Source organism: Tympanuchus pallidicinctus, unplaced genomic scaffold (assembly GCF_026119805.1).
Source record: "Tympanuchus pallidicinctus isolate F22 unplaced genomic scaffold, pur_lepc_1.0 scaffold5, whole genome shotgun sequence".
NCBI classification, from domain to species: domain Eukaryota; kingdom Metazoa; phylum Chordata; class Aves; order Galliformes; family Phasianidae; genus Tympanuchus; species Tympanuchus pallidicinctus.
The window spans coordinates 18,171,555-18,232,502 of NW_026294769.1; the positions used below are offsets into that span (position 1 = coordinate 18,171,555).

General features: G+C 38.5%; 2 long non-coding RNA genes across 3 annotated transcripts; one reads left to right on the plus strand and one right to left on the minus strand.

Moving 5' to 3' along the window:
- The first annotated feature begins 22,939 nt into the window (after window positions 1-22,939).
- On the plus strand, window positions 22,940-51,875 carry LOC128091173 (uncharacterized). Of its 2 annotated transcripts, XR_008211283.1 has the most exons (6): window positions 22,940-23,020; window positions 41,277-41,372; window positions 45,272-45,384; window positions 46,272-46,333; window positions 46,616-47,732; window positions 48,375-48,458. It is a non-coding gene; the product is annotated as an uncharacterized LOC128091173 (long non-coding RNA). The 2 variants fall into 2 exon arrangements; XR_008211282.1 differs by lacking the exons at window positions 45,272-45,384; window positions 46,272-46,333; window positions 46,616-47,732; window positions 48,375-48,458 and adding exons at window positions 50,325-50,412; window positions 51,755-51,875.
- Window positions 51,768-59,975, minus strand: LOC128091170 (uncharacterized). Its single transcript, XR_008211276.1, has 3 exons — window positions 59,819-59,975; window positions 52,969-53,126; window positions 51,768-52,814 (listed from the first exon to the last, which is right to left on the minus strand). It is a non-coding gene; the product is annotated as an uncharacterized LOC128091170 (long non-coding RNA).
- Window positions 59,976-60,948: the final 973 nt, after the last annotated feature.

A 60,948-nucleotide genomic window follows, 5' to 3' on the forward strand; every position in this document is an offset into this window, starting at 1 on the left:
CCCTGGAGGTGTTCAAGAACTGTGTGGTTGTGGCACTGAGGGAAATGGTTAGTGGGCATGGTGGTGGTGGGCTGACAGTTGGACAAGATAATTTTAGTGTCTTTTTCAGGCTTAATGATTCTGTGTTTCTATGATTCTATGATACTAAAACTAACGGCCTCAAACAGACATCTGTTTTCTAGAGCAGGAATTATGCTGGACCTGTAGGCCTTTATGACCCAACTTCTTTGGGATTATCTTCTTGAATGGGTTTTAAGAACGACATCAATAAAACTGGCTTTAAATTTCATAGGGTAACAGTTTTGCCAGACCTTGAGTAGCATATGTAGCCGCTAAACAATAGGGATACTTTATTTCCAATGAAGATAACGTAATGGAGAGTTTGTTGCTTCATTTCATACTTTCACCTACATGCTGGCTCTCAGTGTCAGCAATTTGACTAAGACTGAAGACCTTATTAGTGATACTAAACAGCATGAAATATCTTGAGTCTATAGAATAAAAGTGCTTATGAGGGAACATATAAAAGGGAAGAAGCAGAACGCTAGAGAAATATCTGCGTACAGTTGGAAAGATAAAAGAAGGACATCAAAGACTAGCAAAGAGTTCAGTACTAGTGAGATACAATTTGATGGCAATTTTTATTTACATGCCTGTGGGAAGATTCAGAGAGAGGAAAATAAGCAGAAAATGGAATTGTCTTTTTCTAGAGACCACCAAGCTAGATCAGAATAATAACATACCCTGGATCAACTCATCTGGTACTCAAATCCACATAGTTCTTTACCCATGAGGAAATTCTAACTATGCAGACATTTGCTGGGTAACAAACATTCAAACTCAGTTCATGAGAGTGCAGTTCTACTGTTGGAAGTGGTCATGTGAGAATGACATCTAGGACCTCCATGTTGTCTCTCAAAGTTCACTCTATCAGATTATTTCAGCTCACTAGCTAAAATATACTTCTTTAACATCAGCCCACATGCATAAACTTATTTCCTCAAGATAGCATGAGTTTTCTCCTTATCAAGCATCTCCATGGCACTCTTCTCCCCTCAATACCTTGGCAGCCTGAACTGTACACAATTCTATGTGATCACAAAGCAGAAAACATAATATGTGAAACACAGAAGCATGTTCTCACTCTAGGGTTCCTTTTTTTCTGTACTCCTAGCAATCCCTATGGAGGGGACTTAGCTGAAGTAAACCATTTGCCATCCAGCAGTCTGAATTGTCCTTGTGAGCTCTCAGGCTCTCAAATACAGACTGATTTTCTTTCTTCTGTCTCCTTCTAGAGCTCAGTCTAGCCTAATGGAAAGTGTGAAAAGTGATCATAAAAAAAGAATTTGTGGAGAGCAGTTATACAGTTTGAGGAAGGGAGAAGGTGGTAATGAAGAAATTGTGAACTACAGACCTCAAGTAGAACTTAAGTAGAAGGTGCTAGTAGAAGGTGAGTCAGAAAGTCTCAATGTTGACGTACAACAAGGGAAATAAAATCAAGGTGCTTACTCTTAAATTCTAGTCTGAACCTTGCTCTTTATGTTAATTAACTGATGGGACCTAGTAACAAATATATCCAGAAGGCTGAAAAGTGTAATTCAGAAAATTCCAAGAGGTGGTTTAGCAAAGAGAAGTTCACAACAAAATTGTCTGCTAAAATGGAGCAAATCTGGAGAGAAAATAAATCAACTCATAAAACAATATTCCTACTTCAGGGTAAAATAAGGCCACTTTCTAGAAGTACAGGTCACTCTGGTTAGCAGCTACTGCTAGCATATACAAAATTAACAGGCACGAAAGTGCTGGAATCTGTGCTTGGACCTGGATTTGAAGTAGTAGCTTTGGTATCCAAGTAAATAATTTCCCTTTCTACTTGTTAGATTCTGATCTGTTCAGTCCCAATGATGAACCTGTGTCAGACTTTTTACCCACTGTTACAGGGTGGTTTCTGTAGCTTTCTTCCCATGGAGAAATTCCAGCAGTGTTTTCTTCTGGATTTAGTGTTGCAGTCACAGAGAATGGCTCCAGGAAACATCTGGCCCCAGAGCCCTATTCCACAGCTACCATGGATGTGTAACTCACTATCTGTTATAAACACATACTCTTTATTTATAATCCTCAGAAGAATAGTCAACAAATCTAAATTAAAAAGCTTCTGTGTACTTCATGTACTTCTTTCCCCCAAGTTTGAATGTCCAGTTATTGCTTCTATTGGTCAAGATAGGTAAACAAGTCACATATTTTAAAAAAGGAGAAAAAAAATGATGTTTATGAAATCCTGGTCTAACATCCCAGCTTATATTTTTGATATACAAAGTGATATGATTTTTGTTCAGTCCAAGAGTGTCTCTTAAATATTTTAAAATATGGTAGGCTACATTGCAGTCTCAAAGAGAAACTTTTCTGATAGGATATATCAGAAAAATAAAGTATTTTCTCCCATGTAACTAGTGATAGGACTAGGGGGAATGGCCTCAAGTTGCTCTAGGGGAGATTCAGGATATTAGGAAAATCTTGGAAAGAGTGGTCAGGAGCTGGAATGAGCTGCCCATGAAGGTGGTTGAGTCATTGCCCATGGAGGTATTCAAGAAACATTTACATGTTGTACTAAGGAACACAGTTTAGTGCAGAAATATTGGTGGTAGATGTATGGTTGGAGCAGATGATTTTGGAGGTCTTTTTCAACCTTGATGATTCTAGATTCTATATTCCTATTCCAGCAGTCTCCTTTCTTCTAGAGGGCAGTAATATCTAATTTAACAACGTTCTAAAAAAGTAGTTAAAGTTATTGTATGGTTCCAATTCTCAAAACTCCACAACAGCAGAATTCTGAGCCCACCTACTCTAATAAATGTTAAAAAAAAAATGCTTTTTACCTTCCTTGTGAATTAAGAGTGTCTCTAATCATATTGTGTGCCTATTCTTTGGTGTATCCGTGTGCTTTTTACAATGATTGACTGTGCTTTTCCTAGTGGAGAAGGCTTGCACACCTAAGGAGCCTGCTCTTTGAGTGAGAAATGACAACTATGGAAAGCTGAGAAACAAAGGATCCTCTAAGAGAGTTGAATCTTGATCAGCAATTGAATTCTATTTTTCGTGAGCATGGAAGGATTCCAAATTGGGGATAATGTGAACTGGGCATAGTCAGCCCTGTCTCTTCAAGCGATGCTACAAAGATGAATTAGTTGACATTTGTAAAAATTCTTTAACTCAGAAGTTACAGTGGTAAGTACCATTAGTGAGAATCATGTAAGCATGAAATGGTTAGAGTAGGAAGGGACCTTAAAGATCGTCTAGATTCAATTCCTTTTTATGGACGGTGACGCCTTCCACTAGATCAGGAATGGGAAATTCAATCCTTAAGTACCTTAGAGTTCTTTGTTGGCTGACTTCTGAACTGAGGTAGAAATTGCCTAGAAAAAATAGTAAAAAATTAGTTAATTAGATATTCATTATAATTAGTGTTATTTAAAAGAATAATGGAACTTGCTTAAAGTTACCTAAAGAATTTACTTTCAACATTTCTTAACTTCTGAACATTATACTTTGCAAATTTATTACTATCGTAATGCAGATTTTTGTTGTTTTATTGCACCACACAGATACTTTGGTAAAGCTTAATGTGCAGGAATTTATACTGCATTATATGTGCTACCTAGTGCACATTATATGTGCACATTGTATGTGCTCTTTTTTCTTACTTCATTTGTACTTATTAACAGTGACAACTAATACTGACATTTTCTTTTAGTCTTATCATGAAATTCTTTGCAACCATTTTACTCCTATGTGTTCACTGTGCATCACCATCAATGTCTGCAGGGTAAATGTAAAATTCCACTAAGTTTTGCCAATATGCATGCAAAACATTTTTCCCATAAAGTTTGGTATGAATAGAAATTTGTAAGAAGTTTCCTTTTGTAAAAGAACATTGAACAATTTACAATTCAAAGATCTAATGTGTTAGAGCAAGCAAATAGAAGAGAGAGCTGAAATAATTTCATGAAAAAAGGTGTTTTTTTTTTAGTTTTAGTTTAGCTCAGTTTAGTTTTTTTTGTAGTTTTACTTTCAGCTTACTTTTGAACACCTGACATACACAGAGCATCTGGATTCTGCTTACTTCTTGTGCCACTCTAGTCCAGGGCAGGTACAGCCTTCTTTATAAATCCAGTTCAGCAGAGTATTCAGGACACATAACTTTTACTGAACAAGGACTCTAGCTGACTTTAATGGGGTCACTCGTGGATGAGTAAAACCAAGCGTGTGCCTAAACACTGTGCTCTGGCCCACTTAGTTAATGCGCATGGTGCTTCATTACTATACAGTGTTTCAGTTAAATGTAAACTGAATAGCCACTGCACAAGTACATTCTGATGAAAAGAGGGAAAATTGCTAGATCTCATAAATAAAATAGAGAATATAGGAAAAAAATCTAAATTAATAGTCTATTTGTCACAAATCCCACCCCTCAGGAAATCTTGGGCCCTTGCTTCTGAAAAGAAATTATATATTGAGCCAAAGCTGAATCTTCTTTTTCATAACAACGTTGATTGCACTCCTGACCATTCTCCAGAGCTTGATTTCAGTGTACAAAAATACACCACTATGCAAATCCAATATGGCAGTTTTTCTAGTGATGCATCATTACGTTATACACTGCAAAGGAAATGCAGAAGTTAAGAGAGCTTATTTTTCCTGAGTAGGTCTAGGACAACATAAAAATATCACAGTTTCCTTGGCACACCAGCTAATAGTCCCAGCCTATAGAAAAAGGACTTGAAATTGTCTGTGCTGCCTTTACATTACTGAAGCACAAAGATAGCCGTCTTACATCCCTGTCCTGTGTCACTTCTAGCTGTCCCAAACTGCAAAGCCCATAACTTCTCTAACAGTGCCATTTTATGGAGGTATGCTTTGGCTCAGGTCTGTTTTGTATTCCATCATCTGGCTCCCCTTTCAAAATTTTGTTCAAGACTCTGCTGAAGTATTTTTGTGGATAAGGTAAAAGGCGACAAGTAGTTAACTCTGGCAAATGTTAGCACTTATTAGAAATACAGCCCATTTAATATCAGAATTTCTGTAAGGCATTTTCTTTCAAGGAATGTGTACCCATGGGGGATTTTTGTGTTTTTTTTTTCAGTGTCCCAACACTGCATCTTCTTACATACCACCAGTGCCTCAATCCTATCAGAGCTTCCTTCAGCTGCATGGTTATTAGCTATAATCTCTTTTACTGACTCTTACACTACTTTGCAATATCATGTTTTACATACCTCTTGCTGAGAATATATACATATATTTTAATATGGATTTGTTTAGCAGTTCTTGAAAGTTTTCACCCATTGCTTTCTTTTTTTCTTTTCTATTTAAGAAATCTTTCCTTACTCATTCTAAACTTGTCTGCTGGCATCTTTTTCAATCACTTCTCATGCTCATTTTCACTGCCTGCTTACTTTTGTTATTCACCTCTCCTTGTCTTTCTGGATGTATTTTGGAAAAAGTGGCTTTTTCTTTTTTTCTTTTTTTTCTTCTTTATTTCCTCTTCAGTTCTGCTTTTCTTAATTCAGATTTCCAGGTGGATTGTGTTAAAAGCAGATACTGTTGTAACCAAGTTTGTGGTGTTATCCCACAAAAAAAAAAAACAACCCAACAGCGTTATGATATAGAAACAAAGTCTTGTGGAGAAACTAAATTTTAGCACCTAAATATCTTTCTTGAGGTTAGTTTGGATTTTCCATTGGTATGTCTTGTTTGTTACTCTTCCACTGGACTCTAAGGATTTTTTCTTATGTTTGGTGTTGGTTATTGTATCTGCAGGCCTGAGTAATGGGCAAGTGAAGGGGTGCGCAAGCAACCGTAAACTCAGCATCTGCAACATCATGTAAAACATCTGACTCAGTGTCCAAATTACAGGGGAAGCTGATCAGTCAGTAGCATAATTTTGGCACATTACTGTATTATTGCAGATACCATTTGGCAGCTGCCTCCAATTGTGTTTATGAAATATGTTTCCATTTTTGATGCTTTCTAGGGGCTCTGTTTTAAAGGACAGTGTTTAGAAGGGACTGTTTATTACTACACTTGCTGGGGTTTTGTAGCTTCCTGCTCTGCCCTTCTTTTGTGTAAGAAAAGGAACTGATTTCAACAATATCTAAGAAGGTAAAGGTACAATTTCACTTCCTGAAAGCCCCATAGCATATTAGTGCGTTTTAGCTCAACATGTGTTTTCTCAACTAAAGTGCTTTAAATTTACAAGGAGTAATTTTTTACTATTCTTTTTGGGTTTGAGAAGAGACTTGTCAGCATATAATTTTCCAAGCTTTTCATGTTCCACTTTTTCTCATTTTTTCACAAGCTTAAAAGCCCTGCTTTACTCTAGTGTTCCACTTTCTGCTACACTAGCTGTTTTAATGATATTGCTACTTAATTATTTAATCTTGTCAGTCTTTCATGAATCAGTAGTTTCTTGCCATGTATTAAATGCAGTATAACTCTTAAATTCTTTTCCTACCACTTCGTGGTGTTGTCCATAGCTTCCACAATAACTGTAGGGCCACAAGATCTTTTGTCTGTAGTCCCTAGCAATAGATGTGAAGTGTTAATGGTGCATCAAATTCTCATTGTGTGACCATAGAACTGCATCAGTGTCCCCTTTCTTTTGTCAGCTGCATTGTAATGAGTATACAGAAGAAAACTTAAATGTCATTTTGTAGCTGGGAAATATGCTTGACACATCTTGGCCCCACTTACGGCCGTTGGACTGTTGCCATTTACTTTGAGGATGGTGTAGACAGTGCCTTGGGGGTAATGTTCCTCTTTCATCATTGCAGCATGAGTTCACATCCTAGTCAAAATATTAATATCCGACACATGTGTTTCTTATGGTTTCAAATAGACATGAATAAGCAAGCTCTAAATGTACACATTTTACTATACTGCATGTCCTACAAACTGGTTGTTGTGAACTAGGGGTGAGTTTTTAGTGTTGTGACACTAAAAGACTAATTTAGAGTTATAAATAAAGATGATAAAAGAATATGGTTCTTCTTTTCAAAGTGCCAAGTGTCCTGTTTATTTTCAGCTGCAGGAAATTATCCTTTACAGATATCTCAGATTTGCTTTAAAGTTCATTTTATTGTCTGAAATTAAAGCAGCTCATTACAATAATAATGATTCTATGCATGTTGTGACTCAGAAAAAGTCTAGTTTATAAAATTTTTCATGAATTTTAGAAAGGATCTTCTGTGCCCTCTTTGGAGAAGCCAAATCTTTTGGCTAAAATTTAATTATTCAAACAAATAAACAAACAAAGAAAAAGCTTTATGTTGGAGGAATTAGCATGTTGCTCCATGATAGTCATAAAAACGTACTCTCACACATCCCTGCAGAAAAATACAATTATGCTCACAAACAGAGTCATTAGACGAATGAGCAACGAGTGGACAGAATGTGTTGCTTGATAAATATAGCTCTGCCTCTGTCTGCCACTTGTTTGTGAGCTGCTTTGGTCTCCCTTAAATCTATTTGTTACTCTAAATTAGTCTCCAGTCATGGTGGCAGCTCTTGCGTATTCCCATGGCACTGGGAGTTGTGCCAAATGTTCTGCTGCAAGCAGAACCTTCTGAAATGGTCAGGCTAGGGAGGATGTGCAGAGTCAGGATCTGGCCTAGTGAGTGGGCAAAGGCTGAATATTCTTCCCCTTTTGATAACAAGCCAAATAATTAACACAGACAAACAACAATACAGATACATTACTCAGGTGTGGAAAACAAACTTAGAACTGAGAACGTGGAATATCTGGATCTCATCAAAGGTCAAATCCTATCCAAATAGGGTGAAACAATTATTTCAGAAGAACATCCTGATCTCTGAAAAATGGATAAGAAATGGAACTTTTGGGAAAGAAAATGTAGTCACTGTTTTTGAAGCCAGTTGTAAGCAAATGTGGTATCAGTGTATGTGCTCTCACTGAAGCAACAGCAAATCAACTCTAGAAGAACTCAAGGAAGATGTAGCAGCCTCTGATGTTGACAATAAAATTATCTTGACACTGAAATAGTAAAGTAGGAAATGAGAAGGAACTGTATCTGTGACACAACATACAGTGGAACCACACTGATCAGTTTTGCAGATCTGAAGACTCTCTTTAGTTTGCACATTTGTGTTCATGCTACCATTCAGAGACGAAGCCCTTATCTACCAGACCAACCACAAATTTTCTTAAGACAGAAGACTTACATTCAGATTTAGGAAAGCTACTTGTGATACAGGATGATACTGCATTGATAGAAAACTGCAGATTTAAGGAAGTGAAAATAAGAAATAGACATGGCTAAAACAGACAATCCAAAAAACAGATAAGAATCATGTCATGATGTTAAATCAGCAGGAGCTGGCTTTAGAAGACCATTGATTGAGCATTGATACTGTAGCTCTGGTATAAGGCATGCAGTCATATATCAGTATCTCAGTGGTGAAGTGGATAAGGGCAGTGATTCTGAGCCATTTTCTCGCCTTCTAAACCACTTATGGAAGCATTGTTGTTTTTTTAAGAGTATAAGGAAGTGGTCAAAGCAAGAGGGAACAACAAAGTTTCTGATGAGATATTAAAGCGGAGGGACTTATAAGTTAAATCAAAGAGGTAAACATTTATGTATTTATTCATTGTGAGAAATTTTGAAAAAAAAATAAAAGTAAAGGGGAAATGGGAGTTGAATCCCTATTTATTAAGGTGAGAAAAGTAAAAGACTACTGCAAGAATTTCTTTTCTTATGTTTTATGTCATATTTCTAAATGTTAGACGCCATCTAACACTTTAGTTTTATATGCGCTTAATGGCTGCACATACATCTTGAATTAGTATGAGAATATGGAGGAATTACAGAAAAAAAATTGGTTTGTTGTGGCTCAGATATTTTCATCTTGCCAACAACTTGGGAAAAAGTGGGAATATAAGAAGAATGCATGATTTTAGGAGACTATAAGTGGTACTATGGCTCAAGGCAGGAATGTGGCCAAAGACAAAAAAAATTGGATTCTCAAGTAAAGTATTCAGTGTTGTTTTTGCATAGTATAACAAGTACATGAAATCTCTACCTAATTCAACTTGAAGTGATAGGTAGGAAGATTCTTGCTAATTTTTACAACAGCAATTGAAAAAGTGTCATGATAATTGCAAAATTCTTTCTATGTTGTAGATGGCCTTTACTGACATTTAGTTTGTGCTAGTATGTGCTGGTAGTCAATTTACCATGAAGTAGATGGAAAACATGATATAAACTATAGTTGACAACTGTCTTTGAAGTGGCGAGAAAAAACAAACACAGAAGAAGTTGCAATGTTGTATTGTCTGTAGCTTAGTCTAAGGCCTTTTTTTGTGTGTGGAGGTGTGATGAGCACAACCAGTAAGACTGAGGAATACCTGGTGTTAGGATCTAATGTTTTTGATGAGAAAGCTGATGTATACATGGACAACCGTGGTAAAGATTTCAGGGAAATCGGTGAAGATGAAGAAGTGTCAATGTAGTGATTCCTGAGCAGTTCAGTGGTGTTAGAACAAAGGCTAATAGAACATCTCTTGGTAGGCTCTGCATGGTCTTTAAATGTGTTCCTGACCACAGTAAAGAAACATGGCATAGAGAGAACTGAGCTTGAGAAGTTCTGGTGTAAAATACCAGCAATGGGAACAATACAACTGGATCTAGTGGGGCAAGTTGTTAGAGCAGTGGAAGTACCTTTACTTTTATAGTTCCAGCCCAGTTTATTATTCTTCATAGGTGCTTGATATGCACAATATAATGACTTTTTTTTTTTCTATATATAGGCTAAGATCAAATGTTAGTGAAAGAAAATGACGATGATTACATCCAGCTAAGGAAAAATCTGAGAGTTGTGCTTCTAGTTTGAATGTAAGTATGACAATTACCTGCAAACAAAATCTGCTCCTTGGATTTCACACTGAACTTACAATTTTGGAAAGCAATTCCTACAGCACACTGGTCATGAATAGATGTGAGAAACAGACTCAAAAAGATTGTACAATCTAAGTGAATGGAGTTTTCTGCCTTAAATATTTCCAGTATCCAAGTAACTCCAGTATTTCTGCAACTCTTATTTATTTATTATTTAATTTCCTCTTGATCTGTGCCATGAACTTCACTTACTCAGTATAGAGGTCAGAAGTTCTTAATAAATCAGATTATTTTGTGAATGGTTGGCATCTAGGGAACACACTGTATATTGAAAAATTGCCCAGCGTGTTCTCTGCAGACTAAGAGGACGTCTCTACCTGTTGAGGACAGTGAAATGTGGATCATTTCTACTTAGCATTGAACTACTGAAAGCAACAGAAGCCATCAAGTTTGTAAGTGACACAAAGGACCCAGTATGGTCCACGTAAAATGCTCTCTCTTTACACGCTATCTGCTTTAATGCAGTAATGAGCAATATAAGTGTCTATAAACTTTAACAGCTGTTTTTTAAAATAAGTATTTCTTGTTATGTTTTGATATTATATGACAAGAAATTAGCACTTGCAGGTATTTTTTTGTTGAGAAGAGATAAATTCTTAGAAATACATTGAACTCATTATGTATATACTGTTATATTTGCAGTATATATATTACTATATTTAAATATAATTTTTAATCTTTATTTTCCCTACTGGTATATTTTTATACACATAGCATTAGTACTTGTGGGGGCATTTTCCTACAGATTAACAGACATTTAATTGCCCATCAATTCTCATGGTTTGTGAAGTCCTATAAAATCACTCATTAGGTAAAAGGGAGAGGAGAATAAGAAAGCCATGTTTATAAATTCAGGGTTCAGAGTAGAACTGAAATCACTTTCTCACAGGCAAAAATGAGACCATACATTCAATCAGAGCAAGTAAGATCAGAAGATGACTGACTTCAGGACAAATCCTGTACACTCTGACTGTTTGTATATTTTTGCTCTGTAGCAAAAATGGGACAGGGAGCTGCTCCTAATAGCAGAGATTCTCACTGTACAAAGGCACTGTGGGTACTGTTAAACCAATATATCCTTTCAGTCTCTGTACCTCTGCTCAAAGCAGGTCTGAACTTAGCTGCAAGCAGTAGTAAGGGTTGGGTAGTGTGATATGAGATGACTTTAAGAAAAAGAACTAAAAAATAATAAATAAATTATGTGTATAATTTCTTCATGTTCCAGACACAAGTAGAACTCAGAGGTCTTTATAACCTACAGCCTCTGGCTGGGAACTGCACAGCTTTTTCCACAGGATGCAAAATGTGTTCCTTTCTGAAGTGTGAGATGAGCATTAACGTACAGATGTTCTGTTCTGATCTGTGGCACAATACTGCTTCTAGCGTTCACTATAATGTTCCAAGCACCTGTGCTCAGCCCTTCTGGTGATGCAGGGAAAAAACAAAAGGAAGAAAAAGAATCATAAAATTTCTCCAAAAGCCAAATTACGTGGTTGCTTCAAAAACTTCGGCTGACTTGGAAAAGTGAATTAATTCAGTTCTTTCTGACTACTTTTGGAAGAAGAACAGAAGTTAGAAGAGTGTTATGGGTGGCAAGTGGCATAGTTTCACAAATGCTCTGACTGCTGTGAAATAGTAATGGAGATTGATTGCCAACTTATAGGAACAGGGATTTGTTTTTTGAGTATATACATAGCAAAAAAAGCCAACTGCATTCCTATTCTTTTCAGAAAATATAGATATTTCTTTGACAAAACAGTAACTAAAAAGACCACAAAAGAGAAGAGTTGTAGAGAATATATTAATCCAATGGTTTCTCAACAATGAACATATTGGTGTCACTACTTGAAGAGAAGTTTTCAAACAACAAAGGATACATAAGAATTATTCACTGGTAAAAACAGATTATGTTTTGTATCCAATACAGTGGAACCAGCATAGCAAGCAATGTGAGCTGCTCAGTTAGTATTGTTTCTTGTTCCTAAGGAGACAACATATATGGGTAGACTGTGGGTTTTCAGTCCTCTCTAGTTGGTGGTGATTCATCTAGTTACGAGATGGTGGCCACAAGTGTAGTGAAAGACATGTTCCTACAGTGCACTGAAAGCATTGTTCCCAAACGCTTACCCAGCTTTGTGTTCGAATTTTGCAGCTATGCAAACTTTTGTAACTCACCATGTAGGTGAGTCTAGATTATTGTTAGCTCAGGTACATTCTGAAATTCAACAAGGCCTAGTTCCTTTGAAATGACACCATCAGCTTCAAGAGGAATACTGTTGGGCTTCCTTTGATTTCAGCAGCTATAATTTTCCCATAAATATTTTTCTTTGAAAGAGTGGTCAGGCACTGGAATGGGCTGCCCAGTGAGGTAGTTGAATCAACATCCCTGGAGGTGTTCAAGAAATGTGCAGTTGTTGTATTAAGGGATATGGTTTAGTGAGGTGCATGGTTAGACAAGATGATCTTGGAGGCCTTTTCCAACCTCGGTGATTCAATAATTATATAATTTATCTTCATGGTTAGACACAAATCTCATGAGCTTTCGGGGGCTGACAAATCTTTTCTATGCCCGTAAAATAAACCAACCAAAGCCAAGAAATGTCTAGTTCTGCCCAGTTGAATTGAATGAAACAATTTTTGTTGCTTTCTTTGTAAACAGTAAATAAAAATATTTTTGAACATAGGTTCTCTTCACTGAGAACGTGCCAAATTAATCTTGATTATTTCTAAATAAATAAATAAATAAGTAAATAAAATTAGAAAGCTTTATTTCAGAAGTTAGTTACATTTTATAGTTAAATAGGTGGAAACTGAACACTCCTTTTTGAGTAATTTCTGGAACTTCCAGTTGAGAACTGTGTCTTATTCCTGCAAATTCTAACCGTGCATAACCAAAGACAATCCTGTTTCCAATGACCTTCAAGGTTAATGAAATCAGACAAGAAAAAGAAGTGTCAGTGTTCTCTTTTTTTCCAGCTAGGTACTAAGGGACTGAGGGATTATGATACTTGCCTAGTGTCAGAGAAGTTTGCTACAGTAACAGTAACCAAATATATGTCTTTATTTTCCCAGGTTTCTGATTTAAATGAAGTCCTTCTTTCCTTCTGTGAAAATTTATTCTTTCTGAAATGCTGCCTTCAAGATTCAGAACAGTCAAACCTGAATATTTGAACATATATATTTCAAATTTGTTATATTTTGACAAGCCTAAAAAAAATTGCCTGCTAATGTTTTTTTTTTAAAGGCCATTAAATAGTCTGGTACTAGATGTTAGGCTTCACTTTCAAAAGTTCTTGCCAGTAAAAATATCTTCCTTATGCAAACAAATCAATATTTATGTGTTCTAGTTGGACATTTACATGAACAAATACAAATTTTGCCTGGGCAAACATTGATACATGAAGGCTCTGCTGGCATTTCTCAGGGTAGAGCCCCAACTAAACATGTTTTCAAGCAATAAGCAAACTATCCATTCTGACTGTGTAGTTTTCTATGACTTAAGAAGAATGATGTTTTTCATACTTGTAAAATCTGAAGGTATAATAAACTGATAAAACTGAGCAGAAACATTTCCTGTATTTTTTTCTAAATTTTCAAGTTTAATAAGATTTCCTCTTAGAAAGTTATTATTTGCTCTTTTTGCAGTATAGTCTGCATTCCTACCATAATTTCTAAACACAAGTTCTTCTCAAAAAGGAGGAACTCAGTAGCATGAATTCATGGCTTCTCAGTTTTGAATTACTTACTTTGATCAGAAATAAAAAAGAGCAATGAATCAATATCTTCAGAGGCAACAGAGTGAAAAATTCTGTGATTTTAATTTGGAATGGAAGAACTGTCTATGCCGTTTTGCTTAGGATTTGAATTGGGATAGACTTGTCTACTTTATCTGTCCATTTTTATTAAATGGAAAATCTTGACTTGAAAACTGTAGCCTCTCCAAAACATATGGATGTTAAATAAATAAATATAAATATCCTCTTACCTGCACTGTAATTCTTCTATTCAGACTGGGAGGTCTGGTAAGCAGTTCTCCTCTAATGAGTGAGTCTTCTCTCCTTGCTCTCTTTTAGTATTTTGATATTCAACCCAGAAAAAAGAAGTGCATGCCTAAATTTAAAACTGCAATCCAAAAACATCTGTTTTACTTGCTGCCAACTCATACAAGTTTCTAAACTCTACGTTATGTTTTATTTTTTTGCTCTTCAGACATTCTTTAGGCACTTAAAGCACGTGCCTTTCTGATCCCAACAGAACATCTTATGAAATCCCTTTTCAGCCACTTTCTTTGTGAGAAGACTATGAAAGACAGAGGACTGATCTAATCTACTAAATTGATTATTTGCATAAAAAATCAAGAATCTGGATTGGTTTCCTCCTCAGCCTTCACATATTCACAAACCAAAAATCTTTGCAAGCCAAAAAACCAATCTACCAATTAACAACAGACAAGAACCATATTTGTTATTTGCCTTTGCAGGCAGGACCAGACATTCTTTTATTATTTTCAGCCAACTGAAGAGGTGTGCAACCACATTCACTGAAAATTTATTTATACTGATACACCAAATTCAAAGCACAGGCGAAGTCATGCACTGTTCTTGCTTGTCCTATTTTCCTGTTGGTGCAAAGCCTGAATTTCCTTCAGCATTCTAGAGAATTTCTAGAAATCTACTGCTTAGCTTCAGCAGTTTTAATCAGGCATAAAACAAGGATATTCCTAAAGGCTTAATTTCATCTAGTGAAGACCTTTTTGAGCAACACATCTAGGCAGTGGAGAAAGACAGGAGCTAAGCTGGGCTGTAGTTTACACCTGCATTTGAGTAGTCTGTAAAGACAATAAGGTGAGAAATCCCTTTATAGAAGGTGTATCTCCCTGCACTGGATTGAGAGATTAGCCATTGTGAATATTTCTGCTATTTTAATAACAATTTATATGAAAAACTCTTTCTAAATAAATTTATTGTTAAAATATGAATACTAATAAATACATGCCTGCCTGAGTAATGTTTATTCTAAGAACTACTTAGAATTAACTGCAGTACATTAATAACCTCAAGAAATAGAAATGAAACTGTAGTACATAGATACCTCACCATTAACAGTTAGGGGACATCTGGTTACTTGTCATATCTGCTTTGTGATATTTATCCTCGGCCTTTCTAAAGAAGAAGCAGCTTTCTGAAAAAAACAAAGGGCTAGCACTGTCCAAACTGCCTAGGTATTTAGATATCTTCTGTTCAGATAAGAGGGATGTAGCTGTTTCACAAGCATTTACCTATCTCACCTTTAACTCTTACCTTTAAAGTCAGATTGTTTTTAAAAAATCTAGTTTTGATGTTTTTCACAGCAGGCTGAAGACAGTTGTGACTTAGAAGTTAAAACATAAAAGACCAACCTGTTTTCTTTGTAATTCTCTATGTGTTGAATTGCTTCAGTGAGTAAAACCTATCTAGAAAGTACGTGGAAAATAGTCTGAAAAGTCAGAAAGCAGAACAAACAGCAATTCATAATTTCTAATTCATTTACATTCAAACAGAAAGTCTTCAAGAAGTTTCATTTCAAGGAAGCCTATAAGCTACTGACTTAGGTAGAAAATATGTTATGGTATGGCTCATGTATACTTACCCATAATCAGTGCACAGGGAACGAGGAGATGCTATAAACCTGATAGCAATGACAACTTCTTTCGAACTTCTTTTTTAAAGTTATGTACAGAAAGGTAACACCAGCTTGTACTGTTTAAAGAAAATGTAATTCCAGGAACACTTTAAACCTTGTTTGCATTCCCATTCAGTCAGCCTTCACATTGGTAGGACAAGGGGGAATAGCTTTAAACTAAAAGAGGGAAAATTTAGGTTGAAAGTTAGGAGGAAATCATTTACTCAGCAGGCAGTGAGGCGCTGGCACAGGTGCCCAGAGAAGCTGTGGTGCCCCATCCATGGAGGCTCTCAAGGCCAGGTTGGATGGGGCAGCCCTGCCCACAGCACGGGGTTGGAGCTCAAAGATCTTTAAGGTTCTTTCCAACCTGAGCCATTCTTTGACTCTATAACTCTATTAAATCCTCATAGAACTCTTTGATCTTCCCTCAAACATTCTTCATACCACTGCTTGAGTGAACCTCCTCTGCTCTGTGCAATGCTAGGAAACTTCCGTGTGTTGGTGATATCCAGTGCACAGCTAGCAGATTGACAGTGTAAGCTCGTGGGAATTTACAGTGCATATGGAATTTATTTATCAAGAGTGTCATCTTTTTCCAAATTTGCAATCATTCTGCTGCGCATCAGAGGGACTTGTGGGAGAAGTGAGCCTTGAGGGAAAAATATGAGGTAGTCACCTACAGTCACATCTGTCATAATTCTGTATCGCATTAAATATGGTTTCTGAAGAGGAGAACCATTTAGAACTGGGTTTATGCTCATTTGAAGTTGATATTTCAAAAATGGAATACTTTTTCATACAAAAATTATTCTCAATTTCTCCTAGACTTGCCATTTATCATATTGACATTACGGTTTCTGTTCTCCATACACTGCTCTGTAAACATGAGCATTTCTTCCTATTTCTCTGCATCTGCCTATAGATATGGTTATAATCACTGAACCAAAAAAAAAAACAAAAAAAAACCCAACAACAACACCTGCACTGCAGGTGCAGTCACATGTTTGAGAAGGATGAGAAGTGCAGGGAAGGCTGTGCCTCTGTGATTGGATTTCCCCTCAGCCAAATAGGTCTACTGTAGTACAGCAGTTTGTCTCTCCATGTCCTGAGGCCCTGGCATTGCTCCACATGGAGTCTGGGGGCCTGTGCAGGTTTGCGAGATGTGAAATGTTTACCCGAGAAGTGGTTACTGGATATGGATTGTTCTTAGTGCCCAGGGAAGGGATCTGTTGCATTTGTTTGTGATTTATACTATTAGTTAGCACATTTGCAATTCTAGCGCTAATAATAAGATTTGGAAAACTAGATGGAACCACCCAATTAAATAAGATACATCACTGCTGATTTAAAATGTCAATATTTTGTCAATTAAAACTTGCACTAAATTCTTTTTCTTTATGAACCATTACCAAAACTGTCTGCTAGTGCATGGAGGAAATGGTTGATTTTTTAATACATATATGTATTTACAAATAAGTTCATATTGTTTGTATAGAAATTTGCTGACAGTTCCTGCTTAAAAACAAAATAAAACAAAGCACTTGAATTTTATGTGATTTCTCTTGAAAACTCTGAAGTTTTAGAAAGAAAATTCTCAAAGGGCAAGCAACAGAATTTCAGAAACCATCTCATTGCAATATTTTGCTTAGAGAGGGATAAAGCTTATGAATCCTTAATATCACAATGAAATGGAAATTTGTGTGCTACATGTTAATTAATAAATGCCATATTAGCTTTATTTCTGTACTTAATGGTTTTATTTCAGACATGTCATGAATTTTATGAATCAATTCTTCACATATTTTATAACTCCTTGCAATCCCTCTGATAGATTACAGTAAATAAAGGTCAAGCAAAATATATTGGCTCAGATCTTCTGAAAATTCTGTGTGTGTATCTCTGACCAAAACTAGTAAACTTCTGACACGCCATCTTCCCCCATCCCTTGTAAATGTATCTCTTTTTTTTTTGTTAATTTATCTTTTGGTATTGTGTTTTCATATTTATCTTTTGGTATTGTGTTTTCATATCTGACCACTGATAAACACTTTCTGCCTCATTCACACAAAGTGAAGCAGGATTTGTTTTGCTTATTAAAGAGTAAGTCTCTAGCTCAGTTATCGTGGTCAAGGGTGTGATAAAAGCACATGTATTGTCTATGGTTTTTATATTTTATTTTATTTTATTTTATTTTATTTTATTTTAATCTTTTAAAGGCAATGCAGTTTATATGCTTGCTAATGAGTAGATATACATAGTTGCAGTGTGAAGCACAAGAATCCAATTGTTGTTAGTAACTTTCATTATCTACAACAAAATCCATTTAATTTTTACAAGAATGCTATCTACAATCCAGTGGTGACTGTGTTGTCTCTGGTGGGCCAAAGTGCTCAGAAGGCTGCTCAGGGAACTCCTACACAGCAGAATGTTGATGTGGGAAAGGTGTAAAAAGCTTTTCCTGTTTCCACTCGTTCAAAGGAAAGGCCACTAATAAAAGAAAGCTTTGATGTTTTCATCTGAAATTCAGTTGGGTGTTAATAAACAGAATACTTTATTGTGCTTTGACAGACAGTTGGTCATGTGAAGATATTGGATGGGAGTGAGTAGGAAGCTGAGACTGGCAGGAGCATTTTTTGATAGAAATAATTTAAAGTCTCTATAACGAACCAACCAAACAAACAAAAAACCTAATCAAAATAAAAACTATCACTGTACCTTTCAGAGAAAGCTTGAATCAGAAGGATGAGCTACGCAAAGGGATACTCTGGACGGTCTCCAGGACAAACTCAATCAGTAGAATAGCTTTTGAAGCAACAGAATTTCGTACGTCTTCTGTTGTCTAATATGGCAAGTGATAATTTGAGAAATCCTTTGCAGAGTTTCTGTCATTTGTTTCAAGTTATGAAGTATTCCTGAAAATGCGCAGCCTTGGAAAAGATAATTTTTGGAAGTGATGTTGGAGGTTTTTAGACAGTAAAGGTTAAATTTCCTTAGGAGAAATGGTACTAAGGATCACATACATTGTGAATGACATTGTAGAAGAAAGGAGAAGAAAAATTAAGATAAAAAGGTGTTATTATGATCAGTACTGTGACAAAAAAGGTCAGGCTATGATCTGATCTCATTTCCTCACTAGTCTCTTGGGATGTTTAATAGATGTTTAATAATTTGCAGAAAAGAAAAGCTTATTGACTACCTTTGTTTGGTATTCTTGTTCATACTGCTAACATTTGTTAGACATTTTAAGAGTATCTACTTTTGATAATGAGAAAGGAGAATGGTGTGTGCAGGGCCATGCATGGATGGTAGGTAAGAGGGGTGAAGCCCTCCTATGAAAATAAGCTGAGAACTGGGGTTGTTCAGCCTGGAGAAGAGAATGCTCTGGGAAGACCTTATGGAGTACCTAAAGGGGTTCTACAGGAAAGCTGGGGAGGAATTCTTTATCAGGGAGTATAGTGATAGGACAAGGAGTAATGGCATTTAATTGAAAGAATGTATATTTGGACTAGATATTAGGAAGGAATTAGTTACTATGGGGTGGTGAGGCACTGGAACAGGTTGCCCAGAAAAGCTGTTGATGCCGCATTCCTGCAAATCTTTAGAAGCCAGGTTGAATGAGACTGGGCTATCTGATCTAGTGAGAGATGTCCCTGCACATGGCAGGGCATTGGAATTGGGTGGTCTTAAAGATCCCTTCCAAGCATTCTGTGATTCTATGACACTATGATAGGCATTTCTGTTTGAGACCTGGTGCAAACAGTATTCTGCCTACATCCTTGCTGATTTCACCTTCTCTGGCACTGAATTCCTACTTGTACATTCTGACGTGACTTTTAATTGTTTGCAATGGGATGATTTTTTCCAAAGTCTGTGTTTAGTCTACTCTAAATTTGATGTTTTCCTCCAGAACTAGTGCTAAGCCTAATTACTAAGTTCTATGTTCTATATTACTACAGGTAATGATTTCGATTAGGCATGCTTTATGACGTTCTGGCTAATTTTTGAGATCAATTCTCCACTATATTGACATCCAGCACACTTACTGGCCATCCTTCTTGTGTTCTGGACAAAGTGAAGAATGCTCTCTGTTTCTTCATGTCAGTTGTTAATGAAACTATGAAACAGTATTAGATCTAGAACAGCCTTTTTTGATCTGTATTCAATATTGTGAACGATTATAAAAAAAAATGAGTATAAACATTTTCAGCTACTTTTTTTATTGCTTACCTGAGGTAACTTAATCTAGCCTCTAAATTTGCCTGCCTTGATGGAGAAGTAGTTTATCTTTGGCTTGTTTATATGCAATGGTTTTGTTCATTTGACATTTTGGTGTCTGTGACTTGGATTCCTTTAAAACAACACTAAATCTGAGGTTCTCCTCCATGTATGTACTGAAATCTCTGCAGTCCTCACAGAGGCTGGTGGGGTCCAAACTAGTGGTTGGTTCTTTAGGTATCTTTGAACACATACTTCCTGTTGCGCCCGTTCAATCTGTGCTGAATTACTTGTTGTGCAAGCACATTTTCCAATCTTGTGAGACTATCATGTGAGACAACTTTGAGAGTCTTATATAAAAAAGTAAAAAATACTGGCTTGATTATGATTCCACAGCTGGGTTACAGTGGCTTAACTCCATTGCTTTTATGTTTTGTTTTAACATACAAATGTTCCTATGTGTTCTGTAACTGAAGGAATGTGTATCTACAAATGCTTAAATGGCCTCTCGATATGTTATGGGAATTACAAATTATCACATCAGTGAGAATTCTGAGAAGTAGGATTGTAGTCTTTCTGTCTGAAAACTGCCAATTTGAGCATAATACTTGACAAAACTAGTTTTTTTTTCTAGTTTTCTTTTCTTTGTCTGCTTTTCAATCAGGCAAAGAATGCGCCTAATAAGACAGATCTTCTATCTATATTGCTCTCTGAGAAATATTGTCACTGGTGGGATGTCTGTTGCCAGCTTGTAGGACATTATAAGAGCTGTTCATAGTTATTGCTAATAAAATGAATTCTATGATCTTGTAAGCAGCAGGAGTCTGTAAAATTTTTCATAGTATTTGTCGCTGTGGGGCAAAGAGCCAAAGTGCACAACTGAGGGAGACAAATGAAGGGAAAGGCAAATTAAATCTCCCTCCCCTCAATGAAAGCTTTATGCTGTTTTCAAAAAAAGTGACACTTTCGAACTAGCATAACTGGGATAGTGAAAATTTGTGAGAAGAAAATTTTGCTGAGCACTGTCCTAGATACAGAGCTTAGTGCTCTTCTAGCATAAATGGGTAGAGTTCCATTCCTGGAGACTCTGCTGATTTACACTAGTTATATTTTTCTTCATGGTGCTTCCAATTGTCCTTTCTGACTAAAAACTTTCGCTGTATTCTCTGGCTCTTTGACTTTCTGATAGATGCATATTTGCTTAGTAGTACTTTCTAAAAAATTGAGCATTTGAATTTTAAACACTTTTATCGTATTTTCTGATTTATTTATTTATTTTTTGTCTAATTCACCTTCTGTGCTCCTTGCTAAGCTGAAAGGATGCATTACAGTAATGGCAGAACCTCTAGTGAAAGCATCGGGCTCCGTATATATTTGTTATTGATATACCCAGAAGTTCCTGCTCTCAAAAGAGTGTTGGCACCTGTAGCTACAACAGCAACAAGACAGTGTTGCAGTGTTGCTTGAGGAAAATTATCATCCTGTGTCACCACTTGGATAAATGGTGAAGTCCTCCTCAAAGCTTCTATGTTTCTCATCAGTCACATGGCACACAGGCACATCAGCCTCACACTTGCCATAACTGGACTAAGGCAAGCAGAAATCTACCTAGGTGTTTGCACAGACAGTGCTGTGTGTGTAGGTCCAAACCAAACTGTAACTTTACACGATAGCCTCTGCAGTAAGGATGTGACTGAGTTATTTAGTAAGAACTGTGACCATCTGGGGAGCGATTGAGAGCCGGTGAGGCTGGAGATTTGTCTGGAATGACTGATGAGTTGTCTGCGGTGCCTTTCAGAAGAATAACTTTGATATAAGGAACAGCTTAGGCTGTTGAAACTGATCTTCCTAGATCTCTCCAAGGGGAAGTTACTGATTTAATCACTTGACTGGCTTGTGTCTGATCGCTGATTCATATGGTGAGGGCCTTAATCAAGACTAAGGCCTATCAATACATTCTGTATACATGCTGCAGTTGCTTTCTCTTTTGGGGGCATCTTTCAGCTTCAGGAAGTGAAGTGGCAAGCAATAAATGACTCTGTTTTGTACAATTTTTGATGAGTTGTGTGGGCCAGTCAAAAGGCAAGAAATACTTTTGAGAAGGCTTTGAATGAATACGAGTAGATCTCTGGTTATCATCTAATTGAGAAACAAGTCATCTCCTTTGTAACATTTTAATTTTTTCAGTTGCTCATTGTTGCTTGTGGTTCTGGTTCCCAGGAGTTGGTCCCATAAATCTCCATGTGAAAGTAATGACTTCTATTCTGATTTATGTAAGATGTGTTAAGATATGGAAAAAATAATAATAATAATAATAAAATTCCCAGAGTAGGCCGATTTGCAAAAGTCGTCTTAATACAGTCAGGACTAAATATTTGCAGGTCTAGCTACAGTCCAGATCCTTCTGGCTTGCATTTCTTTCCACATATTGGCCTAAAAGATTCTTTGTTGGTTTGTTCTGTGGGCAGCCTCAGGATTGTTAATTTCTTAATTTCTTAAAAGCAAATATTTTGATCAGTACATTGTATACCTCCAGAAATGTCTATTTGAAATTCAAGAGAATCCTCACGTGGAAGGTCTTGTCATTCTTGTATTTGTCTACAAATGTATGTGTTCATAGTAATGCAGCATGAAGTCATTTGTCCTGACTCCTTATTCAGCCTCCCACCATGAAACAGCTGGTTATGAAAGAATACAGAAAACCTGTCTATAGCAGATATCAAGCTACTGCTTTCATTTCACCAGTAAGGATTGTGCCACACCTTCATATATTTTAATGCCTGTTTAATAGAGTTGACTAGTGATCATAGGGTTCTTATGATTGTTAGAGTGTTTTAACTAAATAACTTCATTTTAACAAAGATCTTTGTACCCTTTTATGTACCAATTAAGTACACATAAGGACATCTGTAGGGAAACTACATGTTTCTGTGACATAACTACAGTTATGTCACAGCTTCAACTGGTGATTGAGTGCCTGATGAAGGGGTGTGATTGGCCCAGGGAACACAGACACATTGTTTGCACCTGTGCTCCCCACCTGACAAGGGGAGGACCCATGGTGGAGCCACCCTGGGCTCATATAAGGGCCAGCCACTGAAAAGAAATCTTCTTTTTGATCTACCCTGCTGTGTAGGAGTGCTGTGTAGTCACAGAGTACCTTCACCAGTTGGGTGAGTTCAACTCTTCTCTCTCTATGTGCTTATGAGCTTATCTGTGAATACTTAGCATGGTATTGCCAAGAACCTGTCAGAACCAATTTTTCCTTTTTTTTTTTTTTTTTTTTTGTGACCTGAACAATACCATATCAAGTAATCATGCCTTATCTGTGTTGTATAATGATAAAGGTAAGAAAGGTTGCTTTAACAGATTTAACAAGACTCAAGGTTAACTAATGAAGCTGGGAGTACTCTCCTCATATTATAGGTCACTGCTGGTTGAATCTGATTGGAACCCCAGTCTGATGTGTCTGAAACTTAAGCTATAGTACTGACCCGTGGTAGTCACGACAGACTAAAGAGTCTTGAAACAGCAGTTGGCACCAATATGATGACAAGGTCGATATGAAACTGAGTGTGATCTTTGGATGGCTGAGTCATACATGTGTGTATTTTCCAATCATTGCTGAAACAAAACTACCAGCACCATAACAAACTAATAACAACCAAAGCAAAACGGCTAAACCCTCGAAGACTAGTGCTGCACTCAGTGAGAGTGGTAGCACGTTGCCTGTGCTCCATCTCCACCTTCAATTCAAAATGGCCTCTCATGCAGCAGTATTTATGCCTTCTTAGATTTTGGCTCCTGGAGTAGTGTTTTGCAGTTTCTGGGAAGAACAGTGAGAAACGCTGCATTACTAACTATTGATTCAGCAAGGCCTAAATCTCCACAACTGTTCTCTGGACATTGCTTGTTTTAACTTGAACTCAGCCTCATCGTGTCAAGACACTGCTGCAGTCCTATTTGAGGCTGTCATTGGATATGCATGCACTATGCAATGAAGTGTTGGCGTCACTGCGTTCTACAACGTACTTCAAGACATATCAGCTTTGATGTTGTAGAAGTGAATCTATGGGGAAGCAGAATTCTTTTCAAGTAAATCATCTTTTTCAGTGTTTAAATCTTTATGATCTACAGCACTATATGTGTGTGTGTGTGTATATATGTATATAAAGAAGAATATAAAGTATATATATATATATATAGGCAGTCTACTTCTTTCTAAAGCAAACAGAAATGACTCTATTTCTTACTTTGGTGTAAAACAGCGTTGATCCCATTGGCATGATTGCAGTTACCTAAGGTTCTGGTTTTCAAGGTGAAGAAAAACACCTTCAATCTTCATTGCACTCAGATTCCTCTCAACTGTTAACTGCTAACTTTGTCACCAATGCTGTGTTTGTGGACAGTGGAAAGCAGTGTGCATCACTAGCATGGGACTCATTTCACTTATCTTAAAAATCTACTTAATTCAGGTTGTGGTTATTAGACTCACTAGACGTGCATCGACTCTAAGAAGAACTTAAAGTGATTAGTAAATGTCCACACTGCACCTTTCAGTCATCAGGTAAATGATATTTCCAGTAGGTGGGATAGCTGATTCCATGTTAAGTATGAAGATAACAAAGGAAGCTTAGGGAGCACATACACAAAGATATAAAGATAGGAACCTGATGAGTTTCAACAAGAGCAAGAGTAAAGTCTTTAACCTGGAGAAGAATAACTGCATGCATCAGTACAGGCTGGGGCATGATCTGCTGGAGACGAGCTCTGTAGTGAAGGACCTGGGTGTCTTGGCAGACAACATGTTGGCTGTAAGCCAGCAATGTTCCCCTGTGGTCAAGAAGGCCAGTGGTACCTTGGGGTGCATGAAAAAGAGCATTGCCAGCAACGGAGGGAGAGAGGGAGGTGATCCTCTATTCTGTCAAATTCAAAGTACTGTGTGCAGTTCTGGGTTCACCAGTTCAAGAAAAACAGGGAACTTCTAGAGAGTCCAGTGGAGGACTGCAGAGATGATTGAGGGCCCGGAGCATCTCTTATACAAGGAAAGGCTAAGAGAGCTGGGGCTGTTCAGCCTCAAGAAGAAAAGGCTGAGGGGGATCTCATTACTATTTATAAATATCTAAAGTGCAGGAGTCAAGTAGACGGGGACAATTCAGTGGGCTGCAGCAACAGAACGAAGGGCAGAAACTGGAACACAGGAAGTTCCAGCTAATGCATGGAAGAACTCCACTGCCAGAGGTGATGGAGACTGGAACAGAATACTCAGAGAGGTTGTGGAGTCTTCTTTTCTGGAGATACTCAAGGCCTGCCTGTGTGACCTATTGTAGGGAACCTGATTAAACAGAAGGTTGGACTCGATCTCTAGAGGTCCCTTCCAACTCCTACGGTTCTGTGATTCTGTGAATGTCTGTTAAATTTTTTTGCACTCCTATTTCTGACCTCATGTATTTTTCATAGTGCTGTCATTTTTACCTGTCCTCAAAGTAACAGGGGAGATGTGTTAAGATATCAGGGTATACAGAACAAAACACATCTCCCAGTAACAGATCTCAGTTCTGGTTGCCTCAGCCTGTGTTCTCCTTAGGCACTATCGTTTGCAGCAAGTGTTCATCATGCCTGAAAAGCAGACTGTTTCTGCTTGGTGTCCTCTGTGCATTTCAAATGCTCTTATCTCATGCTTATTATGGTACTAGGCTTTGTATTGGAACATGAAGTGAAGCAAACACTCCATTTTTACTAACCCAGAAAAAGGATTCTCTCCTTTCCCTCCTATCTGCAAATCAGTTTTTAGAAGAAAAGGCTAGCACATTTTTTTGGCATAGAAACGCTTCCAGATTGTGTCTTATTTCTTTGAACTAGGCAGGCTAAGATAATGATATAAGGATAATTATATTTTATGCTTCAAACTGAAGCTGATAGGGGAGAAATATCCTTCTGTGTGGAGCTTGTACATCATGTTTAAAACATCTGTTATTAGCTGAAGCCAGAAAGACCTATGCATGTATTTAAAGAATGGAGAATGAAACCTGCATTAAAGAAAAACAAAAAATCTCTTTCCTCCTTATATTAGCTAATCTGATATTTTAGTTGCATCAGCAGTGAAGATGCCTGTGACGTGTCCCGTGCTAATCTGTTTTATCAGTGTACCAGAAAGTTAATTCACCAGATGCTTCAAAACATGCTGTTTCCAGAAAAAGATAATAGCATAATTATCTTTTGTCCAAAAAAATCCATCAGTGGTCCCAAAAAATGTCTTCAAGAATATTTCCAAGAAAAACAGAAAGTTTCACTAGGAACAGCCTTCACCAAAAAGGAAAGGAAGTGCAATGCTTTAGACTGGTACTCCAATCATTCAGTTCTATGTGAGGGGGGAAAAAGATTAGGATTTGAAATCATAGAGTGGCCTGGGTTGAAAAGCACCACAATGATCATTGAGTTTCAACCCCTCTGCTATGTGCAGGGTCGCCAACCACCAGACCAGGCTGCCCAGAGCCACATCCAGACTGGCCTGGAATGCCTCCAGGGATGGGGCATCCACAACCTCCTTGGGCAACCCCTTGAGGTGCGTCACCACCCTCTGTGTGAAAAACTTCCTCTTAATATCTAACCTAAACCTCTCCTGTCTCACTTTAAAACCATTCCCCCTTGTCCTATCACTATCCACCCTTGTAAACAGACATTAGGAATTGAGAGACTGTTGGCTGATAAGATTCATAGAGGGAGACTGTGGTGGGACTATTTATACTGTGGCAACATCTTTCTCTGAATCCTGTCGCTGTTTCAGAAGCTGAGTAACGATATAGTGGAGGTTACTTCAAAATAAGTTATGAGACATATAGTTGCACAGATTGCCCACCTTTTAGGTTTTGCACAACGTAAAGACATACAAAGTAAACATGGAAAGTGTAGTGAAGGAACATGAATATGGAGACTGTTTGGAACTTTGGAAGAAGCCTTCCTCTGAATGCCTTTTCTTCTGGGAATGCAGCTGGAACCAGAGCATGCCATAGTAAGTGTAAAGACTTTGTTGGCTTCCAGCCTTCTCCTGGGACATGAAGCTGCAGAATTGCTGTGTGACGACTGGCAGGACAAGACTAGCACAATGCTAGTGGATTAAATGAAAGCCATCTTTTGGAAATGAAATGGTGGATGGTAATCTGTTGTGCTGCACCTGAAATATCTGAGACAAATCCTTTCATTTTTATCTTATTTCACTTAGAATACTCTTGGCACAGATCCTTTCATGAGTGGGAACTGAAGCAGCCTTAAAACTTTATGTTAGTAATGAATGAATTCCTCTGGAAGAAGGTGTTTCGTTCCTTTGTTCCTTTGTTCCTTCACCCTCCAGAATAGGTTCTGAAAAGCTCCAGAGATTTTGTTTTCTTTCTTGTCCAGTCCAACTAATAACCGTGCAGAGTTCTTGGATAATTTCTTATTCTTTCCCATTGCTGAACATTTTATTTTTTTATGCTTTATTTATGAATGTCAAGTTCCTAAAGGAAACTGTGCTAAGTAAATAGCTTGCAGGTTACTAACAGATTTTAGATTTGTAAGAAGAGATGGAATACAAAGATTACCAGATGCTGGTAAGAAAAAGTCTCTCACATTGTTAGGATAAGAAGGTGCTCCAGAACATAAAGCTGTGCCATGAGAAATGGAGCTGGGGTAGTGTCATATCAGATATTTGACAAAGCAATTTGCTGATATGTCTCTTGCTGTGCACAACACAAAACTGAGCATTGGCAGAAACTCTTTGATTTAAATGATGCTCTTAGGTCCTCCTTTCCTCTGTGACTGGCAGTGTGACAGCAGCTGACTGATTAGCTAACTTGCTGATAATCACTTTTAGTCTTGAAATTACAGGGCTGTGTTTCTGGTTTTATTTTCCTTTGTTGTTATAGAACAGGCTAATAAGCCATGGAGAAACCATATAGGCCCCCATGCCCCCTTCAAAAACAAAACAAACAAACAAAATCCTCCAACAGAAAAAAACAAACAACCTTTGCTGAGCACTTGACATTCAGTTCTCCAACAAGCAGAATTTAGAATAAAAGGTTACTAACATTTTGGCACTGTATTCCTCAGGCTTTCTCTTGTATTCCTGCCAAATATCTCACAAGGCTCAGATTTGATTAAAATGGCAATGCTCTCTGCTACTTGAATGTAATTAGAGCCATTCATTACAGCTTCAGTTGACAGTTTGGCAACCTGTACATTTTTCTGAATATGGACAGCATTCCATGGAAACAGTTCAATGGAAGTGTGCAGGAAGAGGGTCCTCTCTTGAACTACAGCAAGTGGATGGTTGCTTGGGTTTAGATAAGTTTACAGATTTCCCAACTGTCAGTTAAGTTGCAAAGTATAGCTCTTAATTAAATTGACATAGCAAGGTACTGCATTTTTGTCAGTCAACTCCTGAAAGTTTCTGTTATGTAGTTATGGTGTAGCTTACAGGACCATTAAGTATTTCTATGGCAAGTTGCTCTGTTTTGCTGTTATTAGTCCTGGTTTTAGAGCGCTGTTCAACGAAAATAAATCAAGAAGATGTGTTTGCCCATGTAAACCTTTTCTGCAGGCCATCTTTTTGCAGAATTTCAGAGCAGATTTTTAATCTGCTTGAATTTCCCAACCTTCCTGATCTGTCAAATAAGTACAGTTCAAACAAAATCAAAGCACATCTGGGCTTCTGTCAGTTTCCTAATGTATTGTATCTTTCAGTTTACAATATTGTTAACTATTGTTACTTTTCATTTTACATTTTTTAGTGCCGTGCCCAGGAACTACTGAAATAGTGCCAGAAATGCCATTTTAAGCATATTCTAAATCAAATAAAAAGTTAACTCTGTTTACTTTCAATCACTTGTTTTGTTACTAAAGTAAAAAAAGAGTCTAAAATCTGTTGAGAACGACTTTTTGTTTTCTCTGTGGCTCACCACTGTTAAAAGGGAAAAGAATGAGAGCAGATTAATGGATGGAGCAATCTGCAGTTCAGTGTTATGTTGCTTGTTGCTGGGCTACTTTAATATGCTAACCAGGGGATGATAGCCTCACTGCCCTTTTGGTTTCAAGGCAAATTGAATACTAAGGCTTTGCAGGAGTGTGGGTGCGTCTGAATGAAAAATGAGTTCAAAGTTGGGACAGTCTTGAGGTCATTTGTTTATTTACAGAATTTACAAAATCCAGTTCCACTCAACAGCAAGAGGAACACACAGACCACAAGCTTTTGCCAAAGTCTCCCACCAGTGAGTTTAGCCATGTGCCAGGGAAACATCTGTTTCTTTCTGCCTCAGCTCTTTTATTCTCTGACATTTATCTGATTTCTGAATTCCCATTCTTGTGATACATCCCAGCCCAAATCTTGAACCTCAGAAAACTTCATAACTCTACATAGAACCATGCCTTTGTGCTGACCTGTTAGAAATGCTTTTCTTCTGCTCTACATAAGAGTGGCAGAGCAATTGCAAATTAGGACGTGGAAGGTATCAGGAAGCTGTCATATGCCTACAAGACAGTCCCTTTCCTCCCAGCTCAACAGAACCTCCAAGAGAGAGCATGATGTCATAACTTTTACAATACCTGTGATGACCACTCAGGTAATTGCTTGCTATGTCTGTCCTATTTGTCTTCCTTTAAGCCCTGCACATTTTTATACTATGTGAGATTTGTTAGATAAAAAAGCAAGCTAAGTTAAATGACAACATTATTGTCAGTGGAGGAAATGTGAGAGGGTGTTCTGATATTGCTAATGCTACATAGAGCTGTTGTAGTCATGTGACTGATGTTGCTGGGATAGGTCGGATTTTACCAAAATACAGTAACATCAATATTAAGGTAAATCTGCTATGCTGGTGAAGGACTAGCAAACGTTTATTATCTCTAATGCTGTTCAGCAGACATACTTCTTGTACCAAATGACATGGGTTAGTGTGCATGGTGATGGGGGGCTGACAGTTGGACTGGGTCTTAGTTGTGTTTTCCAACCTTAATTCTGCTATGATATGTACATCCAAGCTACCACTGTGGAGTCTAAGGCCATGACATGATTGCCATGATAATCACTGTCAAACATACGTAAAGACAGAAGAACAAATTAGGAGTCATCACAAATGTTCATTTATGCAGTAATCTTTCTGTAAGAACAGTTTTCAGCTCATTGCTGCAAATCAATTTTCTTCTCTTTCCCATTCCTCTCAGAACCTACCTCTGTGGGATCATCTTTCTTCTCAGGACAGTGTGGAAAGAACTGCTTTCAAATGCTTTTGTTTGCATTGGCAGAAGGCCTCACATGCAATGTCCACTCAAGTAATTTGCACTCATAAATTGGGATTTTACTGACCTCCTAGCTTTGTTTGGTGACCACTTTTGTGCAAATGCATTCTCCCACGAGTCGGTGAGTTCTAAAGCTTCTCATGGGAGAACGGTACAGACACTGCAATTCAGAAGTTTCCCTGTGCCTCAGAAACGTTTTCATCCAACTCTGTTTCACGTTTTAGAGAAAACGCATATGTACTTAAAGCCATTCGAGTTGCCTTAAGGAGCCTCCTTAGTTCTGTGTGTTGTATGACCAAGCCAAAAACATTAATATTTGTGTTGAATGTGAAAGAGAATTTGAAACAGAGGTAGGCTAAGGTATCCAGCCTGACTCGGGGACTGGAAAATGTCTATCAAAGGGAAAGTAAAATATTTTGTGGGAGAGCTCTGTAGTTAAATTTGTTTCTAGCACTTTGCTAGTAATTCACTTGGCTTTCCACTCCTATACTACAGTCTATGCTGAACATATGACAGGCAGAAATGGTCACAAATGGCCTTCAAAGGAGCTTCTGACCTGCTTATGTTGCTCAACACCATTTTTTTTTTTCTTCTCATGCATGGGAATTTTTGTGACCAAAAGCAATCCACAAGATTCTAGGTTTCACGCTTCAAATTCTTTCTACATCTCTCTTCCTCAGAGTCTGTGAAGTGATATGATTGATATTACAGTTGTATCATCTCCAGCATTAGGATAGATAGTACACTAATTCTTCTACATTAGATACAAATTTCAGGAAGGTTTACATAGATTAGTAACATGAAATGTATTTCTTAGGATTTATATCATTTTAAGACTAAAGTGTCAATTGACATCTTGTGTGTAGAACCTTCCAGGTACTACTCATATTATAAGAGTTCAGATTTCAAAGTTTTTTATTTATATCTGGGAACATTTTGGTGCATTGTCTCCATTCAACACGGATTAGATGATGTAGCTGCAGATTTCCTTCATTTTAGTGTTTTAATTATGTCTACTTTAACAAACTGTTACCTATAAAGTCAGTGTTGTCATGTATTAAAAAATCCAATAATGAAATTATACTGATACAAAACTGAAATGACTGGCCACAGTGAAATACACCTGAATTTCAGTGGGCTGTACTTTATAGTTCTTATATCAGTTCTAAAACCTCAGACGGAATGAAAACAATTTTGTATTGACAGACAAATTAATAATATTCCTCTTGTCTCCTGTTTTTGCACATTACCACTACTTGATAGAACAGGTGCCCATCTTTATGATTTATTGTCAGTCCCTCCAATCCCATGAATCAATGCTAATATCATTTTGTGATGGGAGGCTGGATGCCCACCCAGCTGCTCGCTCTCTCCCTCCTCAAAAGGACAGGGGAAAAATTAAGATGAAATACCTCCTGGGATAAGACTGAGACAGGGAGACTGCTTACAATTTACCATCATAGCCAAAACAGATTCGACTTTGGGGAAACTGATTTAGTTTGGGTTGGATGGCGAGAAACAGACAAAAATTAAAACAACACCTTTACCAACATTTCCCCCTTTTCCCAGGCTCAACAACCATTTGCTCCTGACTTGCCTTCTCCCCAATCAAATACCTACCTGTGCGACCTAGTGTAGGGAACCTGCTTTGTCAGGGGGGTTGGACTCGATGATCTCTGGAGGTCCCTTCCAACCCCTACAATTCTGTGATTCTGTGAAAAGTTTTTTATGGTAAGGTTGCCTAGAGAGGTGGTGGATGCCTCATCCCTGAACGCATCCAAGGTGGATGGACCAAGGCTGGACCAGGCCCTGAGTGACCTGATGTAGCTGTAGGTGCCCATGCTCATTGCAGGCGAGTTTGGACTAAGTGACCATTAAAGGGCCCTTCCAACTCAGTTCTACGATTCTATGACCAGGGCTTTCTCCACAGGCTTCATGGTACTTCTGCTTGAGCACCTTCTTCTGCAGTGACCTTAGTCTTTACAGGGCTGTTCTTCACACTTTTTCCTCACTCCCTGTCTGTGTGGTGTTTTCTGCCCTTTTTGTTACAAATGCTTTCCCAGAAGTGCTGCCATCTTGGCAGTAGGGCCCTGCTATGCCTGTCCCTGGGGCCATTGTAATCAGCTGGTGCTGGCTGTGTCCAGCATGGGGCAGTCCCAGCCTCACCTTACATAGAAGCCCAGCAGCAACCCTTGTCATCACCTGAGCTCTTACACCCAGTACTCATTTCTATAACAAAAAGGGAGACAAACTAGAGTGGAATTACCTTTTCCATAACATCTATAAGGCAGATGTTAATGGCACTGCTTTCATGGTGACTGGTCTTTTTCTCCTCATTACTAGTTTCCAGCACTACTGCAATCAAATTCTGTCACAGAAGCTTTCTTCATTTTTGTGTATTTGATCACTTTTCACTGGTCATGATAAGTGTAATTGGAATTGAGATGCTGAGCATCTCAAGCTGGATTTAAATTTGTCCATAGCCTCAATAGGTATGAACTATGTCAAGTACAATTTCTTTCCAAGTTCAGCCTCCACTTTTGCCTTTGCACTTAAGCCCCGTGATCAGAATCACTGTTGGGTCCTGTTGTTTGTATGTCGAAATCCTTCACTAGGGACAATCCTTTATTTATTTTTTTTCCTGAACAAAGTTCAGCCCAGCACCAGCAGGGCCACTCAGAGCAGGGTGCCCAGGCCCATGGCCAGGTAGAGTCTGGAGGTCTCTGAGCAGCCTGTGCCAGTGCTCTTATCACCCACATAGTAACATGTTTCCGGGTGTTTAGATGAAATTCTTTACTTTCACACTGAAACCCATTTCAGAATTTGTCATGGCCATTCTGGGCTAAATTACATATTACTTCTCTCCCTCGAGACCCATTAATCACATTTTGTAAGCTAAGGATGATCTCCTGCACTGCTTAATGAAAGTGAAAAGTCACTTTGGTATTCTGACTTTGGTGATTCATAGGCATGTATTCACGTGAAGTGTTGCTATGTGGATTTCACATTCTAAGGCAATCTCTATGTTAACAGATACACTGGTTACAAGTGAATTAGGGAGTTAAGTGCAGGTTACATCACTGCTGACTCTTGGTTGAAACCAGACACAGTGGCACTTGTCTTCTGCAGCAGTTTGACCCTCTTTTAGTCTTTCTCACTTCATTTCCATGTGATACAACTGTCAGTCTCAGCTCTCCCTTTCCCCTCAGCACTGTGACTGAGGCTTTGCCTACACTCCTGTTGTCAGTGCCAGCTCCAGATCACTGCATGGTGTTTATGTGCTGATGGGTTCCCAGCAAGGCATTCGTCTCCTCATAAAGCAGACCACTGGAATTGCTCAGGTAGTCCTTGCCCTCAATGTCTCCTTTGAATTTGCAAGATGCCAACATGAGGGTTTTATGTGTGAGCATCGGCACTGCAGGCAGTGTTTCAGTGTTGTCTGTGCAAAATATAAAAATTGCAGTGATTTGCAGCCCAACAGGGATAATGTGAAGATAAATACCATGTTATCATAATTAGACTGTCAGCTAGATAGCACTTTTGAGCTTTATCAGCTTGATCCTCTCTTCTGTAATTTTTCTCTCCAGTTTGTGTTTGCTCAACTAATTTCAAGCTTTCTAGATCCTAATTCCTTGAGGACTTTCCCCCTTCAGGAAGATGACTGAGCAGAAAGGTACAAACAATTTTTTTGTACACGTTAATTTGTATGATAATGTAGATGCATTTGAAGCAAATTGAATTCATAAGTGAACCACCTTTAAAAAGAGTATGGCAGCTATAGCAGCAAAGCCACTGTTTGCACTGTATGTCAGCACAGCTAGATAGGTTTCCAACTGTGCCGAAGTTCCCAGCACTCAGCAGGATGCTTCTGTGAGTTCTAATATCTTTCGCTTGCAGTCCGGGCTGAACAGTGCCTTACTGAATGCTTCAGGATAAATTCTGGCACAGAAACAGAGATATAAAGCCATACCCCTCAGTGAGTGAGTGTTTGTTGCAAAACCCCAGTGTTGCTGGATATTATGAAATCACAGATACCTGTGTCTGTTTTGGCAAGGCTGAAGGCTCCTAACTTACCTAATTTTGGCAGTACCTAGATCTATCTTGTGCTTCTGTGTACCTTTGGAGGCTGGAATCCCCATTCTTTTCTGAAGACAGAAGCTACAATACATTTCTGATGTCCCAGCTTTGTTACAGGACCTCTGTCTGAACTTCAGGGCAGAACTACATTGGCAGTTGTTGCCCTGTGAGTGTACACATGCTGATAGCCACCTGGCTGCTATCCCGTATCATGCACAATGGCTGTATCCTTTTGACAGTACCAACTCAGTTCTCTTTCCTTAACCCAAATATGTAACATGTTGAAATGTCTTAGCTTTGACATTCTTCATCCATACACTGAATGTGAATAAAATTACTCAGTTGTTCCAAGAGAGAGAGAAGGAAAGAGGGATATATGAATGGACACACAGTGTGATCATCTGAACTTCATTTCCTTTGAAACTTAAAGTAGTCATAGACCTCCAGAATCTGGAAAACATCATAACTCTATGAAATGTTAAAAGTAGTTACAAAGGGGAAAGTATGCATGACTGCAGTGAGGCTGTGATCTTAAGACTGGAAAGAATATGGGAAGTGGAACTGATTTCAGTTCCTGGAAAACAGAATATGGTCATCTCGCCTTTAATTTCATAGAACCATTAAGATCAGGAAAGACCACCAGAATCATCTAGTCCAACTACCAGCCTACCACTATACTATTAACCATGTTCCTCAGTGCCACATCCTCACATTTCTTGAACATGTCCAGGGATGGTCACTCCACCACCTCCCTGGGCAGCCTGTTGCAATCCATCATTACTCTTTCTGAGAAGAAATTGTTCCTAATATCCAACTTGAACCCTGGCACAACTTAAGACTGTTCCCTCTCATCCTATTGCTGTTACATGGAAGAAGTTGCCAACACCCACCTCGCTATAACTTCCTTTCAGGTTGCTGCAGAGAGTGATAAGATCTCCCTTGAGCCTCCTCTCCTCCAGACTGAACAATCCCTGTGCCCTCAGCTGCTCCCCATAAAACTTGTGCTCCAGACCCTTTGCCAGCTCTGTTGCCCTTCTCTGGACACGCTCCAATTTTATCCCTCTTATACAGTTTTCTGAGGTAAGGTTTTTCCAAAAGAGAAAAATTAAATATTTCCTTGAAAAAATATTTATAGAACTAAATAAGTCTACAGGCTTGTGGCATCAAATCACAAATGTAGTGCTATATTGCCCTGTGGGCATACAGATTTCAAGCTTTTTAGTATAATTTTGATATTATAATCATTTTAAATTGAATTTCTTGCAAACGGTGTAATTTCTGGTGACACTTCAGTTGTACATTGGCTTACAGACTGTTATCACAGTTGTAGAAGGAAAGAAGAAAATATTTATATTCTCAAACAGCCAAATTAGACTGACAGGCCTGCGCTATCTCTGAGAGATCAATGGTGACTTCTGTTTTCCTCTGCTTGTATAACTGCTTTCCAACCCTTATGCAAAAGCATTAATTCTTGCTGGAAATAAAGCACATCTATTCATAAAAAAAATCCCTTGGAGGTTTTACTACAGTATGTTTTCAAAAAACAGTTTTAAAATGCTTTCACTTAAACAGGATAAATTAAAAAGAAAGATTGGGCCTGGAAAAATACCAATGACTTCTTGTTAACTCCAGCGCTTTTGACTAGCCTTACTGTCACATACACGTTCTTTGCACGTTATCAGGCTGTTTTCAGACTTGTAGGACAGTCTTATGTAGTTCAGGAAAACTGGATTGTAACAAACTGGGACAAGTGACAATGTATGAATTAGCCAACAGAAGACATTCCAGATCTTTAGGATTAGAAGGTTTTAGGTAGATTCTCCAGTTCATGCCTTTACTTCCCAAAGCTCAGATTTTCTTATGCTGAAGCGGCTGCCGATATGCTGGTGTCTTGAATAGCCTCAGTGAAGTTTCATAACATTTCCTAGCATCTCGTTTCTGCATTGGCAGCAAGTTTCCTTCTTCATTCTTGTATTTGCGAGAAATGAAATCTAAATTTTTAATCTTCATGTTTCATGAACTGCTTCAGTCTTCTCTGATAAGACTCACTGATATCTTTATATTGTTTATTTTGTTGATATCTGGATCAATTTAAATAGTTTCCTCATCTGAGTTCAATCATCTCTTTTAAGATGCTGAATTGTCATACATCGGTAATGAGTTTTAACTGCCCCTTTTGGCCCATGAACAAGCTTCGAATACAAAAGTTTCAATACTTAACTCAAGAAATATAATACATTTTAAATGCCTCAATGCTGAAAACTCCTAGAAAGTATATGCTATGAATGCGTGGCTCTGCTGACCTAAGGAGAGCTGACTGCTCTGCTGTGATGTGATAGAAATATAAGCAAAGATAAAGGAAACTTCTGGGGTACTGGGAAGGAACTGGTAGCTGTTGGAAGGAGGAAAACCATATGCAAGATTGAAAAACAGATCTAAGCTGAGACAAGCAGCTAGAGAAGTCATTCTCCTACAGCTGTGACTGAAGACTGATTTGTTAGAGACTCATGCCTCTTTGACAGCAGTACATAATATTAATCTGCAGAAGATAACAGTGTAACACATCATTGAGGATAGCATCATCTCCCTAAGTAAATTAATCCTGCTGATGAAATGAATTTTTATAGCTAGCTCTTCTGGGGTTTTCCTCCTTGTTGTCTCATCACTAATAGCCAGAATTTACTCAGCTTATAACTAGAATGGAATAGAATTGCCTAATCCAAGTATGAAATGTTATTCTTTGAAAATGATGTTTCTCCTTGCCCAAAAATTTTTCCGGTCTGATCCGCAGAACAGATTTCCTGCACGGCATTAATTAGAATGAAATGTATTGCCTAGTTCTTACTTGGGCTATTGCTAGACAGAAACCATGCATTTCAAGGATTGTCCACATCAAGTCAGTGAAAAATTCTTACTATTTGTTTTGAAATTCTGAACAGAGAGATGGTATTTCAATCATCTCAGGATTTATACTGCTTCTCAATAGCCAGACTCTGCAGTGTTTTTATTCAGTTACTTCTCCTAGTTGGATACTTCAGTAAGGCTAGACTAGATTGTATTTACCCTATGAAAGGACTGTTGTGGGATTTAACTGTGAAGACTTGAAGTTTCTAGTAAACTTGTCCATTGTTTTCCATTCTTGCCCCAGTTCTGCTCTTGCAGAATCAGCAGCTAATTTTGCATAACTGGTCCTCTGATAAACAAAATACACTCTTATCTCTGCTTCTTCTTCACACGTCTTTAACCCTTGCTTCCTGCTTGCTAGAATGAGTGTTTTATTTTGTGTTGTTATGAAACCACCCCTGCTCAGACTGTATGTTAACACTGATGATTCTGTGATAAGATACTGTACAACTTTACAGTGTCACACACTAAGCACAGCAGCGTGCGGGAGCTCACATGATGGTCATTTAATATCCATGACTCACAGTCCACAGGACTAGGACTCTGGCCAGCTGGGATTTGTTCTAAGTGGCGTGAAATGACAAACAGTGCATGAGATACAGCTCAGATACCAAACATGGTGGCCAGACATTTAAAAAAATATCTCTTTGCCTTCTCTAACAGAAAAAATAACAAGTCATGCAGAAGATTCACTCAATACCTATAGAGTATATATATATTTATATTTGATAATGTACAAAACGTCAGGTGCCAAAATGAAGAAAGTGGTATCTTGCCCTTCATAGGCAGGTTTCGCACCTTTCGTAATCTCTGGCTGTGTTCGTTTCTTACCTTTGTTTTAATTTCTTGGTTTACTACGGAAATTAATAACTACTCTAACCACGCTTGTTCTTTCTGCCTGATTTTTGTATTTAAAACTGCATTTTCTGTGGCTTGCTATTCAGTTGGGATGTTATATAGTTGCAGAGTGCAGGAGGGATTAGTTGTTACTCTGTGATTCACCCAGTCCCTGAGGAGAGCTATATAAAGATCATCCTCATCTCCTTGGCCCCAGGGAAGCTAGGGGGCAGATTATGAGCTAGCGGAAAAGATGTAGGTCTCACCATCTGCAAAGAGGTTCCAGGAGTACACATCTCCCTGTCCTTACGTTGTGCACAGCTGGAAAAAAGGTGTGCTCCATCTCTCAACTACTGATAGCATAGACAAGGGAGGAGAGTTTGAAGAAAAACAAAACCACTGGAAGTTCTCTTTCCCACTGTGCAACTGTTCCTTTCACTGGAATTGCTCAAGGTTTCCTCTTCCAAAGGGAAAAAGATGATGTGGAAAGGCAAAACTGAGGGATCTGTTGTTTACAGATGCCTTTTCTCCATAGCCTGGGAATCCTGAAATACAACTGCCTTTTAAGGGCAGGTTATTTTCAACCACTCCCTTCATTTATGTTCCTGTTAAACCCATGGCTTAAGTGGGGCTTCTGTGCGGGAGAGATTTTGCACTGGCTGTTTGCCCAGGGATGGATTGTAGCAACAGTAGACTCGGACAGAAATAGGTGGTTATGTATGTAGAACTCTAAGTCTTCAAATGAGAATATCACTGCTAGAGGTCGAGGTTTATGCTTGCCAGTATTTCCCTCATTTAGTGAAGCTGACTCTTGCTTGCCAATGCTGTCTATTTTCGTAGCACGATCACTATGGTGAGGATTTTCTCATTTCAGTCCTTGCACAAATGATGCAACTTTGGATACTTTCGCCTCTGAAACTGTTTCATTAAGAATTTCAAACTTTATGCTCTCATACTAAAATTTCTTTCAGACTATTTGTTTACATGTGAAAAGTATTCTAAAAACACTCCTATAAAATATTAAATTGTGTTTTGTTTTTTTACATGTTTTATCTAAGGTTTTGACATTTTGGGACTTACTTGTTCTCCAGAAATCTTTTCTAGACTCTCAGAAGCAAAACTTTGAATTCTAGAAAAGAAAATCTTAAAAAAATATGCAAATATTTTTAATCTGCTTTTAAAAAAACTTGGAATTATGTACATAAAACCAAAAGCATGATAACTGCTCCTTACTTTGCCCTTCCATGCCCTTTAAGGGTGACTCGAGATATCATATGGAAAATCTGAATAGAGAAGGAAACTGAAAGCTGACAACTACGGCAACACCTGCTTCAGATTTTGTGTTTCTTGTTGCACATTTAGTTAAATTTGCCCATCCATTTTTGCATCACCGTTTTGTCCAATACCTCATCACATGCAGCAGAGTTTTCCTACTTCATGCTGTACATAAATTGTAAAGTTTCCGCTAAATGTAGGTTATTTATTCAATATAAAAAGCCTTTCCAAAATAGATGTCTGACCTTGTTACAACAAGAACAGTTATATTTTTTTTCAATTTTGAACTGAGTTTTTCTGTATTACTACTACCTTTACTAGGGCTTCACTGCTTTCGATTTTGTTTTTAATATCCATTAGGTTAAAATGTTAAATACAAGTTGCTGTTCATTTTTTCTGAAAGCAAACTCAAAGAGCCTTGTACAAGGAAGGAATGAGATTTCTAATGGTCCTCAGTTCCTTGGAGAATTGTCTTAGCCTTAATGACACTTTGAGAACTTAGAGAGCCTTAGAGAACACTTTGTCCTTGCACAGGCAACTCTTCCTTAGTTATAAGGGGATACTCACACAGGGATTACCAAACAAAGAAAGTCCTTGAAGCCTGAGTCCAAATTTTGGAACTAATATTTTTGAACTTGAACTTGATATGGTTCTCATGTGAACCACATGAAATTCAACAAGACCAAGTGCAAGTTCCTACACCTCTGTTAGGATAATCTAAAGCATAAATACAGGCTAGATGGAAAATGTTTGAAGGCAGGTCTAAGGAGAAGGACTTGAGAATGTTGGTGGATTAAAAACTCAATATGAGTCAGTAATGTGCACTTGCAGCCCAGAAAGCAAACCCTATCCTAGACTGCATCAAAAGAAATGGGACCAGCAGGGCAAGGGAGGTGATTCTCACATTCCATTCCACTCTTGTGAAACCTCAATTGTAGTAGTGTGTTCAGGTCTGAGGTCCCCAACAAAGGAAAGACATGGACCTTTCAGGCCATGAGTATGATCAGAGGGCTGTAGCAAAGACAGGCTGAGTGAGCTGGGCTTGTTCAGCCTGGAGAAGAGAAGGTACTGGGGAGACCTTTATGCCTTTGACAGATCTTTGACACCTAAACAGGATCTACAAGAAAGCTATTGAGGGACCCTTTGTCTGGGAATGTAGTAACTGCAAGAGGTAATGGCAATAAATTAATAATGTAGATTTAGATTAGATATAAAGAAAAAAATTCTTTACTCAGAGGGTGGTGAAGCAGTGGAAAAGGCTGCCCAAAAAAGTCGTTGCTCCGTCCCTGTAAGTGTTCAAGGCCACACTGCATGGGGCTTTGAGCAACATGGTCTAGTGGAAGGGGTCCCTGACCGAGGCGGAGGGATTGGAACTGGATTATTTTTAATGTCTCATAAAACCTAAACCTTTCTATGAGTCTATTCTATGATTCTGTACCTAATAATATTAACGTTAAAGCAGTGATACAGAGGAATGAGTATCTTTTCTTCACGTTTGTATTGCATTATGCATTTTATACGCTTTTGTTTGTTTGTTTGTTTTCAGAAAGGAGTTTTCCTGTGTTCTTTGAGAAGATCAGTCAAAAGGCAATATTGAAATAAATGATAAAAGTTGTAATGACTTCACTAGGTCCAGGATTTTACCATAGAATAATGAAAAACAAAAATGAACAGAAATGAGCAATGCAATGCACTATCACTCTTGAGATCTGAAAGGTCACTTTTGATATGAATGTTGGACATCAACAGAACACTACTTTAGAAGTGAAGGATGTGCTATACATGATTTTGAATCCACATGATGCTACTTATTGGATTTTTTTTGTAGTTGATTTGCATTTTGTTTGCAATAATGTGAGAAATGGAGAAGTGAATTTGTAAACATTTCTTCCTTATCATTAGTCTATATTGCTAAGATGTATTTAAAAATTGGGCTGTCTGGTCTCAATTTCTCTACTGTGACAGTCCAATCCATGTTTATTCAAGGTTACTGAACACTGAACCAAGTAATTTCTAAAGGAACATTTCAGCCACCTTTTGATGGTAACCATTTCTTTCAAGCAGCTTCTGCTGGATATTAATCTACTGAAACTCCATCTTGGATCAGCCATGTCCGAAGTTTACTGATTTTTCTCTGGTAGATGTATGGATATTGATCAGGTTTGCACAAATTTATTTTTTCTCTACCTTTTTCTCCACCTTTTTCTATGGTTTCTGCCACAAAAAGGGAAAGAATTAGCACTGTTTTCACTGGATAAAATCTGATTGTTAGTTTACTGAGACCTACCATGCAAAGCTAGCAATTGTATCTTTTACCCAAACTCCTGATAGTTTCAACAGGCTTCTAATTGAAGGGTCTAATTCAAAGCATTCTGCCCACTAAATTGACAACACTGCCTCTCTGTGCATTAACTATTAGCCCAGCTTTCCTTCCTTCTACTGCTCTATGCAATTTCTTCTATCCCATCTGTTGCTTTAAGAGGTACACATATAACTGTGAAGGTTCAGATGATGTATCTTCAATTTGCATAACTTAACAGTTAAGATGTGATGACCTTTGTAGTTGCCATCATGCTAGTTTGATTGTCTGACAGGACTCATGATTAGAAGATCATGTATAGATGGAGATATTATTTTGTAGTACTAGAGCAGTCAGAACTGGAAGCTGTTCTGAATAGGTATTTTGAGGAGTACATGTGAAATGTCAAGTTGGAGGAACTTGACAAGAGGGCAATAATCTAAAAGGATTTTATTAGACTCTTGATGTGTGATAGCACTACATGAACAGAGCAGTGGGGATATGTATGTGGAAGAGCAAGTAGTTGGTAGAGAACTCCCCCTCCTCCCTTTGTCATCCAAGATGATTAATGAACCTCTCTGTGGCTCTGTCCTGGTCCCATCAGAGAAAGAATCCAGTTAGCTTTCTCATAATGGCAGAGGTAATTAAAAACGGGATCAACTTCAGAGGAACATAAAACACACACAAAAATCCGTCTCTTTAATGATATCCCCTACATCCTTTACTGGCAGGGTTTCTGCTAATCTAATACCTGTTAATTTTCTCTCTAATTAGGGCTACAGCTTACAAGACGCTATTTTATATTTAATGTAGATATGGTTTTGGGGGTTGATCCTCTATTTTAGAAGAAGCAAGTAAAAGACTAGAAGACAGGATACACAAGACAATGGAAGATCAATAGCTCTTTTCATCTTGGTTCAAAAACAGTATGAAAGATGCATGGAGTTTACAGTATGAACAGAAGGAAATTTTGTAGGAAAAAAGCTCAGTGTAGCCATGTATGTTTAGAATTTCAGTGAAACCATGTTTTAGACAATGTAATATAAAAAATTGCATGTCTTTTGTAAAATCAGAAAGTAAGTGCCACTGTGCTGTTAGCAAATGGAACTGTGAATATCTAGTGTCCTCTTCTCCTCTCTCTTTCGTCTTTCCAACTCTGAAGTGAGGCAAGGAAAACACCAGGCTGCTGGACGAAGACCAGCTCTGAAAACTATATGTACACATATTTTCTCTTTTGAGGTCAAATGTTCTGCTTGAACAGTAATCGGAAATTTCTCAGTTTCTTAGGTTTTGATCAGTTAAATATTTGTTGAGCCTGAGTATTTTCCAAGTATTTTTAATTGATTTTAAACAGTGTTTAAAGATGTTTTGTAGAAATTTTTTTGTAGAATTCCTGTTGGACTTGCTGGATTCCTGGCAAAGCAGGTATTTCAGAGTGTTTCAGAGGAAATCCAAAGGGGAATCATGGAATCTCAGAATGGTTTGGGCTGGAAGGAACCTTAAAGCTCACTCAGCCCATTCCCTGCTGTAGGCATGGCTGCCACCAGTTCAGCTGCCCATGGCTCCATCCAACCTGGCCTTGAGCACCTCCATGGATGGGGCACAGCTTCTCTGGACCTGTTCAGTATTTCCTAACTATGGATTGCCAAATATGACCAGAGTGTGAAGCTTCCTAAAGCTGTAAGTCTGAAAGCCCCAGGAGGCTCTGAAAACTCTGCATGTTCCTATCACAGAACTGAGATTAAGATTTTAAAAGTCTTGGAACATACTTCCAAGGTCTGTGGCTGGAATACTTTCTTTGTGATGAATTTGTCACAGAACCATGAATCACTGAAGCTGCCCAGAGCCTATAGAAAGCATCCTGCAAACACAGATTTTGTGTTGGAACAAGATTAGAAAGTGTTCAGTGGTGGCTGTACTAAGATTATTTTGAAAACCAGGTCATTCTAGGATATCAGCCCACTAATATAGCTTAATGTGTCTCACAAAAATTTCTTGCTAACAGAAAATTCTCTATTTTTAGCTCTACTTAGTGCAGTCAGTCAGAATTTTTGTCTGCGGTTCATTATGAGAAGTAACTTCCAGTTAGGTTGAAGAGCAGTGTGACCAGCAGGAGCTTCAGCCTCATGGCTGCACTGTGAAATCACATTCCATCTGGAACATCCTCAGCTTTTGTTGAAGGAGAGTAGACTAAAAGAAAAGACTATTTTCTACAGTTTTTTTTTTTCAGATACTTGCTGAAATTACATTTAAAAAAAAAAAAAAAAGTATTAGGGCATTCGGTGTTTATCGTGCTATTTACAGAAGTAATTTCTACTATACAATATCAATAGCTTGATCCAGCTGAAATGAGTATATGGAGCTTTATTAATTGCTTTGTTCCTTAAAGGTCACACTGGACTCACTTGCAAATATGGAGGAATAAACTTCAGGAATTCACTTGAAGAACTAGAACTTGAAGAAAATTTGCAAGTATTATCATGCTGAAATGGAGAATTGGTTTTTGCCAGGAGATGAGTAGGATGTTATAACAAGAGGATGCCTGAAAAGTCTTTGAATTCTAAAGGACCTTATGAACATCTGTAGTGCTTGTAGTAATGCACCAATTAGGAGGAAATGAAGTTAAATTTTTGTTTTCTGAACTCTTCTGTATGTCTTTCTGTCTTTCTGTCTATCTTCTCTTCTATGCATAAAGATCTGCTGCCAGAGCTTGCACAAGAACAAATAAAACTAAAGGATCTGGAGGTAACAAACTGTGTGTGATGGAAAAAATTCAGCTGGAGTGTTCCATGGCATTTTGGGCATAATACTTCAGAGTTTATGTGGGCCAAATATAGAAGTGCTCTGCAGAGAAAAAAGAATAACTGGAGACTGTGACCAGCAAGAAATTAAAAAAAACCACAAAATCTCAGAAGAGAACTTCAAAGGAGGGTGGGGTCCTCAGGTATAAAATATTGCTCAGTTGTACCAATACAGGAAAGAATGGTCTGTTCTGGAAGCATTCAAAATAGATAGCACAATAGATCTAAATATGAACAAAATAAACTGTAGGTAAACTGCAGTAAAGGAGATTCAGACCAAATCAAAGGAAAAAAATATTAAAGGGCATTCTAGTACTTAATTATAGTTCCTAGGAAAGCTGTTACATTTCCATCATTAAAGTTGCTATTTGCCATTGCTTTAGGCAAGTATCTCTCAAGTATGGCTGGATGTGAGTTAAAAGAACTAGGTAGACTTTTGAGAACTTTTCTAACCACAACTTCTATGAGGGCTGCTCTGAAAATAATGCCTCCTATTTTATTATGTTGGCCCACACCCTCAGAGGTGAATCTTGGTGGTATGGCAGTAAAGGTTGAACCTTCCCAATATTTCGTTACATGTTGTTACTATGTGAAAGATGGCAGGAGGGGGGCAATCTGACAAAATGGTGTCTGACATGGAATTGCAGATGGAGCAAAGGTATGTGACTGAACTCCTCCATGCAGAAAAAGTGCACTCACTGACATTCATCGATGCTTACTGAATGTTTATGGAGACCAAACAGTGGATATGAGCATGTTGAGGTGGTGAGTGGTATGTTTTAGCAGTGGCAACAGTTGTGAAAGACAAGCCATGTTCTGGATGGCCATGTAGATTTTTACAGGCATGGCATGCTCTTGTTCATTGCTGGTGGAAATGTGACTATGCTGAAAAGCGGTGTTTTGTAGCTGAGAATTTGCTCTATTAAATAATGTTATTGTGCGCTCTGTATCTGTTCTAGTTTCCACAGAAATAAACAGAGAAAAAAAAGGAGGCATTACTTTCATAGTGACCTACATATACCATGATTCACAAGCAGGGAAGGAGAAGTTTATTACAGTTTGAAGCATAAAGGTATACCAAAAGATGATGGTCTTTTATATCATTCTTTTATTGCTAAATATTATGTTAAAAAAAAAAATCAAGGAATTATTCCTATCTTCCCTAACCTATGTGGATTACAAAAATATAGCTGGCCACTGTTCTACTTCATCAAATGCGATGAAGCCCCTATTATTATTCTCTCTATTCCTGCTCTATTATTAAAGGGCAAAGAATAAAGATATAATTTTCTCTCTCCAATAGTTTTAGGCATTATGGCTCAGGTATTTTTCTCAACTATTGCTCTCTGATCTTGAGCAAGACTCAAAACCTTTATAATACTCCCATTATACAAAAGTCATTATTCTCTTGCCTCAGAGACTAAGGCATAAGTTACTCAATTTCTGCAGACATTTGATCAACGTATTACAAGGAAATATAAGATATTAATATCTTATTTATTGTTCCATTCATGTATCCATTCAGAACCCCCACTTTTCTGATTTTGCAGAACGTTTCCAGCCTTGTTGTGAAAACAATTTCAAGGGTGCCCGTTTTGTGATTGACATTTTCCCTTTTTTTGCTTACTTTTGTAAGGAATGAGATTCATGCAATCCTGCTTTGTTTTTTCTTTTCTCTTTGCCTTTTTTAATGTGTGTATATACCTTTTGTGTGAGCTTGTCAGTTTTGGTTAAGTTCTGACAGAGGACCAGAGACAATGAACGTACTCTGTTCCTTGCTTCGTTCAGAGACAACGGCTGTTGGCTCCTCAGCAAAGTTTTAATTCCTGCATAGACACCCTTTCTAGTCATTAATAGTGGGGTTAAGAAGTTTATAAGTCAGTTATCACAAGAGCAAATGCTGTTCAAAATTAGGCTGCATCAGTTCCAGTGCTCACCCAACTACTTGTTTTCTTGTAGAGAAATTCAATTAAAAAAAGTCATGATCAGAATCCTAAGGATGAATTTGAAAACAACAAAAGGTGAGAAATACAAAAGTAATTCTGTGCTCTTGCGTAGAAACCAAGCATAATGAAAACACTCTATTAAGATGGTACTTTGTGCTAAATTTTAAAGTCTTTGCAGATTGTCTTTAAATCTAGTGTAATCTGAGGCCTTTAATATTCTCCTAGTCCCCCGTAAGAGTTAGTTCGCTCCTGGCTTTTCTTGGTGTGAGGAAAGCAAATGTCATGTTGGCTGACTGCCTCTTCTCTTGGGCATGGTCATTGCAGATTGGCCCTAACCATTGTTTGTTTGTTTTTCAGATGTTCTGGGGCAAAACTCCGGGACAGGAAATAGCTGAGCCTGTCTGACACCACTGCAGCGTTAGACTCACTGGAGCAGCTGGGGCTCATTACTTCATTGGGTATTCCTTGGCTCAGGCCAAACTCTCTTGGCTCTTTTTCACCTCTTCTGATGCACAGCTCCTAGAAAAACTGTGTCAAGAGCCTGTGTGCATGAATGCTCTTAATAGCACTGATAAGCATCACTGATAAGCACCCCCCTCTATTCCCTCCACTCAAGGACTGCGTTACGTCTCAGACCCTGCCCAAGTTATGCTATAAATATGCCTGCTTATAGCTCCAGCTGTGTTACAGCAATGCCTGGCAATGGGCCCTTTTCATCTTTTTTCATCTGGCTGGATCCTAATTTATGGACTGAGTTCCTAGCTTGGTGTTGGACCTGCCTTGATGTTGTGAACTTGCCTGGTGATTGTGTCTGACTCTGTCAGAGCTGACCCTCCCTTGCTTGCTTGTGTTTCTGGCTTCATATGGGAACCAATACTATTTGATAACTTGCATCTGTCCCCCACCGCTCCCTTGCAAAATGGAGGTTACATTGTAAGAGTAAAAACCAGGGACAGTTTGGGACTCCAGGAGATGAAAGGCTACAGTTTGTCTTAAAAGGGTAGAGGTGCTTCCACTTCCTGACCTTCCCTCTGTTGCTCTTGTGAGGAATTAAATTAACCCAGACAGAACCATGATGATTTTGACTGCCATGTGTACATGAAATGAAATTTGCCCTTTTCCTTATTCTTGCAGATCCAAGAAGTCCTGGCTAAAATCAGGCGTTTACATGCATATTAGTGTTTACATGTACAGTATGGGCAAGGAGTGCTACTGTGGCATGACTTGCCCTAGCCCTGCCCCAAAAAACGTAAATAGCCTTCTGGCAGGAGATACTGGGGTGCAGATTCTGTGACTTTGTATTATAGGTGGAGGAATGGAGAGGGAGGGAGAGCTGGATATTTTTCTATTCGCTTTCCTGTGCGTAACACACGTTTCTGCACGGATATTCAGCAACAGTCATTGATGATCGCATTAGCAGTAATGTCTCTTGATGTTTGCAGTCCCTCTTAAGGAGGACAGGAAGTGAAATACTGTGAGTAAAAAGAGCTGAAGGTGGGAGGCTGGTGGAAAGCGAGTAGGTAATTAAGAGATGCCTTCTGTGTGGAAAAGTTCCAGCCATTCTGGCATTTTCTGTCCAAGAGGAGCCAATAAGCAGGTGCCCGCAGAAGAACAGGAGAACAGACCAGTTCTGGAATAATTATTCCCTTGGTACATTCTTCCTCAACAGTTCTGCTGACCTCCAGGTTAGAGACTTCCTGGTCAGGAATAGGAACAGTTCTGTCTGAAGACTCCCAGCATATATTTGCTGTCTTTCTGAGAAGCATATGTACACTGGGCCTACCAAACGCGATGTGACATACATATTTTGAATGTGTATTGTGCAGGTGTGCCCTCTATTTTTTCCTGTTGTTCAAGGGCTTGTTCAGAAAAATATGGTTATGGTTATGGTTATGGTCCAGTACAACACCTCTCCCCATCTGTAGCTCCTTCATTTCCATGAGGTTTGCTGGTCAGGTTTGAATTGTCTGTTTTCCTGTGCTTTGTGCTCTTCAATGCAAAGGTGCTGCAGAACTTTTCCAGCTGATATGGGTTTTTTTTTAGTTGAGCATAATTTCTTTTGCTGGATAGAATTGAAACAATACGTTATCTTGTACCCTAACTTCTGTGTTCCTAGAAAAATTGGTCTTCCATGACTGATGGAAAAGTAACTCAATTGCTTTTCTGAATTGTCAGCTACATCTTGCGCATCTCTACACAGTAAGTAAAAGTCCAGCTTCCTTTCTGATATTTCACTAAACTTCTCTATCTAGGAATTCTAATTCCTGTGTTTTTCCCATCCAAATTGAAGATTGTCTTTAACTAGCTTCTGTAGACAAAATCAGGTCTAAAACAGTTATTCTCTTGAGCTAGCTACAGTAAGCTCGTATATTGAAAACTACGAGGCATATGGCTAGATGGGCTGATTAGGTTATTTAGTGACATGAATGAATTTTTATTCATTATTTTAATTTTACTTTTTATTCATTGTTTGTGAAGATTTTCAACAATAACAAATATCTTTGGCTTTAGTGCTCTCCTTCTCTTTCAGTAAAACCCTACCAGACAACAGGAGGGAGAGCAGAACTTTACTAAAGTTGCACCAGGGGAAATTCAGGCTGGATGTTAGGAAATACTGCTTCTCTGAAAGAGTGGTCAGGCACTGGAGTGGGCTGCCCAGGGAGGTGGTGGAGTCACTGATCCTGGAGGAGTGCAAGGAACGTTTAGACGTTGTGTTGAGGGACTTTGGTTAGTGAGAACTATTGGTGAGAGGTGGACAGTTGGACTGGATGACCTTGTAGGTCTTTACCAAACTTGGAGATTCTATGATTCTATGATGGCTGTAGAGATAGGTTTTTTGCCTTTATACTGTTTTTGCAAGAGTGGTAGAGACAAAGTCATGGGAATTGCTTGCATTAAAGTTATGTTTTGTGGACTAACATAAGCAGGATGGTAGTTCTCTGGAATTCATGTGTTGTTTTGAGATTACATAACATGGATTCCATCCACAGAGATGGGGCCTGAGGTTTGCAATTTAACAGACATTGCTGACCTTCTTTAGTCACTAGTTTGGGGCTGGCCAATGCTATACTAATACCATTGGTTACCCAGAAACTGACATCCTAAAAACCAAAAATTAATGAGTTCCTTGGGCTGGCTTATGATCACTTAGTAATGTGCTATAGAGTTCTGCTTTCTAAAGCACCATGTACTTTGCTTATCTGTGATCTACTTTTATTTTTCTCCTGATTATTTCCCAGTTATAATTTTTTTTGCAAAGCTTTCTGGCAAAAACAGAGCTAGGAAAGATATCAGATGTGTTTCAGAAAAATAAAATCTGGCTCATCTTTATTGTAATGCCTTGCAAGTAAATATATAACAAAATGACAGATAAGGAAAAATGGCTACTTTCTTTTTGGGAACAGTAAAGAATACTTCTGAATTAATTATTTTCATTTGTATAGCAGTCTTCCTGTGCCTTAAAAAAATGTTTAAACTGGCAATACTTTATGTAAATTAAAAGATGTTTCTGAGTTGAATTTGATCAGTGCTTAGAATTCCACCTTAAATACTCCAAAGATGGCACTTGTTTAGGTTTCTGAAGATGGGAATATGATCTGCTAAAAATCAGACAAGTGAGCAGAAACAAACTATGACTTCTGCCCCAAGGGTAATGGAGATGGAGATGAATCCTGACAAGCACACACATGACAAGACCTAGGCAGAGCAAGAACGGGTGACTCACAAATTGTAGTGGCACGTTCTCTCCAAGGGCCTCAGTGTGCAGTAATGCCTAAAAGATCTCAACCAGGATCACATGATGCATGCAGTGGTTGGCTGACTGTTGAGCCATATAATAAAACCCCAACAAATTAAGTATAAAACAGCCTCTGGTGAGCTGTAGCCCTAATTAGAAAGAAAATTAACAGGTATTAGATTAGCAGAAACCCTGCCAGTAAAGGATGTAGGGGATATCATTAAAGAGACAGATTTTTGTGTCTTTTATGTTCCTCTGAAGTTGATCCCGTTTTTAATTAGTTCTGCCATTTTGAGAAAGCTAACTGGATTCTTTCTCTGATGGGACCAGGACAGAGCCACAGAGAAGTTCCTTAATCACCTTGATGACAAAGGGAGGAGGGGGAGTTCTCTACCAACTACCTGCTCTTGTCTTCCACGTATGCATCCCCCTACCTCCCCACTGCTCCATACACATCATGCCATCATTGGCAGAGTTGTTGCCAGTATTCTCTTTACACATCAGCACAAAGTGTTCCCTGATGTTAAAATTTTTCTGTGAAATGAACTCACACCCAGCCTCAGCCTCAATAGAACTGGATATTTCTTTCTTTTCCCACACTGTCCATTTCAGTTATCAAACTCATTCCAATCCTTTACATCTGTTTGGTGTGCAAATCTATAATATATAATGGTTTGCAGGCTCCCACGCTGCTTTTGTCAGCCTTCCCTTTTTAGCTACCCATTTGTCCATTCCACTTTTCTTTGCTTAGTCTCTTTCTTCCTTTTCTTTCTGCTCTCATTGTATCTTTTGCCTCAACTTCTCTTGCATCCTTTGTAGATTGTCTCATTCAAGTAATTCTGCCCAGTATGCAAGCTTTCATTGCTTCTTGCTCATTTTGCCAAAGCAGAGCACTGTCCCTGTAACCCCAGACACATAGATATTGAATGCAAATCTATGTACAAGTTCAGATTTGAAAAATCCTCAGGGCAGAGCAAATGACACTGATAATGGGGATTATCAGAGTTCTTTCTAAGTTTGTCAGTGATCTTTTGCTAGCCCATCCTGAGATTCTGAGTTCATGAAAGAGACACAAGAACTACATTCCCTAGAATGGATTCTGCATCTAACCATCACTCATACTGCCTTCTCAACCCATAAGCAGACCGATGGTCTATGTTCTTGTCTATTCTGCTAGGTGAAATAAAAGACATCAAATTTCATTTGCAAAAGTAGGAAGGTTCTCCCATATGCCTACTGGAACTGTACGGTACTAAACGCTTGTCCTATATGCAGTGGTCTGACTTCAGTTATAGCATAGAACTCCTCGTTTCTCATGCAGTGGCCATCTGATTATGATTACAGTGAAATTACAATCACACTTCTGAATTTCAAATTCTGCACTTCTTGCCCATCTCCCAGTCCAAAACAGCACATTTTAGGTTAAAGATGGGCTGTATTTAAAATCTCTGAGGAGAGGCCTTCTCTAAGAGCAGTCCTGTTGGAGGAACAGGTTAGACAGGCTTGTTCAGAAAAGAGGCAGTTTTCACACTGTGTTTATAAACATCCTTTGAGAAAATCAATTATGGAATTCAGATAAATGTCTGAACTCCTAAAAGGAGTGGTTGGCTCCCAGGTTCTCTGGTAAGCACAGCTCGCAGGAAGTGTTTTTAAAAGTGTTATTTCAGGATGTAATGATACATCCTAGTCTGGATAATTATATTTTGACAACACAAAGTGCTCCTATTCAAGGTCTAAAACCATTCTTTGTTTTCTCTTAGGTGTGCCCTGTGCTGATGACCATCATGTATTTCCTTCCTGTTAGATGTCACTACATTTCATGAGTGATGGCAAAGATTACGTCTGAAAGATGGAGAGATTTTGGCAAATCTGATGTCCTTTTGAAGCCACTACCCTACAAGGCACACATGGTATGAGTTGGCTGACAATATTCTGGCAGACTCTGTAGACAGCTATTGAAGTCAACTTTTGGCAAGGATTTAGGGATTTGAGTTGCTACCACATGTTTTTTATAGGTACTGTGGTTTATTTTGACATGCAAGGGGTGACATAACACTGATTTTAAAAAAGCTTTGGTTGTTACCATTTTACTTTTAAGAGCATAGACTTCAAAGGGTGGCAAATATGTTATGTAGTTTAATGAGTTACCATTTGTCACTGCAAATCAGCTGAGGAGTGTTAGCTTGTTGAGCCTGGATAACTTGATTTCTTCTAATCTTTTGTGTGTGTGTGTGTTAAGCATTATTACATTTATTAAGCAAAATATTACAAGATTATCTTGTTATTGATAACTCTGAACACAGCTAGAGTGGGTCAGCCATCCTGTGATATTAAGTGCAAGTAGCATAGCTGTATTCTTCCCTAACCCAAGCTCATTTTCTTTTCCAAATTTGAGCAATGACGACTGTACTTATGTATTTGATTCCCTATTCGTTTACAGTATCTCAGCAAATAAATGAATTAGAGAATTCCTTGTTCAGCATACAGTCCATAATACGCCAATGTGAGGGCTCCAATAAATACTTTTTAACCATAAGCTGTTGCTTGCATTTGTATTTCGTGTAACTGGATCATAAACATGAATTTATTTTCATCACATATGATGATGTTAATCTCTTTGTTTCTTCTTCTCCAGACTGCACATACACACATGTACATACATGCGCATGTGTATGCATACACACACTGTTTGTCACAAATCAGTACAGCTGGTAATTTTCAGTTCACCAGAAGCTCAGAATAGCAGAGAAATCGTTCAGTCAGGCTTAATGTGGAGAACAAGTGTTTGCACACACTCCTCACGCTCTTTCTTGCTGGAAACTATCAAAAGAGGTTTGAAAAAGAAATGGCAAAGAGAAGGGAATCAGCACATTTGTCTGTACTTTTTTATAGACATATTTCTGATATACAGGTGCAAGTCTGCCAAGGTGTAGCTGAGATAAGAAGCAGGCGTTTAGATACTGTATTGCTTTACCTGGAAATGTGGGCAGAAGTAGAGCAGGTAACTTTCCCAAGCATGAGATGCTATGCTCAGTGGATCATGTCAACAGAAAAGGCTTGAGAGATCTTCCTTGAAAAATAACTCTCTTTCCTGCCATGAAAGGCTGGAAAACTCCACATCTCCACACTCCTCTGAAGAGGCAGGGAAACACATGATCAGAAAAGGGTTTGTTCACTCAGGAAATGCAGCAAAACACACTGGGAATAAAATGGCTGGCTCTCTTTCACTCTTCTATCCAAGTACCAGACAAAAAGTCTCTTAGGGGCTATATATTCAGGTCCAGAAAAGCTAACTTATTCCAAGAGTGACCAGTAGATTCATCTGTATAAGAAAATAAGTCAGAATTGCACAGACACTGAAAACAAAATGCTTCTATTTCTTTTTTCTTTGTCTCAGGACTAAAATATTTATTCAGATTTACACGTTCATCATCAGTGAAGACAGTAGGAACTAACGAGTCTGAAGGAAACTACACAGAAACCATCTCTTGTTTTCTGTAACAAAATAACATTCTTTTTAAAGATGTAAAATCCAGATATAAACTCCACTTGTCAATATACCAGTGTTTCAGGTATTTCCTCTCTCCTTTCTATATTAACTAAGCAAGGATACTGACTATCTTAATAACTGGACTTTTATGATACAGAAGGAAAAAAAAAATCATCCATTTTGGTTTTAACATTAAGATTTACAAGTTGAACATATTTGTCTACGTGAAACAAATCTGAAATTTCATGTTTAGTGACATCTATTATGTGTACATCTGGAAGCAGCAGACAGTGCACTGAAATCCATCTTTCTTAGTCATTGGCAATATCACAGGAAGAAGGCTTAAATGAAACATGAAATACAAAAGGATTTAGCACTTTACAAATACAGATAAGTATACTTTTAATTTAGATGTACTGAAGAAGCATGGGAACCAGTTCAGTTTCTTTGAAAATGCCAAACCAATTGTTTAGCTGCTACACAGAGCTGTAGGCAAGTATCCTAGTAAATTGCTCACAATATATGAGCTTTTGTTTGTGTTACACAGTGAAGACAGACTAAATCTGAAACTGTCTCAAATTTGTTTGCAATATCATCCAATTAATTCACATCTGATATTGAATAAGCAGCTGTACTGTATTCTATTGCTATTAACTTTTGTCACTGAGCCTTTTTTCTTGTGGTGTTAGCATTCATGGCCTGGGAAATGTTGATGGGATTAGAAAGAAGCAACAAGATGGGGGAGGTCCAGCCCCACCCATGTGACAGCCCCCCTGTTCACCTTATATGCTCTCTGGTGGTTTTGTCATGTTAAATCCTTCTGGTGCCTCCGGTTACCAGGATATACAATTTTATACTTCCTGATCTTGTATTTCACTATAACAGACAGTAGAAAATAAAAAAACCGATAGTACCATTCACACTCTGAAGGCAGAGGGACTGTCTACCCAAAATTCTAAGCTGGAAATTTGTTTTTACTTTGCACAATGCAAAAAATGTACCATACAAATGCCACAGTATTGTATCTGCAGGAACGGCTTCACAGCTTGTTTGCTTTTACTGTGACTTGGGGGTGTTCTTAGATCTTCTAAAATCTGCCTAGAGTTTGGTGCTGGCATTACTTCTCTGCAGTACACACAGAGGCTAATTCAAGCTAAAGGCAATTTTAGAATCACAGAATTGCTCAGGTTTGAAAAGACCTTAATGATCATTGAGTCCAACCATGACCTAACCATATTACCCTAACTCTAGCAACCCTCTCCTAAATCATGTCCCTGAGCACCACATCCAAATGGTTTTTAAACATATCCAGGGAAAGTGACTCAACCACCTCTCTGGGGAGCCTATTCCAGTGCGTAACCACCCTTTCTGTACAGAAGTTTTTCCTGATATCCAACCCAAACCTCCCCTGCTGCAACTTGAGGCCATTTCCCCTCACCCTGTCACCTGAGAGCAGTGAGAAGAGACCAACCCTGCTCTCATTGCAATCACCTTCCAGGTATTTGATGAGAGTGATGAGGTCTCTCCTCAGCCTCTTTTTCCTCAGACTGAACAGCCCCAGTTCCTTCAGTCTCTCCTCATAGGGCACATTCTCCAAGCCTTTCACCAGCCTTGTTGACTTTCTATGGACGTGCTCCAGCACCTCAATGTCCTTTCTGTACTGAGGTGCCCAAAACTGAACACAGTACTTGAGGTGAGGCCTCACTAGTGCTGAGTGCAGGGGCAGGATGACTTCCCTAGTCCTGCTCACCACACCATTCCTGATACAAGCCAGGATGCCATTGGCCTTCTTGGCCATCTGGGCACACTGCTGGCTCATATTCAGCCGACTGTCCATCAGTACACAAAGGTCCCTTTCTGTCAGGCAGCTTTCCGTCTACTCCTCCCCAAGCCTATAGGGTTTCCCGAGGTTGTTGCGAACAAAATGCAGGACCTGACATTTGGCCCTATTGAAACTCTCATGGTTTGCCTTGATCCATCGATCCAGTCTATCTAGATCCCTCTGTAGTGCCTTTCTACCCTCCAGCAAATCAACACTCCCTCCCAGCTTGGTGTCATCTGCAAACTTACTGAGAATGCACTCAATCCCCTCATCAGGATCACTGATAAAGATGTTATATCTCAATACCGAGCCCTGGGGGACACTGCTCATGACTGGCTTCCAACTGGATTTAACTCCATTGACTGCAACTCTTTGGGCCAGGCTATCCAGCCAGTGTTTCACCCAGCAGAACATATGCCCATCCAAACCATGGGCAGCCAGCTTCTCCATGAAGATGTTGTGAGGGACAGTGTCAAAGTATTTACTAAAGTCCAGATAGACCACATCGATACCTTCATCCTTACCTTCATCCACTAAGCAGTTACCTTGTCATAGCATGAAGTCAGGTTCAGGTCAAACAGGATCTACCATTCATAAATACCATACCATGCTGGGTTTATGAATGCAGGGCCCAGCCACCTGGTTGACCTTTAATTGATCAATGATGGCTTCTGATATTACCCATTCCATAACCTTTCCTGGAACCAAGGTGAGACTGATAGGTCTGTATCTACCAGGATCATCTTTTCGGCCCTTTTTGAAGACAAGCATGAACAAATTTTGTCTGAGCAAATTTCACTGTGAAGTTTAGTCTTTTAAGTACTGTGATTACAGTGAAATGTGGTTAGTCTAAACTAATTAATCTATACTGAGGATAGCAAGGCTGGTTCGATTATTCATTGGCACAAAATTAACTCCTGTTCTTTGGTAATCAGCAGCAACACAAATAAATACTGTTCATAATATATTGAACTGTTCATTTATTATACAGGCTGCTGCCTGATGCATAGATGGTGTGAAGATGTGGAAACTGCCCCCAGAAACATTTTGCTTTGACTGTTGGAGTGTTGCTCATGGCATGGTATTTATGTGACTACTGTAAAAATAACTTAAACAAGGACAAGGATTTTAATGGATGAAAATATTAAATAATGAATAGGAAAGATTCAGGAGAACAGGAGATCCTGTTTTTGAACAAATAAATATGTCCACACAAGAAATGAAATGTGAATGGTGTGAATGCCACTTAACATCCATCAGAAGAAGAGTACATGGGCACAAGTGGTCCTGTAAAGGACCCTGTGGACTACAGTAAATTTAGTTTGTTTGAGTGGAGTAACAGCTTCCCAACACCTGCACAGACATGCACCACTGCTGTTCTGTTCTCATTCTAATACAGTCAGTGGGTAATCAACATCATCAAGGGACGCTCATAGCAGTGAACCATTGGGAACTGTCTTGAGTAGCTCCAGTGCATTCATCCAGGCAAAAATGTAAGCATGGTGTTGGAAAATAATAGTGGGAGCAAGGATTAATCAGTTATGAGAACAATATGTCTGGACTTAGTCTGTACAAAAAATACCTGATAAAATGCAATAACCTGTTATTTGCAAAGAATGATCTGGAAAGTGGTGACTGAATTAGAGTCAAATGTGACTAAACAGCAGAACGTGAATCTCTGTTGTCTCAGGATAAGTGTGCTTGAGCATTCTCTGTGAAAAGTGCAGTTGTAAAGTAGCAATAGGAGGTGGTACTGTCTTAAGGAAGCTGCCACTCACATCCTTCCTAGTCTCTGTGTACCAAACAGTTTTGTGTAGGAGAGGAGTTCAGAAAAGAAGTGCAAGTCTGTAAAACCTATGTAAGTGTGAGTGATTAAATAAGCTATTTAGTTTCTGTATAAAAGGAGCTTAAAGGACAACTCATTTATTGCACACAAGACAGCTCTTGAACACTGAAGAAAATATTGTCATGGACCAGAACAAATTGATTTTTAAAATGTCCCATGATTATTGGATGAAAGAAATATTGCAGTTGAGTTGCAATGTAACTCCAGTGTGAGCATGGTTTGATATCAAAATGCATTATTACAAGTCTTACACATAGCTGTGTACTTTGTCATATTCTTCATTAGACACACTGGCTTCAACCTGCAGACTAATTTTTAAAATACGAGGCTGCCTGATAAAGCTTGTTTTGTCATTTCTGGTTGCTGACATGAAAGTTTCATTGCTTCTAGAGTCTGTTACATCTGCCCATATCTTTTGGTATTTTCCTTCCTTTGCTTCCGTGACTCCCTTTTACCCTACTTCCCCACATCTTCCCCTCCTTCATCTCTTCTCTGCTGTCCTCCCTCCTTGTACTATCACAGAATATCCCAACTTGAAAGGAACTCATTGTAACCTTTGTAAGGAACGTCCTTTCACAGGGAGTTGGACTAGATGATCTCCAGAGGTCTCTTCTCACCCCCTTCCATAATTCTGTGATCACTGAGTGTAACTCAGCCGATTTTGATTACCCTGGGATAAATCTTATTGGGCTCTGCACATTATATGCATCTCCACTTTCAGATGGAGAAAAAGAGGGATAGTGATCCATGGAGCTCAGACAGTCTAGTACATGAGGAAAAGTGTGTACTTCCCCAGGCACTGTTATACAAATATTTTTTCATGGCATATAAGCTATAAATACAGTGAACAAACTTTTAGCAAAAGGCTCTGGACTCCCATTACTGCTGAAATAAAGTAATGTATGAGCCAGTTTATAGATGACTTATCTGCCATTACACATGTCTCATAACTAGGGAATAGAAGAGGAAAGGGGCTTTAAACAGTTTCTGCATGGAATAGTGTATTTGACTGTTTTGCATCTGTTTGAATGACAACCATATTTGATGCTTCTCACCTAAAAATACAGTTCATTCACATCTTCGCTTCTGATTTCATTGGTAGAACTAATTTATGCCATTCATGTTTTACACTTTTTTTTTCTTTAGTGCAATAAGAATTGCCCTAAAATAGACTTCAGCATTGTTAAAGATAAATATTTAAGAAGAACAGGGTTGGATATTATAAGAAACTCCAAAAGTCCAAATGGGTATTATTTAGCGAAACAGTGGAAGCACCACTCTGTTGTCACTAAAATTAATAAAATTCTAATGACTTCACTATTCATATCACAAGCCTTTTCAGGACAAAATCTCCTCTTAAGACTTTGGGGATTTACTAAAATTATCCATGTTCAGATTTCTAAAGAATAATAGCAAGTATGATCTGTTTCTATCCATTACAAAAAAGGAAAAAAGAAAAAATAACTGGTTTTATTCACGACTCTCAGACTGCAATATTCCTGTTTTAACTAATGATTTATGATTTAGAAGTGTATCTCTAAAATTTATGTTGTATGTTTCTAAAGAAATGAAAGCATTTAAAGTGCCTGTTGTCCACCTATTTAATGCTTTATCATCCTCTTATTTAGTTATAAAACAAATACAGAAATGAAAAGATAAATCTCCATATTCTCACGCTGTACACGCAACATTAATTAATTGAACATGACAAGCTATGTGAAGTATCTGAGTAAGTCAATCTAGTGTCATTTTATTCATGAAGCCCAAAATATAGACTGACAAAGCGCAAGTATGAAATGCATTTCAATCAGTTTAATCAAACAGAGTCAATGTAAAGAACAGGGGCATTGTCAAGATGTGTCAGTGAACATTTGACCTGCCTCGCAGTTAATATTGTTTTGTGCAGTTATCTCTTGAGGGGACACCCTCTCTGTTCTGTATTTCAGTTTTAAATATAATGTATTTTTGATCTTGTGAGTGGCAATCTACAGTAGTAATGGATATAGGAAAGGCATCCCTTGAAAATCACTGTCCACCTAGAAATTGGACATAGACAATCAGAGCAGCCACAGACCTAGGCAATGTTTATGCCTTTCTAAGGGCACCAGACTGCTTCAATAAGACTTCAAGAGCAGTTCTCCGGTAAAATCACTCAGGATTGTTCCAAGGAGATCCCAAGGATGCATTCTCTGTATCCCAACTCTCCCCTGTCTCTTTCCACAATCCTCATGATAAGCAGAGCATCATTCAGGTCTGCGTTCACTTCTGAAAATCTCTCCCTAGGCTTCTTCCCAGTGCTTGATCTAATGCTGTGGTATTTGATCACTCAATATTGGGGACAACATTACTGGTCAAATCATAATGCTGAATAAGTTTGTTCTGCCTTTAAATCCACACTAGGAGATAATAGATAATAAGGCACTTACAATGGCTTTAAAAACTGTTGCTCTGTCTGAAAACTACAAATTGGCCAGGACTTAAATTCAGTGTGTCTGAATATGAATACACAAGCACACCAGAAATTAGAAAAATATCTTTTAACTTTTTGCTCCTAAGTGATGACAGGTGTATAATCAAAGAATTTTAGGATGTTATAATCACAAAATAAACAAGAGAGTTAGGCAAAGCAGACTATGATAACAAAGGAGAATAAATAGAAAGCTTACCCCTAGCCTGGGCACACTCACAAAACACCAGAAGAGGCAATCTCCAGAAGAGATCCTTCCCCCCTGGTAGCCAGCTCTTAAATAGGTCTAGGAGCCAGGCTCCACCCCTTCCGGCAGCATAGGTGAATTGCCTTCAGCTGTGCCCCTGTGGCTGACTCATGGCTCGCCTCAGGTGATCAATCAGAGGTTCAGGCTGTGAGTCAGCAGTTCCCATACAACAGGGCTGTGGGGGTGAGTGAGATATGCAGAACAGCTTTAAAAGCCCCTTGTCGCAGTAATGTTTATTTAAAGGTTTTGTTCCATTTCTTAGAATATTAGCTTTTACTATGTAAATCTGTCACTTTCTAGCTACTATGATCAAGTTCATGTTGAACATGTGGAGCAAGCTAGTTGAAATACAGAGATCTGTGAGAAGAATCCTTAATCAGGGACTGAGTTAGATGCTCAGTCCACCTCAGTGAAGTGATGAACGAAGTCAGGAATGAAGACTGAATTGGTAGTGTTTTGTGCACCTTCTGAGAAATGAAAGGAGAAGGAAATCCACAAATGTTCAAGATTCCAGCACTCTGATAGCTGGCACTTGCCCCCAGCCTGGTCCCTCCCCAAACACAGATGCATAACACCAAGAGCTCAGCAGAGCGCATGAACATGTTGAGAGCAAGCCCAGGGAGTACTCAGGTTTGGAAATCACATTGGACCAGGTTGTATTTTCAGTAGGTGCGCACACACACCCACTAAGTCCATTTTAATGCTCCAAAGACCACGGCTGCACATTTTTCCCAACTTGGGAAACCTGCTGCTGTACAAATCCAAGAAGTTCACAAATCTGGAGGGCTCTCCATCCAGTTCAGTGTTTTCCCCTGATCTCTTGGGACTGCACAACTATGTTCATAGAATTATAGAATGTCTTATGTTGGAAGGTAACTTAAAGATCATCTAGTTCCAACCTCCCAACTGTGGGCAGGGCTGCCCCCCACCAGCTCAGCTGCCCAGGTCCCCATCCAACCTGGCCTTGAGTGCCTTCAGGGATGGGGCACCACAGCTTCTCTGGACTGCTGTGCCAGTGCCTCACCACAATCTGAGTAAAGAATTTCTCCCTGTCATCTAACCTAAATCTCCCCTCTTTTAGT